This window comes from Trichomycterus rosablanca, chromosome 4, assembly GCF_030014385.1.
Source record: "Trichomycterus rosablanca isolate fTriRos1 chromosome 4, fTriRos1.hap1, whole genome shotgun sequence".
NCBI lineage: Eukaryota > Metazoa > Chordata > Actinopteri > Siluriformes > Trichomycteridae > Trichomycterus > Trichomycterus rosablanca.
In genome coordinates this window covers 11686309-11757910 of record NC_085991.1, presented here as the reverse complement: position 1 = coordinate 11757910, position 71602 = coordinate 11686309, and the positions used below count along the sequence as shown (strand labels likewise).

Sequence of the window (71602 nt, the reverse complement as noted above, 5' to 3'; positions counted from 1 at the left end):
ATCCAGGAAATCACATTGTAGGATTTTTAAAGAATTTATTTGTAAATTATGGTGGAAAATAAGTATTTGGTCAATAACAACAGTTCAACTCAATACTTTGTAACATAACCTTTGTTGGCAATGACAGAGGTGAAACGTTTCCTGTAAGTCTTCACTAGGTTTGCACACACTGTAGCTGGTATTTTGGCCCATTCCTCCATGCAGATCTCCTCTAGAGCAGTGATGTTTTGGGGCTGTCGCTGGGCAACACGGACTCCACAAATTTTCTATGGGGTTGAGGTCTGGAGACTGGCTAGGCCACTCCAGGACCTTGAAATGCTTTTTACGGAGCCACTCCATCTTCAATGCTCTCACTGATGGAAGGAGGTTTTGGCTTAAAATCTCACGATACATGGCCCCGTTCATTCTTCCCTTAACACGGATCAGTCGTCCTGTCCCCTTTGCAGAAAAACAGCCCCAAAGCATGATGATTCCACCCCCATGCTTCACATGCTATTGTGTTCTTGGGTTCTTCTTCTTCCTCCAAACACGACGAGCTGAGTTTTAACCAAAAAGTTCCATTTTGGTTTCATCTGACCACATGATATTCTCCCAATCCTCTTCTGGATCATCCATATGCTCTCTGGAAAACTTCAGACGGGTTTGGACATGTACTGGCTTAAGCAGGGGGACACGCCTGGCACTGCAGGATTTGAGTCCCTCTCGGCGTAGTGTATTACTGATGGTAGCCTTTGTTACTTTGGTCCCAGCTCTCTGCAGAATGTAGAGGGTTGAATGTAGAAGGTAGAATGTAGAGGGTTGAATGTAAAAGGTAGAATGTAGAGGGTTGAATGTAGATGGTAGAATGTAGATGGTAGAATGTTGAAGGTAGAATGTAGATGGTAGAATGTAGAAGGTAGAATGTAGATGGTAGAATGTACATGGTAGAATGTAGAAAGTAGAATGTAGATGGTAGAATGTAGAAGGTACAATGTAGAGGGTTGAATGTAGATGGTAGAATGTAGAAGGTAGAATTTAGAAGGTAGAATGTAGATGGTAAAATGTAGAAGGTAGAATGTAGATGGTAGAAAGTAGATGGTAGAATGTAGAAAGTAGAATGTAAATGGTAGAATGTAGAAGGTACAATGTAGAGGGTTGAATGTAGATAGTAGAATGTAGAAGGTAGAATGTAGATGGTAGAAAGTAGAAGGTAGAATGTTGAAGGTAGAATGTAGATGGTCGAATGTAGAAGGTACAATGTAGAGGGTTAAATGTAGAAGGTAGAATGTAGTAGGTAGAATGTAGAGGGTTGAATGTAGATGGTAGAATGTAGAAGGTAGAATGTAGATGGTAGAAAGTAGAAGGTAGAATGTTGAAGGTAGAATGTAGATGGTAGAATGTAGAAGGTACAATGTAGAGGTTTAAATGTAGAAGGTAGAATGTAGAGGGTTGAATGTAAAAGGTAAAATGTAGAGGGTTGAATGTAGAAGGTAGAATGTAGAAGGTAGAATGTACTGTAGAGAGTTGAATGTAGAAGGTAGAATGCAGATGGTAGAATGTTGAAGGTAGAATGTAGATGGTAGAATGTAGAAGGTACAATGTAGAGGGTTGAATGTAGATGGTAGAATGTAGAAGGTACAATGTAGAGGGTTGAATGTAGAAGGTAGAAGGTAAATGGTAGAATGTACTGTAGAGAGTTGAATGTAGAAGGTAGAATGCAGATGGTAGAATGTTGAAGGTAGAATGTAGATGGTAGAATGTACAAGGTTGAATGTAGATGGTAGAATGTAGAAGGTACAATGTAGAGGGTTGAATGTAGAAGGTAGAAGGTAAATGGTAGAAAGTAGATGGTAGAATGTAGCAGGAAGAATGTAGAGGGTTGAATGTAGAAGGTAGAATGTAGAGGGTTGAATGTAGAATGTAGAGGGTTGAATGTAGAAGGTAAAATGTAGAGGGTTGAATGTAGAAGGTAGAATGTAGAAGGTAGAATGTAGAGAGTTGAATGTAGAAGGTAGAATGTAGATGGTAGAATGTTGAAGGTAGAATGTAGATGGTAGAATGTTGAAGGTAGAATGTAGATGGTATAATGTAGAAAGTAGAATGTAGAAGGTAGAATGTAGAAGGTACAATGTAGAGGGTTGAATGTAGATGGTAGAATGAAGAAGGTACAATGTAGAAGGTAGAATGTAGAGGGTTAAATGTAGATGGTAGAATGTTGACGGTAGAATGTAAAAGGTAGAATGTAGATGGTAGAAAGTAGAAGGTAGAATGTTGAAGGTAGAATGTAGATGGTAGAATGTAGAAGGTACAATGTAGAGGGTTAAATGTAGAAGGTAGAATGTAGAGGGTTGAATGTAAAAGGTAAAATGTAGAGGGTTGAATGCAGAAGGTAGAATGTACTGTAGAGAGTTGAATGTAGCAGGTAGAATGCAGATGGTAGAATGTTGAAGGTAGAATGTAGATGGTAGAATGTAGAAGGTACAATGTAGAGGGTTGAATGTAGAAGGTAGAAGGTAAATGGTAGAAAGTAGATGGTAGAATGTAGCAGGTAGAATGTAGAGGGTTGAATGTAAAATGTAGAGGGTTGAATGTAGTAGGTAGAATGTAGAAGGTAGAATGTAGAGAGTTGAATGTAGAAGGTAGAATGTAGATGGTAGAATGTTGAAGGTAAAATGTAGATGGTATAATGTCGATGGTAGAATGTTGAAGGTAGAATGTAGAGGGTTGAATGTAGAAGGTAGACTGTAGAAGGTAGAATGTAGAAGGTAGAATGTAGAGGGTTGAATGTAGAAGGTAGAATGTAGAGGGTTGAATGTAGATGGTAGAATGTAGCAGGTAGAATGTAGAAGGTTAATGGTAGAAAGTAGATGGTAGAATGTAGATGGAATAATGTAGAGGGTTGAATGTAGAAAGTAGAATGTAGAAGGTAGAATGTAGAGGGTTGAATGTTGAAGGTAGAATGTAGAATGGTAGAATTTAGATTGTAGAAAGTAGATGGTAGAATGTAGAAGGAAGAATGTAGAGGGTTGAATGTAAAAGGTAGAATGTAGAAGGTAGAATGTAGAGGGTTGAATGTAGATGGTAGAATGTAGAAGGTAAATGGTAGAAAGTAGATGGTAGAATGTAGAGGGTTGAATATAGAAGGTAGAATGTAGAGGTTTGAATGTAGAGGGTTGAATGTAGAAGGTAGAATGTAGAGGGTTGAATGTAGAAGGTAGAATGTAGATGGTAGAATGTAGAGGGTTGAATGTAGAAGGTAGAATGTAGATGTTAGAATGTAGAGGGTTGAATGTAGAAGGTACAATGTAGAGGGTTGAATGTAGAAGGTAGAGGGTAAATGGTAGAAAGTAGATGGTAGAATGTAGAGGGTTGAATGTAGAAGGTAGAATGTAGAGGGTTGAATGTAGATGGTAGAATGTAGGTGGTAGAATGTTGAAGGTAAATGGTAGAAAGTAGATGGTAGAATGTAGAATGTAGAAGGAAGAATGTAGAGGGTTGAATGTAGAAGGTAGAATGTAGAGGGTTGCATGTAAAAGGTAGAATGTAGAGGGTTGAATGTAGATGGTAGAATGTTGAAGGTAGAAAGTAGATGGTAGAATGTAGAGGGTTGCATGTAAAAGGTAGAATGTAGAGGGTTGAATGTAGATGGTAGAATGTTGAAGGTAGAAAGTAGATGGTAGAATGTAGAGGGTTGCATGTAAAAGGTAGAATGTAGAGGGTTGAATGTAGATGGTAGAATGTTGAAGGTAGAAAGTAGAAGAAAGAATGTAGAGGGTTGAATGTAGAAGGTTGAATGTAGAGGGTTGCATGTAAAAGGTAGAAAGTAGATGGTAGAATGTAGATGGTAGAATGTTGAAGGTAGAATGTAGATAGTAGAATGTAGAGGGTAGAATGTAGATAGTAGAATGTAGAGGGTAGAATGTAGAAGGTAGAATGTAGGAGGTAGAATGTAGATGGTAGAATGTAGATGGTGGAATGAAGAAGGTAAAATGTAGAAGGTAGAATGTAGATAGTAGGATGTAGAGGGTAGAATGTAGATAGTAGAATGTAGAGGGTAGAATGTAGATGGTAGAGTGTAGAATGTAGATGGTAGAATGAAGATAGAATGTAGAGTGTAGAATGTAGATGGTAGAATGAAGAAGGTAAAATGTAGAAGGTAGAATGTAGATAGTAGGATGTAGAGGGTAGAATGTAGATAGTAGAATGTAGAGGGTAAAATGTAGATAGCAGAATGTAGAGTGTAGAATGTAAATGGTAGAATGTAGATGGTAGAATGTAGATAGAATGTAGAGGGTAAAATGTAGATAGTAGAATATAGAGTGTAGAATGTAGATGGTAGAATGTAGAGGGTAGAATGTAGAAGGTAGAATGTAGATGGTACAACGTAGATGGTAAAAAGTTGAAGGTAGAATGTACAAGGTAGAATGTAGAGGGTAGAATGTTGAAGGAAGAACGTAGAAGGTAGAATGTAGATGGTAGAATGTAGACGGTAGAATGTAGATGTTAGAATGTAAAGGGTAGAAGGTAGAATGTAGAGGGTTGAATGTAGATGGTAGAATGTAGAAGGTAGAATGTTGTAGGTAGAATGTAGAAGGTAGAATGTGGAAGGTAGAATTTAGAAGGTAGAATGTCGATGGTAGAATGTAGAAGGTAGAATGTAGATGGTAAAATGTAGAAGGTAGAATGTAGATGGTAGAATGTAGAGGGTTAAATGTAGATGGTAGAATTTAGAAGGTAGAATGTAGATGGTAGAAAGTAGATGGTAGAATGTAGAGAGTTGAATGTAGAAGGTAAAATGTAGAGGGTTAAATGTAGATGGTAGAATGTAGAAGGTAGAATGTAGATGGTAGAAAGTAGATGGTAGAATGTAGAAGGTAGAATGTAGATGATAGAATGTAGAAAGTACAATGTAGAGAGTTTAATGTAGGAGGTAAATGGTAGAATGTAGAAGGAAGAATGTAGAAGGTAGAATGTAGAGGGTTGAATGTAGAAGGTAGAATGTAGAGGGTTGAATGTAGATGGTAGAATGTTGAAGGTAGAATGTAGATGGTAGAAAGTAGATGGTAGAATGTAGAAGGTAGAATGTTGAAGGTAGAATGTAGATGGTAGAATGTTAAGGGTAGAATGTCGATGGTAGAGTGAAGAAGGTAGAATGTAGATGGTAGAAAGTAGATGGTAGAATGTAGATGGTAGAATGTTGAAGGTAGAATGTAGATGGTAGAATGTTAAGGGTAGAATGTCGATGGTAGAGTGAAGAAGGTAGAATGTAGATGGTAGAAAGTAGATGGTAGAATGTAGATGGTAGAATGTTGAAGGTAGAATGTAGATGGTAGAAAGTAGATGGTAGAATGTAGAAGGTAGAATGTTGAAGGTAGAATGTAGATGGTAGAATGTTAAAGGTAGAATGTCGATGGTAGAATGTAGATGGTAGAATGTAGAGGGTTGAATGTAGAAGGTAAATGGTAGAAAGTAGATGGTAGAATGTAGAAGGAAGAATGTAGAGGGTTGAATATAGAAGGTAGAATGTAGAAGGTAGAATGTAGAGGGTTGAATGTAGAAGGTAGAAGGAAGAGGGTTGAATGTAGATGGTAGAATGTAGATGGTAGAATGTCGATGGTAGAATGTAGATGGTAGAATGTAGAGGGTTGAATGTAGAAGGTAAATGGTAGAAAGTAGATGGTAGAATGTAGAAGGAAGAATGTAGAGGGTTGAATATAGAAGGTAGAATGTAGAAGGTAGAATGTAGAGGGTTGAATGTAGAAGGTAGAAGGAAGAGGGTTGAATGTAGATGGTAGAATGTAGATGGTAGAAAGTAGATGGTAGAATGTAGAAGGTAGAATGTAGAAGGTTGAATGTAGATGGTAGAATGTAGATGGTAGAAAGTAGATGGTAGAATGTAGAATGTAGAAGGTTGAATGTAGATGGTAGAATGTTAATAGTAGAATGTAGAAGGTAAAAGGTAAATGGTAGAATGATGGTAGAATGTAGAAAGAAAGAATGTAGAGGGTTGAATGTAGAGGGTTGAATGTAGATGGTAGAATGTAGATGGTAGAAAGTAGATGGTAGAATGTAGAAGGAAGAATGTAGAAGAAAGAATGTAGAAGGTAGAATGTAGAGGGTTGAATGTAGAAGGTAGAATGTAGAGGGTTGAATGTAGATGGTAGAATGTTGAAGGTAGAATGTAGATGGTAAAATGTAGATGGTAGAATGTTAAAGGTAGAATGTCGATGGTAGAATGTAGAAGGTAGAATGTAGATGGTAGAAAGTAGATGGTAGAATGTAGATGGTAGAATGTTGAAGGTAGAAAGTAGATGGTAGAATGTAGAAGGTAGAATGTAGATGGTAGAATGTTAAAGGTAGAAAGTCGATGGTAGAATGTTAAAGGTAGAATGTCGATGGTAGAATGTAGATGGTAGAATGTAGAGGGTTAAATGTAGAAGGTAAATGGTAGAAAGTAGATGGTAGAATGTAGAAGGAAGAATGTAGAGGGTTGAATCTAGAAGGTAGAATGTAGAAGGTAGAATGTAGAGGGTTGAATGTAGAAGGTAGAAGGAAGAGGGTTGAATGTAGATGGTAGAATGTAGATGGTAGAAAGTAGATGGTAGAATGTAGAAGGTAGAATGTAGAAGGTTGAATGTAGATGGTAGAATGTAGATGGTAGAAAGTAGATGGTAGAATGTAGAAGGTAGAATGTAGAAGGTTGAATGTAGATGGTAGAATGTAGATGGTAGAAAGTAGATGGTAGAATGTAGAAGGTAGAATGTAGAAGGTTGAATGTAGATGGTAGAATGTAGATGGTAGAAAGTAGATGGTAGAATGTAGATGGTTGAATGTAGATGGTGGAATGTAGAAGGTAGAATGTCGATGGTAGAATGTTAATAGTAGAATGTAGAAGGTAAAAGGTAAATGGTAGAAAGATGGTAGAATGTAGAAAGAAATAATGTAGAGGGTTGAATGTAGAAGGTAGAATGTAGATGGTAGAAAGTAGATGGTAGAATGTAGAAGGAAGAATGTAGAAGGTTGAATGTAGAAGGTAGAATGTAGAGGGTTGAATGTAGAAAGTAGATTGTAGAGGGTTGAATGTAGATGGTAGAATGTTGAAGGTAGAATGTAGATGGTAGAATGTCAATGGTAGAATGTAGAAGGTAGAATGTAGAAGGTAAATGGTAGAAAGTAGATGGTAGAATGTAGAAGGAAGAATGTAGAGGGTTAAATGTAGAAGGTAGAATGTAGAAGGTAGAATGTAGAGGGTTGAATGTAGAAGGTAGAATGTAGAATGTCGATGGTAGAATGTAGATGGTAGATTGTAGGTGGTAGAATGTAGAAGGTAGAAAGTAGATGGTAGAATGTAGAAGGAAGAATGTAGAGGGTTGAATGTAGAGGGTTAAATGTAGAATGTAGAGGGTTGAATGTAGAGGGTTAAATGTAGAATGTAGAGGGTAGAATGTAGAAGGAAGAATGTAGAGGGTTGAATGTAGAAGGTAGAATGTCGATGGTAGAATGTTGAAAATAGAATGTAGAAGGTAGAAGGTAAATGGTAGAAAGTAGATGGTAGAATGTAGAAGGAAGAATGTAGAGGGTTGAATGTAGAGGGTTGAATGTAAAAGGTAGAATGTAGAGGGTTGAATGTAGATGGTAGAATGTAGATGGTAGAATGTAGAAGGTAGAATGTAGATGGTAGAATGTAGAAGGTTGAATGTAGAAGGTAGAATGTAGAGGGTTGAATGTAGAAAGTAGATTGTAGAGGGTTGAATGTAGATGGTAGAATGTTGAAGGTAGAATATAGATGGTAGAATTTCGATGGTAGAATGTTGAAGGTAAATGGTAGAAAGTAGATGGTAGAATGTAGAATGTAGAGGTTTGAATGTAGAAGGTAGAATGTAGAATGTCGATGGTAGAATGTAGATGGTAGATTGTAGGTGGTAGAATGTAGAAGGTAGAAAGTAGATGGTAGAATGTAGAATGTAGAGGGTTGAATGTAGAAAGTAGAATGTAGAAGGTAGAATGTAGATGGTTGAATGTTGAAGGTAGAATGTACAGGGTTGAATGTAGAAGGTAGAATGTAGAGGGTTGAATGTAGAGGGTTAAATGTAGAATGTAGAGGGTTGAATGTAGAGGGTTAAATGTAGAATGTAGAGCGTTGAATGTAGAGGGTTAAATGTAGAATGTAGAGGGTTGAATGTAGAGGGTAGAATGTAGAAGGAAGAATGTAGAGGGTTGAATGTAGAGGGTTGAATGTAGAGGGTTGAATGTAGAAGGTAGAATGTTGAAGGTAGAATGTAGATGGTAGAATGAAGGTGGTGGAATGTAGAAGGTAGAATGTCGATGGTAGAATGTTGAAAATAGAATGTAGAAGGTAGAAGGTAAATGGTAGAAAGTAGATGGTAGAATGTAGAAGGAAGAATGTAGAGGGTTGAATGTAGAAGGTAGAATGTAGAGGGTTGAATGTAAAAGGTAGAATGTAGAGGGTTGAATGTAGATGGTAGAATGTACAGGGGTTGGACAAAATAACTGAAACACCTGGTTTTAGACCACAATAATTTATTAGTATGGTGTAGGGCCTCCTTTTGCGGCCAATACAGCATCAATTCGTCTTGGAAATGACATATACAAGTCCTGCACAGTGGTCAGAGGGATTTTAAGCCATTCTTCTTGCAGGATAGTGGCCAGGTCACTACGTGATGCTGGTGGAGGAAAACGTTTCCTGACTCGCTTCTCCAAAACACCCCAAAGTGGCTCAATAATATTTAGATCTGGTGACTGTGCAGGCCATGGGAGATGTTCAACTTCACTTTCATGTTCATCAAACCAATCTTTCACCAGTCTTGCTGTGTGTATTGGTGCATTGTCATCCTGATACACGGCACCGCCATTGGATGCACATGGTCCTCCAGAATGGTTCGGTAGTCCTTGGCAGTGACGCGCCCATCTAGCACAAGTATTGGGCCAAGGGAATGCCATGATATGGCAGCCCAAACCATCACTGATCCACCCCCATGCTTCACTCTGGGCATGCAACAGTCTGGGTGGTACGCTTCTTTGGGGCTTCTCCACACCGTAACTCTCCCGGATGTGGGGAAAACAGTAAAGGTGGACTCATCAGAGAACAATACATGTTTCACATTGTCCACAGCCCAAGATTTGCGCTCCTTGCACCATTGAAACCGACGTTTGGCATTGGCACGAGTGACCAAAGGTTTGGCTATAGCAGCCCGGCCGTGTATATTGACCCTGTGGAGCTCCCGACGGACAGTTCTGGTGGAAACAGGAGAGTTGAGGTGCACATTTAATTCTGCCGTGATTTGGGCAGCCGTGGTTTTATGTTTTTTGGATACAATCCGGGTTAGCACCCGAACATCCCTTTCAGACAGCTTCCTCTTGCATCCACAGTTAATCCTGTTGGATGTGGTTTGTCCTTCTTGGTGGTATGCTGACATTACCCTGGATACCGTGGCTCTTGATACATCACAAAGACTTGCTGTCTTGGTCACAGATGCGCCAGCAAGACGTGCACCAACAATTTGTCCTCTTTTGAACTCTGGTATGTCACCCATAATGTTGTGTGCATTGCAATATTTTGAGCAAAACTGTGCTCTTACCCTGCTAATTGAACCTTCACACTCTGTTCTTACTGGTGCAATGTGCAATTAATGAAGATTGGCCACCAGACTGGTCCAATTTAGCCATGAAACCTCCCACACTAAAATGACAGGTGTTTCAGTTATTTTGTCCAACCCCTGTAGATGGTAGAATGTAGAGGGTAGAATGTAGAAGGTAGAATGTAGATGGTAGAATGTAGATGGTAGAATGTAGATGGTAGAATGTAGATGGTAGAATGTTGAAGGTAGAATGTTGAGTGTAGAATGTAGATGGTAGAATGTAGATGGTAGAATGTTGAAGGTAGAATGTAGATGGTAGAATGTTGAAGGTAGAATGTAGATGGTAGAATGTAGAAGGTAGAATGTAGATGGTAGAATGTAGATGGTAGAATGTTGAAGGTAGAATGTTGAGTGTAGAATGTAGATGGTAGAATGTAGAAGGTAGAATGTAGAAGGTAGAATGTAGATGGTAGAATGTAGATGGTAGAATGTAGATGGTAGAATGTTGAAGGTAGAATGTAGATGGTAGAATGTAGAGGGTAGAATGTAGAGGGTAGAATGTAGATGGTAGAATGTAGAAGGTAGAATGTAGATGGTAGAATGTAGATGGTAGAATGTAGAGGGTAGAATGTAGAAGGTAGAATGTAGATGGTAGAATGTAGAGGGTAGAATGTAGAAAGTAGAATGTAGATAGTAGAATGTAGAGGGTAGAATGTAGATAGTAGAATGTAGAGTGTAGAATGTAGATGGTAGAAGGTAGAATGTAGACGGTACAATGTAGACGGTAGAATGTAGATAGTAGAATGTAAAATGTAGATGGTAGAATGTAGAGGGTAGAATGTAGTAGGTAGAATGTAGAGGGTTGAATGTAGAAGGCAAAATGTAGAGGGTTGAATGTAGAAGGTAGAATGTAGAAGGTAGAATGTAGAGAGTTGAATGTAGAAGGTAGAATGTAGAGAGTTGAATGTAGAAGGTAGAATGTAGATGGTAGAATGTTGAAGGTAGAATGTAGAAAGTAGAATGTAGAAGGTAGAATGTAGATGGTAGATTGTACAAGGAAGAATGTAGAGAGTTGAATGTAGATGGTAGAATGTAGAAGGTACAATGTAGAGGGTTGAATGTAGAAGGTAGAAGGTAAATGGTAGAAAGTAGATGGTAGAATGTAGAAGGAAGAATGTAGAGGGTTGAATGTAAAAGGTAGAATGTAGAGGGATGAATGTAGATGGTAGAATGTTGAAGGTAGAAAGTAGATGGTAGAATGTAGAAGGTAGATGGTAGAATGTAGATGGTAGAATGTTGAAGGTAGAATGTAGAGAGTAGAATGTAGACAGTAGAATGTAGAATGTAGATGGTAGAAGGTAGAATGTAGAATGTAGAAGGTAGAATGTAGCAGGTAGAATGTAGATATAGTGGGGTCAAAAAGTATTTAGTCAGCCACTGATTGTGCAGGTTCTCCTACTTAGAAAGATGAGAGAGGTCTGTAATTTTCATCATAGGTACACTTCAACTATGAGAGACAAAATGAGAAAAAAAATCCAGGAAATCACATTGTAGGATTTTTAAAGAATTTATTTGTAAATTATGGTGGAAAATAAGTATTTGGTCAATAACAACAGTTCAACTCAATACTTTGTAACATAACCTTTGTTGGCAATGACAGAGGTGAAACGTTTCCTGTAAGTCTTCACTAGGTTTGCACACACTGTAGCTGGTATTTTGGCCCATTCCTCCATGCAGATCTCCTCTAGAGCAGTGATGTTTTGGGGCTGTCGCTGGGCAACACGGACTCCACAAATTTTCTATGGGGTTGAGGTCTGGAGACTGGCTAGGCCACTCCAGGACCTTGAAATGCTTTTTACGGAGCCACTCCATCTTCAATGCTCTCACTGATGGAAGGAGGTTTTGGCTTAAAATCTCACGATACATGGCCCCGTTCATTCTTCCCTTAACACGGATCAGTCGTCCTGTCCCCTTTGCAGAAAAACAGCCCCAAAGCATGATGATTCCACCCCCATGCTTCACATGCTATTGTGTTCTTGGGTTCTTCTTCTTCCTCCAAACACGACGAGCTGAGTTTTAACCAAAAAGTTCCATTTTGGTTTCATCTGACCACATGATATTCTCCCAATCCTCTTCTGGATCATCCATATGCTCTCTGGAAAACTTCAGACGGGTTTGGACATGTACTGGCTTAAGCAGGGGGACACGCCTGGCACTGCAGGATTTGAGTCCCTCTCGGCGTAGTGTATTACTGATGGTAGCCTTTGTTACTTTGGTCCCAGCTCTCTGCAGAATGTAGAGGGTTGAATGTAGAAGGTAGAATGTAGAGGGTTGAATGTAAAAGGTAGAATGTAGAGGGTTGAATGTAGATGGTAGAATGTAGATGGTAGAATGTTGAAGGTAGAATGTAGATGGTAGAATGTAGAAGGTAGAATGTAGATGGTAGAATGTACATGGTAGAATGTAGAAAGTAGAATGTAGATGGTAGAATGTAGAAGGTACAATGTAGAGGGTTGAATGTAGATGGTAGAATGTAGAAGGTAGAATTTAGAAGGTAGAATGTAGATGGTAAAATGTAGAAGGTAGAATGTAGATGGTAGAAAGTAGATGGTAGAATGTAGAAAGTAGAATGTAAATGGTAGAATGTAGAAGGTACAATGTAGAGGGTTGAATGTAGATAGTAGAATGTAGAAGGTAGAATGTAGATGGTAGAAAGTAGAAGGTAGAATGTTGAAGGTAGAATGTAGATGGTCGAATGTAGAAGGTACAATGTAGAGGGTTAAATGTAGAAGGTAGAATGTAGTAGGTAGAATGTAGAGGGTTGAATGTAGATGGTAGAATGTAGAAGGTAGAATGTAGATGGTAGAAAGTAGAAGGTAGAATGTTGAAGGTAGAATGTAGATGGTAGAATGTAGAAGGTACAATGTAGAGGTTTAAATGTAGAAGGTAGAATGTAGAGGGTTGAATGTAAAAGGTAAAATGTAGAGGGTTGAATGTAGAAGGTAGAATGTACTGTAGAGAGTTGAATGTAGAAGGTAGAATGCAGATGGTAGAATGTTGAAGGTAGAATGTAGATGGTAGAATGTAGAAGGTACAATGTAGAGGGTTGAATGTAGATGGTAGAATGTAGAAGGTACAATGTAGAGGGTTGAATGTAGAAGGTAGAAGGTAAATGGTAGAATGTACTGTAGAGAGTTGAATGTAGAAGGTAGAATGCAGATGGTAGAATGTTGAAGGTAGAATGTAGATGGTAGAATGTACAAGGTTGAATGTAGATGGTAGAATGTAGAAGGTACAATGTAGAGGGTTGAATGTAGAAGGTAGAAGGTAAATGGTAGAAAGTAGATGGTAGAATGTAGCAGGAAGAATGTAGAGGGTTGAATGTAGAAGGTAGAATGTAGAGGGTTGAATGTAGAATGTAGAGGGTTGAATGTAGAAGGTAAAATGTAGAGGGTTGAATGTAGAAGGTAGAATGTAGAAGGTAGAATGTAGAGAGTTGAATGTAGAAGGTAGAATGTAGATGGTAGAATGTTGAAGGTAGAATGTAGATGGTAGAATGTTGAAGGTAGAATGTAGATGGTATAATGTAGAAAGTAGAATGTAGAAGGTAGAATGTAGAAGGTACAATGTAGAGGGTTGAATGTAGATGGTAGAATGAAGAAGGTACAATGTAGAAGGTAGAATGTAGAGGGTTAAATGTAGATGGTAGAATGTTGACGGTAGAATGTAAAAGGTAGAATGTAGATGGTAGAAAGTAGAAGGTAGAATGTTGAAGGTAGAATGTAGATGGTAGAATGTAGAAGGTACAATGTAGAGGGTTAAATGTAGAAGGTAGAATGTAGAGGGTTGAATGTAAAAGGTAAAATGTAGAGGGTTGAATGCAGAAGGTAGAATGTACTGTAGAGAGTTGAATATAGCAGGTAGAATGCAGATGGTAGAATGTTGAAGGTAGAATGTAGATGGTAGAATGTAGAAGGTACAATGTAGAGGGTTGAATGTAGAAGGTAGAAGGTAAATGGTAGAAAGTAGATGGTAGAATGTAGCAGGTAGAATGTAGAGGGTTGAATGTAAAATGTAGAGGGTTGAATGTAGTAGGTAGAATGTAGAAGGTAGAATGTAGAGAGTTGAATGTAGAAGGTAGAATGTAGATGGTAGAATGTTGAAGGTAAAATGTAGATGGTATAATGTAGAAAGTGGAATGTAGAAGGTAGAATGTAGAAGGTACAATGTAGAGGGTTGAATGTAGATGGTAGAATGAAGAAGGTACAATGTAGAGGGTTAAATGTAGAAGGTAGAATGTAGAGGGTTGAATGTAGATGGTAGAATGTTGACGGTAGAATATAAAAGGTAGAATGTAGATGGTAGAAAGTAGAAGGTAGAATGTTAAAGGTAGAATGTAGAGGGTTAAATGTAGAAGGTAGAATGTAGAGGGTTGAATGTAAAAGGTAAAATGTAGAGGGTTGAATGCAGAAGGTAGAATGTACTTTAGAGAGTTGAATGTAGAAGGTAGAATGCAGATGGTAGAATGTTGAAGGTAGAATGCAGATGGTAGAATGTAGAAGGTACAATGTAGAGGGTTGAATGTAGAAGGTAGAAGGTAAATGGTAGAAAGTAGATGGTAGAATGTAGCAGGAAGAATGTAGAGGGTTGAATGTAGAGGGTTGAATGTAGAAGGTAGAAAGTAGAGGGTTGAATGTAGAAGGTAGAATGTAGAGGGTTGAATGTAGAAGGTAAAATGTAGAGGGTTGAATGTAGAAGATAGAATGTAGAAGGTAGAATGTAGATGGTAGAATGTAGAGGGTAGAATGTAGATGATAGAATGTAGAAAGTACAATGTAGAGAGTTTAATGTAGGAGGTAAATGGTAGAATGTAGAAGGAAGAATGTAGAAGGTAGAATGTAGAGGGTTAAATGTAGAAGGTAGAATGTAGAGGGTTGAATGTAGATGGTAGAATGTTGAAGGTAGAATGTAGATGGTAGAAAGTAGATGGTAGAATGTAGAAGGTAGAATGTTGAAGGTAGAATGTAGATGGTAGAATGTTAAAGGTAGAGTGTAGAATGTAGATGGTAGAAAGTAGATGGTAGAATGTAGATGGTAGAATGTTGAAGGTAGAATGTAGATGGTAGAAAGTAGATGGTAGAATGTAGAAGGTAGAATAATGAAGGTAGAATGTAGATGGTAGAAAGTAGATGGTAGAAAGTAGATGGTAGAATGTAGATGGTAGAATGTTGAAGGTAGAATGTAGATGGTAGAAAGTAGATGGTAGAATGTAGCAGGAAGAATGTAGAGGGTTGAATGTAGAAGGTAGAAAGTAGAGGGTTGAATGTAGAAGGTAGAATGTAGAGGGTTGAATGTAGAAGGTAAAATGTAGAGGGTTGAATCTAGAAGGTAGAATGTAGATGGTAGAATGTAGAAGGTAGAATGTTGAAGGTAGAATGTAGATGGCAGAATGTTAAAGGTAGAATGTCGATGGTAGAATGTTAAAGGTAGAATGTCGATGGTAGAATGTAGATGGTAGAATGTAGAGGGTTGAATGTAGAAGGTAAATGGTAGAAAGTAGATGGTAGAATGTAGAAGGAAGAATGTAGAGGGTTGAATATAGAAGGTAGAATGTAGAAGGTAGAATGTAGAGGTTTGAATGTTGAAGGTAGAAGGTAAATGGTAGAAAGTAGATGGTAGAATGTAGAAGGAAGAATGTAGAGGGTTGAATCTAGAAGGTAGAATGTTGAAGGTAGAATGTAGATGGCAGAATGTTAAAGGTAGATTGTCGATGGTAGAATGTTAAAGGTAGAATGTCGATGGTAGAATGTAGATGGTAGAATGTAGAGGGTTGAATGTAGAAGGTAAATGGTAGAAAGTAGATGGTAGAATGTAGAAGGAAGAATGTAGAGGGTTGAATATAGAAGGTAGAATGTAGAAGGTAGAATGTAGAGGGTTGAATGTAGAAGGTAGAAGGAAGAGGGTTGAATGTAGATGGTAGAATGTAGATGGTAGAAAGTAGATGGTAGAATGTAGAAGGTAGAATGTAGAAGGTTGAATGTAGATGGTAGAATGTAGATGGTAGAAAGTAGATGGTAGAATGTAGAATGTAGAAGGTTGAATGTAGATGGTAGAATGTAGAAGGTAGAATGTCGATGGTAGAATGTTAATAGTAGAATGTAGAAGGTAAAAGGTAAATGGTAGAATGATGGTAGAATGTAGAAAGAAAGAATGTAGAGGGTTGAATGTAGATGGTAGAATGTAGATGGTAGAAAGTAGATGGTAGAATGTAGAAGGAAGAATGTAGAAGGTAGAATGTAGAGGGTTGAATGTAGATGGTAGAATGTTGAAGGCAGAATGTAGATGGTAAAATGTAGATGGTAGAATGTTAAAGGTAGAATGTCGATGGTAGAATGTAGAAGGTAGAATGTAGATGGTAGAAAGTAGATGGTAGAATGTAGATGGTAGAATGTTGAAGGTAGAAAGTAGATGGTAGAATGTTAAAGGTAGAATGTCGATGGTAGAATGTTAAAGGTAGAATGTCGATGGTAGAATGTAGATGGTAGAATGTGGAGGGTTAAATGTAGAAGGTAAATGGTAGAAAGTAGATGGTAGAATGTAGAAGGAAGAATGTAGAGGGTTGAATCTAGAAGGTAGAATGTAGAAGGTAGAATGTAGAGGGTTGAATGTAGAAGGTAGAAGGAAGAGGGTTGAATGTAGATGGTAGAATGTAGATGGTAGAAAGTAGATGGTAGAATGTAGAAGGTAGAATGTAGAAGGTTGAATGTAGATGGTAGAATGTAGATGGTAGAAAGTAGATGGTAGAATGTAGAAGGTAGAATGTAGAAGGTTGAATGTAGATGGTAGAATGTAGATGGTAGAAAGTAGATGGTAGAATGTAGATGGTAGAATGTAGAAGGTTGAATGTAGATGGTGGAATGTAGAAGGTAGAATGTAGAAGGTAGAATGTAGATGGTAGAATGGTAAAGGTAGAATGTCGAAGGTAGAATGTTAAAGGTAGAATGTCGATGGTAGAATGTAGATGGTAGAATGTGGAGGGTTAAATGTAGAAGGTAAATGGTAGAAAGTAGATGGTAGAATGTAGAAGGAAGAATGTAGAGGGTTGAATCTAGAAGGTAGAATGTAGAAGGTAGAATGTAGAGGGTTGAATGTAGAAGGTAGAAGGAAGAGGGTTGAATGTAGATGGTAGAATGTAGATGGTAGAAAGTAGATGGTAGAATGTAGAAGGTAGAATGTAGAAGGTTGAATGTAGAAGGTTGAATGTAGATGGTAGAATGTAGATGGTAGAAAGTAGATGGTAGAATGTAGAAGGTAGAATGTAGAAGGTTGAATGTAGATGGTAGAATGTAGATGGTAGAAAGTAGATGGTAGAATGTAGATGGTAGAATGTAGAAGGTTGAATGTAGATGGTGGAATGTAGAAGGTAGAATGTCGATGGTAGAATGTTAATAGTAGAATGTAGAAGGTAAAAGGTAAATGGAAGAAAGATGGTAGAATGTAGAAAGAAAGAATGTAGAGGGTTGAATGTAGAAGGTAGAATGTAGAGGGTTGAATGTAGATGGTAGAATGTAGATGGTAGAAAGTAGATGGTAGAATGTAGAAGGAAGAATGTAGAAGGTTGAATGTAGAAGGTAGAATGTAGAGGGTTGAATGTAGAAAGTAGATTGTAGAGGGTTGAATGTAGATGGTAGAATGTTGAAGGTAGAATGTAGATGGTAGAATGTCGATGGTAGAAGGTAGAATGTAGAAGGTAAATGGTAGAAAGTAGATGGTAGAATGTAGAAGGAAGAATGTAGAGGGTTAAATGTAGAAGGTAGAATGTAGAAGGTAGAATGTAGAGGGTTGAATGTAGAAGGTAGAATGTAGAATGTCGATGGTAGAATGTAGATGGTAGATTGTAGGTGGTAGAATGTAGAAGGTAGAAAGTAGATGGTAGAATGTAGAAGGAAGAATGTAGATGGTTGAAGAAGGTAGAATGTACAGGGTTGAATGTAGAAGGTAGAATGTAGAGGGTTGAATGTAGAGGGTTAAACGTAGAATGTAGAGGGTTGAATGTAGAGGGTTAAATGTAGAATGTAGAGGGTAGAATGTAGAAGGAAGAATGTCGATGGTAGAATGTTGAAAATAGAATGTAGAAGGTAGAAGGTAAATGGTAGAAAGTAGATGGTAGAATGTAGAAGGAAGAATGTAGAGGGTTGAATGTAGAAGGTAGAATGTAGAGGGTTGAATGTAAAAGGTAGAATGTAGAGGGTTGAATGTAGATGGTAGAATGTAGATGGTAGAATGTAGAAGGTAGAATGTAGATGGTAGAATGTAGAGGGTTGAATGTAGATGGTAGAATGTAGATGGTAGAAAGTAGATGGTAGAATGTAGAAGGAAGAATGTAGAAGGTTGAATGTAGAAGGTAGAATGTAGAGGGTTGAATGTAGAAAGTAGATTGTAGAGGGTTGAATGTAGATGGTAGAATGTTGAAGGTAGAATATAGATGGTAGAATTTCGATGGTAGAATGTTGAAGGTAAATGGTAGAAAGTAGATGGTAGAATGTAGAAGGAAGAATGTAGAGGGTTGAATGTAGAAGGTAGAAGGTAGAATGTAGAGGGTTGAATGTAGAAGGTAGAATGTAGAATGTCGATGGTAGAATGTAGATGGTAGATTGTAGGTGGTAGAATGTAGAAGGTAGAAAGTAGATGGTAGAATGTAGAATGTAGAGGGTTGAATGTAGAAAGTAGAATGTAGAAGGTAGAATGTAGATGGTTGAATGTTGAAGGTAGAATGTACAGGGTTGAATGTAGAAGGTAGAATGTAGAGGGTTGAATGTAGAGGGTTAAATGTAGAATGTAGAGGGTTGAATGTAGAGGGTTGAATGTAGAGGGTTGAATGTAGATGGTAGAATGTAGATGGTAGAAAGTAGATGGTAGAATGTAGAAGGAAGAATGTAGAAGGTAGAATGTAGAAGGTAGAATGTAGAGGGTTGAATGTAGAAGGTAGAATGTAGAGGGTTGAATGTAGATGGTAGAATGTTGAAGGTAGAATGTAGATGGTAAAAAGTAGATGGTAGAATGTAGAAGGTAGAATGTAGATGGTAGAATGTTAAAGGTAGAATGTCGATGGTAGAATGTAGAAGGTAGAATGTAGATGGTAGAAAGTAGATGGTAGAATGTAGATGGTAGAATGTTGAAGGTAGAAAGTAGATGGTAGAATGTAGAAGGTAGAATGTAGATGGCAGAATGTTAAAGGTAGAATGTCGATGGTAGAATGTAGATGGTAGAATGTAGAGGGTTAAATGTAGAAGGTAAATGGTAGAAAGTAAATGGTAGAATGTAGAAGGAAGAATGTAGAGGGTTGAATCTAGAAGGTAGAATGTAGAGGGTTGAATGTAGAAGGTAGAAGGAAGAGGGTTGAATGTAGATGGTAGAATGTAGATGGTAGAAAGTAGATGGTAGAATGTAGAAGGTAGAATGTAGAAGGTTGAATGTAGATGGTAGGATGTAGATGGTAGAAAGTAGATGGTAGAATGTAGAAGGTAGAATGTAGAAGGTTGAATGTAGATGGTAGAATGTAGATGGTAGAAAGTAGATGGTAGAATGTAGATGGTAGAATGTAGAAGGTTGAATGTAGATGGTGGAATGTAGAAGGTAGAATGTCGATGGTAGAATGTTAATAGTAGAATGTAGAAGGTAAAAGGTAAATGGTAGAAGGATGGTAGAATGTAGAAAGAAAGAATGTAGAGGGTTGAATGTAGAAGGTAGAATGTAGAGGGTGGAATGTAGATGGTAGAATGTAGATGGTAGAAAGTAGATGGTAGAATGTAGAAGGAAGAATGTAGAAGGTTGAATGTAGAAGGTAGAATGTAGAGGGTTGAATGTAGAAAGTAGATTGTAGAGGGTTGAATGTAGATGGTAGAATGTTGAAGGTAGAATGTAGATGGTAGAATGTTGAAGGTAGAATGTAGAAGGTAAATGGTAGAAAGTAGATGGTAGAATGTAGAAGGAAGAATGTAGAGGGTTAAATGTAGAAGGTAGAATGTAGAAGGTAGAATGTAGAGGGTTGAATGTAGAAGGTAGAATGTAGAATGTCGATGGTAGAATGTAGATGGTAGATTGTAGGTGGTAGAATGTAGAAGGTAGAAAGTAGATGGTAGAATGTAGAAGGAAGAATGTAGATGGTTGAATGTTGAAGGTAGAATGTACAGGGTTGAATGTAGAAGGTAGAATGTAGAAGGTTGAATGTAGAGGGTTAAATGTAGAATGTAGAGGGTTGAATGTAGAGGGTTAAATGTAGAATGTAGAGGGTAGAATGTAGAAGGAAGAATGTAGAGGGTTGAATGTAGAAGGTAGAATGTCGATGGTAGAATGTTGAAAATAGAATGTAGAAGGTAGAAGGTAAATGGTAGAAAGTAGATGGTAGAATGTAGAAGGAAGAATGTAGATGGTTGAATGTTGAAGGAAGAATGTAGATGGTTGAATGTTGAAGGTAGAATGTACAGGGTTGAATGTAGAAGGTAGAATGTAGAGGGTTGAATGTAGAGGGTTAAATGTAGAATGTAGAGGGTTGAATGTAGAGGGTTAAATGTAGAATGTAGAGGGTAGAATGTAGAAGGAAGAATGTAGAGGGTTGAATGTAGAAGGTAGAATGTCGATGGTAGAATGTTGAAAATAGAATGTAGAAGGTAGAAGGTAAATGGTAGAATGTAGATGGTAGAAGGTAGAATGTAGACGGTAGAATGTAGACGGTAGAATGTAGATAGTAGAATGTAAAATGTAGATGGTAGAATGTAGAGGGTAGAATGTAGTAGGTAGAATGTAGAGGGTTGAATGTAGAATGCAAAATGTAGAGGGTTGAATGTAGAAGGTAGAATGTAGAAGGTAGAATGTAGAGAGTTGAATGTAGAAGGTAGAATGTAGATGGTAGAATGTTGAAGGTAGAATGTAGAAAGTAGAATGTAGAAGGTAGAATGTAGATGGTAGATTGTAGAAGGAAGAATGTAGAGGGTTGAATGTAGATGGTAGAATGTAGAAGGTACAATGTAGAGGGTTGAATGTAGAAGGTAGAAGGTAAATGGTAGAAAGTAGATGGTAGAATGTAGAGGGTTGAATGTAGAAGGTAGAATGTAGATGGTTGAATGTAGAAGGTAGAATGTAGATGGTTGAATGTAGAAGGTAGAATGTAGAAGGAAGAATGTAGAGGGTTGAATGTAGAAGGTAGAATGTAGAAGGTAGAATGTAGATGGTTGAATGTAGAAGGTAGAATGTAGAAGGAAGAATGTAGAGGGTTGAATGTAGAAGGTAGAATGTAGAAGGAAGAATGTAGAGGGTTGAATGTAGAAGGTAGAATGTAGATGGTTGAATGTAGAAGGTAGAATGTAGAAGGAAGAATGTAGAGGGTTGAATGTAGAAGGTAGAATGTAGAAGGTAGAATGTAGAAGGAAGAATGTAGAGGGTTGAATGTAGAAGGTAGAATGTAGAAGGTAGAATGTAGATGGTTGAATGTAGAAGGTAGAATGTAGAAGGAAGAATGTAGAGGGTTGAATGTAGAAGGTAGAATGTAGAAGGAAGAATGTAGAGGGTTGAATGTAGAAGGTAGAATGTAGATGGTTGAATGTAGAAGGTAGAATGTAGAAGGAAGAATGTAGAGGGTTGAATGTAGAAGGTAGAATGTAGAAGGTAGAAAGTAGATGGTTGAATGTAGAAGGTAGAATGTAGAAGGTAGAATGTAGATGGTTGAATGTAGAAGGTAGAATGTAGAAGGAAGAATGTAGAGGGTTGAATGTAGAAGGTAGAATGTAGAAGGAAGAATGTAGAGGGTTGAATGTAGAAGGTAGAATGTAGATGGTTGAATGTAGAAGGTAGAATGTAGAAGGAAGAATGTAGAGGGTTGAATGTAGAAGGTAGAATGTAGAAGGAAGAATGTAGAGGGTTGAATGTAGAAGGTAGAATGTAGAAGGTAGAATGTAGATGGTTGAATGTAGAAGGTAGAATGTAGAAGGAAGAATGTAGAGGGTTGAATGTAGAAGGTAGAATGTAGAAGGAAGAATGTAGAGGGTTGAATGTAGAAGGTAGAATGTAGAAGGTAGAATGTAGATGGTTGAATGTAGAAGGTAGAATGTAGAAGGAAGAATGTAGAGGGTTGAATGTAGAAGGTAGAATGTAGAAGGAAGAATGTAGAGGGTTGAATGTAGAAGGTAGAATGTAGATGGTTGAATGTAGAAGGTAGAATGTAGAAGGTAGAATGTAGATGGTTGAATGTAGAAGGTAGAATGTAGAAGGAAGAATGTAGAGGGTTGAATGTAGAAGGTAGAATGTAGAAGGTAGAATGTAGATGGTTGAATGTAGAAGGTAGAATGTAGAAGGAAGAATGTAGAGGGTTGAATGTAGAAGGTAGAATGTAGAAGGAAGAATGTAGAGGGTTGAATGTAGAAGGTAGAATGTAGATGGTTGAATGTAGAAGGTAGAATGTAGAAGGAAGAATGTAGAGGGTTGAATGTAGAAGGTAGAATGTAGAAGGTAGAAAGTAGATGGTAGAATGTAGAAGGAAGAATGTAGAAGGTAGAATGTTGAAGGTAGAATGTAGAGGGTTGAATGTAGAAGGTAGAATGTAGAAGGAAGAATGTAGAGGGTTGAATGTAGAAGGTAGAATGTAGAGGGATGAATGTAGATGGTAGAATGTAGATGGTAGAATGTTGAAGGTAGAAAGTACACTCTAAAAAGTGATTTGGTGTTTTAGTTAGATGTACTACAATTATTATGTTGCCTGAACTGACTGGCCATTACAACAAAATAAAATATGTTCTAAGAACTTCAACTTGAATTTGATAATTAAAACCTAAAATTGCTTGTTGGAATAACAAAAAAAAATGCTTCCAAACAACTATTTATATACGACGCATGCGCCGAGGGTCTGACGTCACCGCTGGTTCATCTTCTGACTGGAAATTGGGGAGCGCCATCTTGGATACGGCAGTGTTCTGTCGTTGCGGCGAATAATACCTCTTCAGATCGTTCTGAAGTAAGTAAAAGTGACTGGAAACCAAAGTTTTTTGTTTAAAAAAAGTTAACGGCACATTGCACACGAATATAATTTAACAGTTAGCTATCTTAACTGAAAATAATGGGCGCCAAACGTTAGCTAACGGTGTTAACGTTTCATAGCTTTGTGTGCCAGACTAATGCATTGGGTAAAAATTCCTGAAAAATGAATAAACGTTGAGTAGTTAAATGAACTATATTACTAGTTAGATGGCTAGCCTAGCCGTGTTTACATGTAACTAACACGAAGTAGTTTTTCATAGTTCGTGCCTGGGTTATATATTTAATTATTTTAATAAAGTGGCATTTTGTCTTGTGTGTATTAGGCATACATGAATAGCAGGCCATAATTTTAGATATTTTATGTATTATAGTTTGCATTTCAACTTTTACATGGATGCTTTAAAATGTTTTGCATGTCTGTGTGTATAAAATGAGAAACTGAGGACTGGGAATGTGATCTGCTTGAGTAAAAGTATTTAAAGTTTTGTTTCAGTATTGGTTCAGTGTTATTTATTCATTTATTTTTTTGCTTTCTTCACAGAATCATTGGATTGTTTTCGACTGTGTGAAGCTCTTGCCTCCAACTGATGAGGTGGGGTTGCAAACTTTGCTCTTTCTCATCTCCCAGCCAGCGTACTCTGATAACGCACTACAAATTTAAACACTGTCATCATGCAAGTAATTGTCCCCTGCCATGCATCTATGAAGATTGTGTGTGCTCATTTAGAACTGAACTTGCGTTAAAGAAACATTTAAGCAGAGACCATAGACCGCTTGCTCAGGTCTGCGTTGGATTGTCAAACCTGAACTGTGATCTGTGTAATTATTCTGAGACCTGCAATATTACAAAGTATTTTGCACATTTAAAAACCCATCTTAGAAATAAGGAGACTGTAAGGTGTCCCTTTAAAGATTGCAACTTTCGGTCCAGTGTATATAGCACTTTCCATGCCCACAAGAGTAAACATCATCGTCTGTGTACCATAGAGAATTTTCGTGGGGACATTCAGCAGACTTCCTCTCCTGGTGTCTCAAACTCTGAAAGCCCAACTTTTGAGACACATTTGGACCATGTTGACATTTCTGCATCAAATGATGGTGTGCAGTATGATAAAGATCTGCATGATTTGCTTCAGCACAAATTAGCATCCCTCTTACTTCGTATGCAAACAGTTCTACATGTGTCTAAGGCAACAACTCAAGAAATTGTAAGCGAACTGTGCAGTATCTTTTCTATCACTGAAGAGTTCACACCAAAAGTAATTGAAAGTGTGCTGGTTGAGCACAACTGTCCAATGAGCAATGCAGTTACTGCTGCTGTAACAGAGATAGTCAGAAAAACAAATCCACTGGTATCACTGTCACAGAACGGCCCATTTGGTTCAGAATATAGAAGAACTACATTTTATAGGAACAATTTTAAGGTAATTGAGCCTGTTGAATATGTTTTAGATGCATCTTCCAAACGAAAATATGTTTATGTTCCTATTTTGAAAGTATTGTCAGAACTGCTAAATCGTAATGATATTCTAGATATTATCCTGCAGAGAGAAAATACAGAAGATTTTGAACAATTGGCTTGTTTTAAAACCTACAGGGACGGATTGTGCTGCAAAGAGAACCAGTTGTTGTCTTCAGAAAATTTAAGCATAGCTCTGGGATTATACATAGACGACTTCGAAATTTGCAACCCCTTAGGCACTTCAAGAAAGAAGCACAAGGTTTGTGCAGTTTATTGGGTGGTTTCAAATTTACCAGTGCAGTATAGATCTGCTGTGCAGTCAATCTATTTGGCTTGTCTCTGTTACAGCAGCGACGTGAAAAAGTATGGCTATGATATAATTTTTCAGCCATTGATTAGAGACTTGAATGTACTTGAACAGCAAGGTTTATATGTTCAGAAATTGGGAGCAAGTATTAAGGGTACCATACTTTATGTGTCTGCAGACAATTTGGGTGCCCACTCGCTGGCCGGCTTGCAAGAAAGCTTCAATGTGGACAAATTTTGTAGATTTTGCTTAGCCAGCCGCACAGCTGTAAACGTTCACGAGGTAAGAGAGGGACATTTCCCACCTCGAACAGTTGAAGCTCATGAGCACATTCTGTTGGAATTAAAAACAAAGACACAGTTGGTTTCACTGAATGGTGTAAAAAAGGACTTTGTTCTTAATAGACTTGCTCATTTCCACTCTGTACACGGATTTCCTCCAGATTTTATGCATGACCTACTGGAAGGCATAGTACCAACTGAGTTAAGCTTATGTGTAAAGTCTTTGATTTCCAAGCAGTATTTTTCTTTAGATGATCTTAATGCTATCATTCATTCTTTTCCTTACAAGTTCAGTGATAAAACCAACAGACCACAACAAATTCAGAAAACGTTTGCTTCAAAACGTTCCATTGGTGGTAACTGCCATGAGAACTGGACTTTATTGAGATTGCTACCACTAATGATTGGTGACAAAATACCGGAGAATGACAAAACATGGCAAATTGTATTAGACCTAAAAGATCTTGTTGAGCTGCTGGCTAGTGGGCATTTTTCAGATGAGACTTTGAGCTACCTAGAGTGCAAAATCTCAGATCACAGATGTTTGCTAAAAGAAGTTTTTCCAGATTTCCACTTGCTGCCCAAGCATCACTTTCTAGAACACTACCCTGAACTTATTCGTAGATTTGGACCACTGATTGATTTCTGGACTATTCGCTTTGAAGCGAAACACAGCTTCTTTAAAAGAGTGGTGCATGATGTTAGGAATTTCAAAAATATCTTGCTCACTCTTGCTACAAAACACCAACTTACCTTGGCTTACTATCTGGACCTGCCAAATATGTACAGACCTGAGCTGGAGGTAGGGCATGTTTCTGTTGTTTCACCTGACATGCTAGAGCACTCAATGAAAAAGGCTATAGAGCTTAAATTTGCCAACTTTACCACTTTATCTCTTGCAACTAATGCATGTCTCCATGGCACCAAGTATTCAGAAGGCTTGTTTTTATCTGCGGGACACACCAGTGGGCTCCCTGATTTTGGAAAGTTGGTGAAAATTATTGTTGTGTCGAGCAGCGTTTCATTCATCATTGAACCCTTCATGGCATGGTACATAGACCATTTGCGAAGTTATGAACTGATAAAAGACACTAACTCTGAACTAAAGATTGTGGAACCGCGTGAGCTAAATGGATATCATCCTCTGTACCCATACATTCGAGCAGGAAAAGTAATGGTGACACCAAAAACCTTCCTGCTTCATTAAGGTACAGTTGTTGGGGTAAAACATTTTCAGTGCATGTTTTAATACTTGCTTGCATTACACTTATTGGGATTTTTTTTGTTTAGTTTTGTTTTTGTAATGAATAGGTTTTCTACAATGTGTGTTACATTCATTTGGGTTGCATTCTACATTTCTAACCTGCTCTTATGGTTTTTTGTTTTTTTATCTTCTGTTTTTGACTTTCAACAGCTGTGGTCTGCAAAGATGCTTTTTCGTGTGATCATCTCGCAACAAGACATTCGCAAACTTAAGCTTGATTCTGTTCCTGACTCAGTTGATGGCTTCAAACTGATCCTGAGAAGCAAACTGCAGCTGACTGACTCTTTTGATCTTCAGTATGAAGATGAGGACTTTCATGACTTCTGCAACCTTACAAGTATAGCTGATCTGCCAAAGGAGAAGGTGACACTGAGGGTCCTCTTCAGCCCATCTACAGATACATTTTCAGACTCTAGTTTGGACACAGCAAGCTGGTCTGTGTCATCTCCGACATCATCTTCAGCAAGCAGCCATTCACAGTCATCTTCAGCCCGTTCACAGCTATGGCCGGCTTGCTTTAGCATTCCGTCCTTTTCATATGATGCTGAGGCTGAGACAGGCCAATGAGATTTATAGAAAAGATGGTGTGCTTTTGAAGATTTCTAGAGACATGAAGTCTGAAATTCTTGACAAACTTGCTGAGGCAATATATTCCTTCAAAGCCTATCCGGAAAATAAGGAATTTGAAAGTGTAGCCATAGCTCTAATTGAAAAACACCCTTGTCTAAAAGAACCAGGCTCCACATCTGGGTGGTATGGGTGGAAACTCAGTCTAAAGTTTAAGATGGGGAACTACAGACAAAAGCTAAGAGATGCAGGTTGTCAAGAACTAAAAGTGAATTCAGACAAGAGCGGTCCTGGGGATGGCAGAGGGAGACGAAACAAGGTTAAGAAGCCTAGACGATCTGAAACAAACTTCCTTCCAGACCTCCCACATGGAAAAGACAGGAACAACCTGGAAGAGGAACGAGAGCAAATCATTCACGAAATGAAGAAAAGGAATCCTGACTTGGCTTTTGTAGACACTACAATGAGCAGCACATACTGTTTAAGAAGACAAGAAATCGTGGAAGATGAGCCTCCAGTGTCAGAACTGATGGTCAGATGGCCGGCACTTTTCACTGAGAGACAGGTTAGTGCTATTTTGTTGTTTTTTGTTTTCCTTTGGTTTGTAAAAGAGGTGGGCAATATGGCAAAATAAACGGTGAGCAGTGTTGCCACACTGTAAAGAATCGGAGTGTAGTTACTTGTGTACATTTTATACACTTATCTGAAATAATTTGATTAAATGGAACAAATTATGTTCATTCTAAATAAACATGTAGTTGATGGGTTTTCTTTTTAGTACTGATGTCAACAATATGGTCAGAAAAGCCTGTTGTGAGTTATCGTATTGCCCAGCTCGGTGCTATAGTATGCAAAATGATCAATTAATGTTTTCATTTTGTGATCTCTTTCATGTAGATCAGCTTGGAATTCACTAGGCTTGTGTCAATGGACCTTAGCAAGTCCTTTTATGGGGGTCTTGATGGCCATCTCCTAAAACTTCTTCTGTTATACCGGTCAAAGCGTTTTGAAGGCATGACAGAAATGTCTGCCATATTGGAGAGCCTTGACAAGGATGTAAGTTAATGTTAATTTTTAAACTCTAACCATCTCTGTGTGTGAGGGTGAGGGAGGGACGGTGTGGGTGTGGTGGTGAGGGTGAAGGAGGGAGGACGGGACGGACGGTGGGACGGTTTGAGTAATTTTAGTTTTCACTTTTTCTGCAGGCATCAAACCAAAGAAAGAGGACAGCCGTGCTGCAGGCATTGCCGTGGTACTTGAGAGAGAATCCCTCTAAGTTCATTAAGATGTGTGAGGTATGCTGAAACAAATACAAATAACTGTACTAAATAAGAACTTTTGTCTATAAAAGCAACTTCTAAATAGCCAATTTGTTATTGTTTTTATAAAGCCTACTGATTGTGAAGATGATCTCATCAAAGGAATGACAATTGGAATCGAGGACGTGAAGGAACCCCTCCCAGCACTGTGCAGTGACGTGGTCCTGGTCATGGAAGAGCATGTTGTTCTTCGTAAACTTGGTGATGTACCAAATGCTTTCATGAACTTGATGGGGTTGCTCTACGCATTGAACATGGACTATCTTAAAGATCTCAAATATACTTTTGAGGTGATCCAACGTCTGTTTATGGGCATTGGGATGGAATCCTGCACTGCAAGAGTTCACACACTCAAGAATAAGTTACTGAGTTAGAAACTTTTTCTGTTGGTATAATACGTATTTCTCAGGTAACCTTTTTTATTTATTCTTTTTCTGAGTTTTTGCAAGACTGATGTCTTCTTGCCCTCTGTTTGCAGAATGTTGCGCATTCATTATTTGTGTTTTACTGCATGCAGTAAATTTATAAACAAAATCATCTGCATCTTTGCACATGTTAAGATATTCATATTTTTGTATTGGCCTGATTAATTTATTAATTTTTTTGGGGCACAGGCAAATGTCAGTGAAAGGATACAGTTTTTGATTTAAAACTAAGATCCCTGAGTCTGCTCTTGTACACACCAGCATTTGTATTTCCAGTTTTATTGCTGTATTTGTGTCAAGTATTTCAAGGTTAATTTGTCTTATTTTTTCACGAGTGGAAACTTAAGTAGGTGTCCTGATGCTTCCATCTGTATAATGCACCCTGTTTCTTATCTTCCAAAATAAGGGGTGTTAAAGACTATGTGCTGCTTTTGTTGACTAAGTTGAGTCAGCATTTTTTTTTTTACATTGTAGAGTGACAACTGTTTTAAGGAGATCATTAGGAAGGCCTCCATGCTCTGGGCTGATGGGAAGGAGCCACAGCAACAGATTGCTAAAAAGAATGTGTTTTGATGTCACGGTGATTGTTTCAAGGTTACTTCATTTTATAAGTATTGGGACACCTACTGTTTTTATTTCTTCCAAAATCAAGGGTGTTCAACCCTATGCTAATTTTGTTGGCATAACTGTCTCTACTGATTGGAGAAGTCTTTTTACTACATTTGGAGCATTGTTTTGCATTCAGCAACCATTGTTGAGGTCAGAATTTTGGATGATCACCAGGCCGCCTCATCCCCAACTCCCCAAACTCATTCCCTGGGCAGTAAAGTTTTTAATAAATACATTTATTTTACTGAATTAGTAAATGAGCATATGTTCCAATATGTTTGTCCTTATAGTGTATGTGCCTGTTCTCTGGCACTTGCTCTTCAGTTCACATTAACTATGATTATTAATTTGTTGCAGAGCAGAAGTTGTATGGGCACAGAGACCAAAATATCTCTCTGACTTTAAAATATTGTTGAAAAAGCCATCTTTTTCTGTTGTTAAGAATGGTACTGGTTTCTACTTCAGCCAACTAATGTAAATGATGTGAATTGTTAATAAAAAGAGAATTTTTGAATTATACAAAAATGTGCTTTTTTTCACAGAGTAGTTTTTAAATTTTATTTTAGAGTAATTCATTAAATTAATTGACGATGTTTTTTTGGGGGCTGGTGATTTTAATTTGATCTGTGAAACTTGGTGAGGTAAGTTAAAAAAACTAGCCATATCATGTGAGAAGAACTTTGTGGAGTGGTTGTGAGAACTGAAAAAAAATATTTCTGCCAATTTGTTTTAAGTTAACAAAACACAATTCTGTAAATCTGCGTCACTTGAAATAAATAGTTGGGTAAATTACCTGGTTGTTATGTGAACAAAACGAAGTTAAGTCAAATGAACTTAACAGGTTATGTCTTTACAACTTAACTGAGTCAAAGCAAAAAGATGACTTGACTAAATTAAGTTGAGTCAACAAATCATTTTTTACAGTGTAGATGGTAGAATGTAGAAGGTAGAATGTAGATGGTAGAATGTTGAAGGTAGAATGTAGAGAGTAGAATGTAGACAGTAGAATGTAGAATGTAGATGGTAGAAGGTAGAATGTAGAATGTAGATGGTAAAATGTAGAAGGTAGAATGTAGATATAGTGGGGTCAAAAAGTATTTAGTCAGCCACTGATTGTGCAGGTTCTCCTACTTAGAAAGATGAGAGAGGTCTGTAATTTTCATCATAGGTACACTTCAACTATGAGAGACAAAATGAGAAAAAAAATCCAGGAAATCACATTGTAGGATTTTTAAAGAATTTATTTGTAAATTATGGTGGAAAATAAGTATTTGGTCAATAACAACAGTTCAACTCAATACTTTGTAACATAACCTTTGTTGGCAATGACAGAGGTGAAACGTTTCCTGTAAGTCTTCACCAGGTTTGCACACACTGTATCTGGTATTTTGGCCCATTCCTCCATGCAGATCTCCTCTAGAGCAGTGATGTTTTGGGGCTGTCGCTGGGCAACACGGACTCCACAAATTTTATATGGGGTTGAGGTCTGGAGACTGGCTAGGCCACTCCAGGACCTTGAAATGCTTTTTACGGAGCCACTCCTTCGTTGCCCGAGCGGTGTGTTTGGGATCATTGTCATGCTGGAAGACCCAGCCACGTTCCATCTTCAATGCTCTCACTGATGGAAGGAGGTTTTGGCTTAAAATCTCACGATACATGGCCCCGTTCATTCTTCCCTTAACACGGATCAGTCGTCCTGTCCCCTTTGCAGAAAAACAGCCCCAAAGCATGATGATTCCACCCCCATGCTTCACATGCTATTGTGTTCTTTGGTTCTTCTTCTTCCTCCAAACACGACGAGCTGAGTTTTAACCAAAAAGTTCCATTTTGGTTTCATCTGACCACATGATATTCTCCCAATCCTCTTCTGGATCATCCATATGCTCTCTGGAAAACTTCAGACGGGCCTGGACATGTACTGGCTTAAGCAGGGGGACACGCCTGGCACTGCAGGATTTGAGTCCCTCTCGGCGTAGTGTGTTACTGATGGTAGCCTTTGTTACTTTGGTCCCAGCTCTCTGCAGGTCATTCATCAGGTCCCTCCGTGTAGTTCTGGGATTTTTGCTCACCGTTCTCATGATCATTTTGACCCCACAGGATGAGATCTTGACCCCAAGGGAGATTATCAATGGTCTTGTATGTCTTCCATTTTCTTCCAATTGCTCCCACAGTTGATTTATTCACACCAACCTGCTTGCCTATTGTAGATTCACTCTTCCCAGCCTGGTGCAGGTCTACAATTTTCTTCCTGGTGTCCTTCGACAGCTCTTTGGTCTTGGCCATGGTTGAGTTTGGAGTCTGACTGTTTGAGGCTGTGGAAGGGTGTCTTTTATACAGATAACGAGGTCAAACAGGTGCCATTAATACAGGTAACGAGTGGAGGACAGAAGAGCTTCTTAAAGAAGAAGTTACAGGTCTGTGAGAGCCAGAAATCTTGCTTGTTTGTTATTGACCAAATACTTATTTTCCACCATAATTTACGAATAAATTCTTTAAAAATCCTACAATGTGATTTCCTGTATTTTTTTTTCTCATTTTGTCTCTCATAGTTGAAGTGTACCTATGATGAAAATTGAAGACCTCTCTCATCTTTCTAAGTAGGAGAACTTGCACAATCAGTGGCTGACTAAATACTTTTTGACCCCACTGTAGTAGAATGTAGATAGTAGAATGTAGATAGTAGAATGTAGAGGGTAGAATGTAGATAGTAGAATGTAGATGGTAGAATGTAGAAGGTAGAATGTAGAGGGTAGAATGTAGAGTGTAGAATGTTGAAGGTAGAATGTAGAGGGTAGAATGTAGATTGTAGAATGTAGAGGGTAGATGGTAGAATGTAGATGGTAGAACGTAAAGGGTAGAATGTAGATGGTAGAATGTAGATTGTAGAATGTAGAAGGTAGAATTTAGAAGGTAGAATGTAGATAATAAAATGTAGAAGGTAGAATGTAGATGGTAGAATGTACATGGTAGAATGTAGATGGTAGAAAGTAGATGGTAGAATGTAGAAAGTAGAATGTAGATGGTAGAATGTAGAAGGTACAATGTAGAGGGTTGAATGTAGAAGGTAGAATGTAGATGGTAGAAAGTAGAAGGTAGAATGTTGAAGGTAGAATGTAGAAGGTAGAATGTAGAGGGTTAAATGTAGAAGGTAGAATGTAGAAGGTAGAATGTAGAGGGTTGAATGTAGATGGTAAAATGTAGTAGGTAGAATGTTGAAGGTAGAATGTAGAAGGTACAATGTAGAGGTTTAAATGTAGAAGGTAGAATGTAGAAGGTAGAATGTAGAGGGTTGAATGTAGATGGTAGAAAGTATAAGGTAGAATGTTGAAGGTAGAATGTAGAAGGTACAATGTAGAGGTTTAAATGTAGAAGGTAGAATGTAGAGGGTTGAATGTAAAAGGTAAAATGTAGAGGGTTGAATGTAGAAGGTAGAATGTAGAAGGTAGAATGTACTGTAGAGAGTTGAATGTAGAAGGTAGAATGCAGATGGTAGAATGTTGAAGGTAGAATGTAGATGGTAGAATGTAGAAGGTACAATGTAGAGGGTTGAATGTAGATGGTAGAATGTAGAAGGTACAATGTAGAGGGTTGAATGTAGAAGGTAGAAGGTAAATGGTAGAATGTACTGTAGAGAGTTGAATGTAGAAGGTAGAATGCAGATGGTAGAATGTTGAAGGTAGAATGTAGATGGTAGAATGTAGAAGGTACAATGTAGAGGGTTGAATGTAGATGGTAGAATGTAGAAGGTACAATGTAGAGGGTTGAATGTAGAAGGTAGAAGGTAAATGGTAGAAAGTAGATGGTAGAATGTAGCAGGAAGAATGTAGAGGGTTGAATGTAGAAGGTAGAATGTAGAGGGTTGAATGTAGAATGTAGAGGGTTGAATGTAGAAGGTAAAATGTAGAGGGTTGAATGTAGAAGGTAGAATGTAGAAGGTAGAATGTAGAGGGGTAGAATGTAGAGGGTTGAATGTAGATGGTAGAATGTTGACAGTAGAATGTAAAAGGTAGAATGTAGATGGTAGAAAGTAGAAGGTAGAATGTTGAAGGTAGAATGTAGATGGTAGAATGTAGAAGGTACAATGTAGAGGGTTAAATGTAGAAGGTAGAATGTAGAGGGTTGAATGTAAAAGGTAAAATGTAGAGGGTTGAATGCAGAAGGTAGAATTTACTGTAGAGAGTTGAATGTAGAAGGTACAATGTAGATGGTAGAATGTAGAAGGTACAATGTAGAGGGTTGAATGTAGAAGGTAGAAGGTAAATGGTAGAAAGTAGGTGGTAGAATGTAGCAGGAAGAATTTAGAGGGTTGAATGTAGAAGGTAGAATGTAGAGGGTTGAATGTAGAAGGTAGAATGTAGAGGGTTGAATGTAGAAGGTAAAATGTAGAGGGTTGAATGTAGGAGATAGAATGTAGAAGGTAGAATGTAGAGAGTTGAATGTAGAAGGTAGAATGTAGATGGTAGAATGTTGAAGGTAGAATGTAGATGGTATAATGTAGAAAGTAGAATGTAGAAGGTAGAATGTAGATGGTAGATTGTAGAAGGAAGAATGTAGAGGGTTGAATGTAGAAGGTAGAATGTAGAAGGTAGAATGTAGAGGGTTAAATGTAGATGGTAGAATGTAGAAGGTACAATGTAGAGGGTTGAATGTAGAAGGTAGAAGGTAAATGGTAGAAAGTAGATGGTAGAATGTAGAAGGAAGAATGTAGAGGGTTGAATGTAGAAGGTAGAATGTAGATGGTAGAATGAAGGTGGTGGAATGTAGAAGGTAGAATGTCGATGGTAGAATGTTGAAGGTAGAATGTAGAAGGTAGAATGTAGAGGGTTGAATGTAGAAGGTAGAATGTAGAGGGTTGAATGTAGAAGGTACAATGTAGAGGGTTGAATGTAGATGGTAGAAAATTTAAGTTAGAATGTAGATGGTAGAATGTAGAAGGTAGAATGTCAATGGTAGAATGTTAATGGTAGAATTAAGAAGGTAAAAGGTACATGGTAGAAAGTAGATGGTAGAATGTAGAAGGAAGAATGTAGAGGGTTGAATGTAGAAGGTAGAATGTAGAATGTAGAAGGTTGAATGTAGAACGTAGAATGTAGAGGGTTGAATGTAGATGGTAGAATGTAGATGGTAGAAAGTAGATGGTAGAAGGAAGAATGTAGAAGGATGAATGTAGAAGGTAGAATGTAGATGGTAGAATGTAGAAGGTACAATGTAGAGGGTTGAATGTAGAAAGTAGAATGTAGAAGGTAGAATGTAGATGGTAGAATGTAGAAGGAAGAATGTAGAGGGTTGAATGTAGAGGGTTGAATGTAGATGGTAGAATGTAGAAGGTACAGTGTAGAGGGTTGAATGTAGAAGGTAGAAAGTAGATGGTAGAATGTAGATGGTAGAATGAAGGTGGTGGAATGTAGAAGGTAGAATGTAGAGGGTTGAATGTAGAAGGTTGAATGTAGAAGGTAGAATGTAGAAGGTAGAATGTAGATGGTATAATGTAGAAAGTAGAATGTAGAATGTAGAAGGTAGAATGTAGAGGGTTGAATGTAGATGGTAGAATTTAGAAGGTACAGTGTAGAGGGTTGAATGTAGAAGGTAGAAGGTAAATGGTAGAAAGTAGATGGTAGAATGCAGAAGGAAGAATGTAGAGGGTTGAATGTAAAAGGTAGAATGTAGAGGGTTGAATGTAAAAGGTAGAATGTAGAGGGTTGAATGTAGATGACAGAATGTTGAAGGTAGAAAGTAGATGGTAGAATGTAGAAGGTAGAATGTAGATGGTAGAATGTAGATGGTAGAATGTTGAAGGTAGAATGTAGAGAGTAGAATGTAGACAGTAGAATGTAGAGTGTAGAATGTAGATGGTATAAGGTAGAATGTAGAAGGTAGAATGTAGAGGGTTGAATGTAGATGGTAGAATGTAGAAGGTACAATGTAGAGGGTTGAATGTAGAAGGTAGAAGGTAAATGGTAGAAAGTAGATGGTAGAATGTAGAAGGAAGAATGTAGAGGGTTGAATGTAGAAGGTAGAATGTAGATGGTAGAATGAAGGTGGTGGAATGTAGAAGGTAGAATGTCGATGGTAGAATGTTAAAGGTAGAATGTAGATGGTAGAATGTAGAAGGTAGAATGTAGAGGGTTGAATGTAGAAGGTAGAATGTAGAGGGTTGAATGTAGATGGTAGAAAGTTGAAGGTAGACTGTAGAGGGTTGAATGTAGAAGGTAGAATGTAGAGGGTTGAATGTAGATGGTAGAAAGTAGATGGTAGAATGTAGAAGGTAGAATGTAGATGGTAGAATGTAGATGGTAGAAAGTAGATGGTAGAATGTAGAAGGTAGAATGTAGATGGTAGAATGTAGATGGTAGAATGTAGAATATAGATGGTAGAATGTAGATGGTAGAAAGTAGATGGTAGAATGTAGATGGTAGAATGTAGAAGGTACAATGTAGAGGGTTGAATGTAGATGGTAGAAAATTGAAGTTAGAATGTAGATGGTAGAATGTAGATGGTAGAATGTAGAAGGTAGAATGTCAATGGTAGAATGTTAATGGTAGAATTAAGAAGGTAAAAGGTACATGGTAGAAAGTAGATGGTAGAATGTAGAAGGAAGAATGTAGAGGGTTGAATGTAGAAGGTAGAATGTAGAGTGTAGTAGGTTGAATGTAGAAGGTAGAATGTAGAGGGTTGAATGTAGATGGTAGAATGTAGATGGTAGAAAGTAGATGGTAGAAGGAAGAATGTAGAAGGATGAATGTAAAAGGTAGAATGTAGATGGTAGAATGTTGAAGGTAGAATGTAGATGGTAGAATGTAGAAGGTACAATGTAGAGGGTTGAATGTAGAAAGTAGAATGTAGAAGGTAGAATGTAGATGGTAGAATGTAGATGGTAGAATGTAGAGGGTTGAATGTAGATGGTAGAATGTAGAAGGTAGAGGGTTGAATGTAGATGGTAGAATGTAGAAGGTACAATGTAGAGGGTTGAATGTAGAAGGTAGAAAGTAGATGGTAGATTGTAGATGGTAGAATGAAGGTGGTGGAATGTAGAAGGTAGAATGTAGAAGGTAGAATGTAGAGGGTTGAATGTAGATGGTAGAATGTAGAAGGTACAATGTAGAGGGTTGAATGTAGAAGGTAGAAGGTAAATGGTAGAAAGTAGATGGTAGAATGTAGAAGGAAGAATGTAGAGGGTTGAATGTAGAAGGTAGAATGTAGATGGTAGAATGAAGGTGGTGGAATGTAGAAGGTAGAATGTCGATGGTAGAATGTTAAAGGTAGAATGTAGATGGTAGAATGTAGAATGTAGAGGGTTGAATGTAGAAGGTAGAATGTAGAGGGTTGAATGTAGATGGTAGAAAGTTGAAGGTAGAATGTAGAGGGTTGAATGTAGAAGGTAGAATGTAGATGGTAGAATGTAGATGGTAGAAAGTAGATGGTAGAATGTAGAAGGTAGAATGTAGATGGTAGAATGTAGATGGTAGAAAGTAGATGGTAGAATGTAGAAGGTAGAATGTAGATGGTAGAATGTAGATGGTAGAATGTAGAATATAGATGGTAGAATGTAGATGGTAGAAAGTAGATGGTAGAATGTAGATGGTAGAATGTAGAAGGTACAATGTAGAGGGTTGAATGTAGATGGTAGAAAATTGAAGTTAGAATGTAGATGGTAGAATGTAGATGGTAGAATGTAGAAGGTAGAATGTCAATGGTAGAATGTTAATGGTAGAATTAAGAAGGTAAAAGGTACATGGTAGAAAGTAGATGGTAGAATGTAGAAGGAAGCATGTAGAGGGTTGAATGTAGGAGGTAGAATGTAGAAGGTAGAATGTAGAGGGTTGAATGTTGACGGTAGAATGTAAAAGGTAGAATGTAGATGGTAGAAAGTAGATGGTAGAATGTTGAAGGTAGAATGTAGATGGTAGAATGTAGAAGGTACAATGTAGAGGGTTAAATGTAGAAGGTAGAATGTAGAAGGTAGAATGTAGATGGTAGAAAGTAGAAGGTAGAATGTTGAAGGTAGAATGTAGATGGTTAAATGTAGAAGGTAGAATGTAGAGGGTTGAATGTAAAAGGTAAAAAGTAGAGGGTTGAATGTAGAAGGTAGAATGTAGGAGGTAGAATGTACTGTAGAGAGTTGAATGTAGAAGGTAGAATGCAGATGGTAGAATGTTGAAGGTAGAATGTAGATGGTAGAATGTAGAAGGTACAATGTAGAGGGTTGAATGTAGATGGTAGAATGTAGAAGGTACAATGTAGAGGGTTGAATGTAAAAGGTAGAAGGTAAATGGTAGAAAGTAGATGGTAGAATGTAGCAGGAAGAATGTAAAGGGTTGAATGTAGAAGGTAGAATGTAGAGGGTTGAATGTAGAACGTAGAATGTAGAGGGTTGAATGTAGAAGGTAAAATGTAGAGGGTTGAATGTAGAACGTAGAATGTAGAGGGTTGAATGTAGAAGGTAAAATGTAGAGGGTTGAATGTAGAATGTAGAAGGTAGAATGTAGAGAGTTGAATGTAGAAGGTAGAATGTAGATGGTAGAATGTAGAAAGTAGAATGTAGAAGGTAGAATGTAGAAGGAAGAATGTAGAAGGTAGAATGTAGAAGGTAGATTGTAGAAGGAAGAATGTAGAGGGTTGAATGTAGAAGGTAGAATGTAGAAGGTAGAATGTAGAGGGTTGAATGTAGAAGGTAGAAGGTTAATGGTAGAAAGTAGATGGTAGAATGTAGAAGGAAGAATGTAAAGGGTTGAATGTAGAGGGTTGAATGTAGATGATAGAATGTTGAAGGTAGAAAGTAGATGGTAGAATGTAGATGGTAGAATGTAGATGGTAGAATGTTGAAGGTAGAATGTAGATGGTAAAATGTAGAAGGTAGAATGTAGATATAGTGGGGTCAAAAAGTATTTAGTCAGCCACTGATTGTGCAGGTTCTCCTACTTAGAAAGATGAGAGAGGTCTGTAATTTTCATCATAGGTACACTTCAACTATGAGAGACAAAATGAGAAAAACAATCCAGGAAATCACATTGTAGGATTTTTAAAGAATTTATTTGTAAATTATGGTGGAAAATAAGTATTTGGTCAATAACAACAGTTCAACTCAATACTTTGTAACATAACCTTTGTTGGCAATGACAGAGGTCAAACGTTTCCTGTAAGTCTTCACCAGGTTTGCACACACTGTATCTGGTATTTTGGCCCATTCCTCCATGCAGATCTCCTCTAGAGCAGTGATGTTTTGGGGCTGTCGCTGGGCAACACGGACTCCACAAATTTTCTATGGGGTTGAGGTCTGGAGACTGGCTAGGCCACTCCAGGACCTTGAAATGCTTTTTACGGAGCCACTCCTTCGTTGCCCGAGCGGTGTGTTTGGGATCATTGTCATGCTGGAAGACCCAGCCACGTTCCATCTTCAATGCTCTCACTGATGGAAGGAGGTTTTGGCTTAAAATCTCACGATACATGGCCCCGTTCATTCTTCCCTTAACACGGATCAGTCGTCCTGTCCCCTTTGCAGAAAAACAGCCCCAAAGCATGATATTTCCACCCCCATGCTTCACATGCTATTGTGTTCTTGGGTTCTTCTTCTTCCTCCAAACACGACGAGCTGAGTTTTTACCAAAAAGTTCCATTTTGGTTTCATCTGACCACATGATATTCTCCCAATCCTCTTCTGGATCATCCATATGCTCTCTGGCAAACTTCAGACGGGTCTGGACATGTACTGGCTTAAGCAGGGGGACACGCCTGGCACTGCAGGATTTGAGTCCCTCTCGGCGTAGTGTGTTACTGATGGTAGCCTTTGTTACTTTGGTCCCAGCTCTCTGCAGGTCATTCATCAGGTCCCTCCGTGTAGTTCTGGGATTTTTGCTCACCGTTCTCATGATCATTTTGACCCCACGGGATGAGATCTTGACCCCAAGGGAGATCATCAATGGTCTTGTATGTCTTCCATTTTCTTCCAATTGCTCCCACAGTTGATTTATTCACACCAACCTGCTTGCCTATTGTAGATTCACTCTTCCCAGCCTGGTGCAGGTCTACAATTTTCTTCCTGGTGTCCTTCGACAGCTCTTTGTTTGTTTGGATTTTAACGTCATGTTTTACACTCTGTGGTTACATTCATGACAGACACACGGTAGTTAATCATTACACAAGATTCATCATTTCTCAAGGTTATATCGAACACAGTCATGGACAATTTTGTATCTCCAATTCACCTCACTTGCATGTTTTTGGACTGTGGGAGGAAACCGGAGCACCCGGAGTAAACCCACGCAGGCACGGGGAGAACATGCAAACTCCACACAGAAAGGACCCGGACCGCCCCACCTGGGGATCGAACCCAGGACCTTCTTGCTGTGAGGCGACAGTGCTACCCACTTAGCCACCGTGCCGCCCTCGACAGCTCTTTGGTCTTGGCCATGGTTGAGTTTGGAGTCTGACTGTTTGAGGCTGTGGACAGGTGTCTTTTATACAGATAACGAGGTCAAACAGGTGCCATTAATACAGGTAACGAGTGGAGGACAGAAGAGCTTCTTAATGAAGAAGTTACAGGTCTGTGAGAGCCAGAAATCTTGCTTGTTTGTTATTGACCAAATACTTATTTTCCACCATAATTTACAAATAAATTCTTTAAAAATCCTACAATGTGATTTCCTGTATTTTTTTTTCTCATTTTGTCTCTCATAGTTGAAGTGTACCTATGATGAAAATTACAGACCTCTCTCATCTTTCTAAGTAGGAGAACTTGCACAATCAGTGGCTGACTAAATACTTTTTGGCCCCACTGTATTTAAGAGTATTTCAGGAGCTTTGCTTAGACGAATTTACCCACAGCAGTGCTCACTCTATCTGCTGCGGCTCTCCCAGCATTCAATTAGCTTAATAGAAAAAGGTGCTAATTAAATCTACTTTAATTTACATATCATTGATCAGTTGGTTCAATTTGTGTTGTTTTTTAAATACAAATCAAAAAATAAAACAGATCTTGTCTAACAATTTAGTTCAGTGGCAAATAAAATCAGCATTTAATATTCTTATAATAAAGTTAGTAATATTTATTTCTTTTTCTACTTAAAACAAACGTTATGATATTTTGTGTTATCGGTTATTAATACTAAAGATTGAAAGAAATTTACATTGACATGAGATTTTCTTTGTCGTGTTGACTTCATACTCTGCACTGTTTGACTTTCCTTCACAATGACAGTGCTTTACATTTAAACATGGATTCACAAAACCTCTCGATGGCTTTTAGAATAACTCTGGCAGCATGATTTTATAAAGGTTTTTTTGTTTGTTTTAATTGTACGTGGACAAAGTTTAAGCTAAAGGTTAGAATTTTAATAATGTGGCCTGGCATCCACACAGAAAGCTGTTTAAGTTTTACCATTTAATCACTCCGTTTCATTTCCATTTGCACACTGGGATTAGAACCTGAAGGGGCAGTTAATAAATTAAACATGGGTAAACAAGGGCTTGTCCGGGATTTGAGCCCGGGACCTCTCGCAACCTAAGCGAGAATCATACCCCTAGACCAACAAGCCAGCCTGGACAGATGCCAGGGCATTTCTTTGACCTCCGTGGCTTAGCATCAAAACCATGTTGACTGGTTGCACTGGGAAGTGTATTCATGACAAAACAACATTCAATGCAGAGCTTCATTAAAGCATTTCTAACAGTTTAAGCATGAGGTGTCATTAAAGACTCGCTTTGTCAAAATTAAAAGACTTGGAAGCATTTGACAGGAGCTGTGTGCAGTCCCACTGACTTTATGCTTCACACTGTTTACGTTATGTATCATGTTTATCCACCCAAACTGTACAATACAAACGTTGTGACGCTGTCTTTAATCGGTTAGTTATACAAGAGATTTTGCAACATTTACTTTACCATGATATTTTATCTTGTCATGTTGACTTCATGCTTCTTGCTGTTTGGATTTCGTAACATTTTCAATGCTTTGAATTTGCCCAAAGATTCTAAAATCTATTGAAGAAAAAAAACTTGAAGCTGACTGGAAGAATTATGAAAGGTATTTACATCCACATAAGCTCACCAACTTCTACCAGTATATCAGCATGTGTCATTTTTGTTTGATCATTAGATTTTAACGGGACACTTGATAATTTTTTTGTTTAGTTCAACGAAGCATTCCACTAAATGAGGGCTCGTCCGGGATTTGAACCCGGGACCTCTCGCACCCTAAGCGAGAATCATACCCCTAGACCAACGAGCCAGCGGGAACAAGAGTCTTTGTGTTACTTTGATCTGCATGACTGACCATCAAAACTATGTTGTCTGGTTGAGCTGGTAAGTGTGGTCAGTGCTTGCATTACAAAACCTCCAGTATCAGTACATAGACTGGTTATAACCTCTTTTTAAAGAGTTAAAACATGAAAAATATTTAAAGCTCAAAATAGAAAAAATGTCTTTAAATGAGTCAGCTGTCAGGACCAGGAAGCATTTGAAATCTTTGCGCTGTTTTCATAAAGTACCTTTGTAACCCCATGTAATTAGACAGGCTTTACATGTTTACCAATTTAATGCCACCTTTGATTTATAATTGCACACTGTGATTACATTTTGAAGAGACAGTGTCTGCTTATGACCCACTAGACAGCTTGCATCTCTCTGGCTAGACAGTAAGCACATTGAGAAAGACTGGTGGTACTTGGGCACAAAAAACAGCATTATAGACAAGCAACTGTTTGCCATTAAACCACCAGTTGCGGTCACAAGGGCACCAAGGTCAATCAATGACCAAAAATATTGGAAAACAAGTGAATGGAGGTCATTTTTGCTCTGTTATGCAATACCTGTCTTGAACAACATTTTGAAGAAGAAATATTGGAAACATCTATTTTTATTAGTGTTTGCACTGCACATTCTTCTCCAGGATGCCATCAAAGTGAGTGAAGTAGATATGACATAACAAACACTTCGTAAGTTTGTGTGTAACTATATGGTGCTGCTAATGTTTCTTTTAATGTTCATTTGTTGATGCACCTGGCAGAAAGTGTGCAGAAATGTGGGCAACATCAACATTTCCATTTGAATCATTTAATGGAACCCTTCTAAGGTTTTTATTGGAACAACCCATGTGCCTACTCAGATAGTAAAGAGATTCCTCAGGTGGAGAAGCTTATCCAGAAAAGCTGAGAAATCTATGGGCAATGCAAATGTGAATGTAAGGCAACTGTTTGATAACCTCCAAGATATCTCTAGCCACACAAAGAGGTCTGCAGAGTTTCCATCTGTGTTACAGAGGATGGCTATTAAACAATCTCTTGGAACCACAGTTCTGTCAGGTTTATTTCAGATCAGTTAAAAGATGGAACCTTCTGCAAAATCATGAGTTTGTTGGCTTTCAAATCAGAAGATGGAAACTTCTACTACAAATATCTCCTGTGTTTTAGTGTAAGAGCTTTCAAGCAGTAGAAAGCCATGCAGATATATTGTACTAAATACATCCTCTACATTTATCATTGTAGTAACTGACACCAATAATGTATTTGCAGTGCATCCTCACTCATTCAAAAGAGAATGTGTAATGGTTATGTCACAAGACAAAATGTATGTTATTCCTCTGCCAAATTATGTTGAAAGGGACTAACAATGATACAGGGTTAAGAGTCCCATATGACATTTAGAAATTAAAATATTTAAACCAGCTTGTTGTTGAAGTGAATGTTTTTACATGTTAATAAAATATTTTGCTTTAATTAGTAAGTCAAATTGATCTGTAATACTGATGATATGATGTTAAATAAACTGTTTAGCATTATTTTGAGCTCTAGTCACTTTAAAACACAATGTATATTTTAACTCGTTCATTCATCAGATTTTTATTATAATTATGCTCATGGGGGTGCTATATTTTAACCTAGAGCTCATTAGGTGAAATGCAGGATGACACCTAATTGATTTTTAAAAGCATTTATCTAATGAAGTTTATACACTGAATGAATATTTATGTAGTGAATTCTTTGCAAGTATAATTTCAGCATCATGTGAAATCCATTAATTCCATGTAAAGTAAAAATACATAACATAGTATTAAAACAGTACCTGAATATGTTCTTTAATATGATTCATTTATATTTCCTATTAGAATGAAACAACATTGAAATATATTTAAAATTATTATATTTTAATTTAACAAAAAAATTTTAATTGCATATTGCTTAACAGTATAACCCTTTACTTTCAAATGATCAAACCAGATACACTGACAGAGATATATACACTTTATTAGAGGAGATATACTGTCCATTTTATTACGAACACTTTTTTATTAATATAATAATCCAGTCAGCCATGCCAATGTGGCATCAGTGCAGTAGATGAGATCATACAGACCTGGGTGAAGAGATTCAGTTACTCCTCATATCCAACCTGAAAATAACATTTTATCTGAGATGTTATTAAAGTTATCTGATTGACTTGGCATGGTTGTTGGTGCTGGATGGGCTGAATTAAGCATGTCAGAAACTGTCTAGACAAACACGACTGTCTAGAGTTACACAGAAAGATACAAAAAAGTTCTACATGCAGAAACAGCTTGGCATAAATGATCAGTTACCAATGTGTTTATTTTTGCACACAGATGTAGGGAGGGAAAGTAAACACATGATGGCAGACTCCATCTACCTTTTGCCAAAGACAGTAACAAAGCTGTACTGTTGGGGAGGTTGAAGAGAGGAAATGGTTCAGACAAACATAAGAACGATAGCAGTCTTTTTGCTATGTTATTCTGCATTGACATTGACACATAACACCTCCAGGAGCTTTTATGATATTCTATTCTAAATCCATAGGCATTAATATGGAGTTGGTCCCTTACTTGCAGTCGTAACAGTTTTCACTCTTCTAGGAAGGCTTTCTACAAGATTTTGAAGTATGTTTATGGGGATTTTTGCCCATATTTTAAGAATGAGATCAAACACTGATGTTGGGCGAGAGGGCCTGGCGCAGATTTTCTGTTCTAGTTCATTCCAAAGGTGTTAGATGGGATTAAGGTCAGAACTCTGTGTGGGCCAGTCAAGTTCTTACACACCAAACTCACTTAACCATTGCTTTATGGAGGCACAGTCCTGCTGAACCAGAAAGTGGAATTCCTCAAACTGTTACCACAAAGGTGGAACATACAATTGTCCCAAATGTTTTAGTATGCTGTAGGTGCGAAACCCAGTCTCTGGCATCAGAATGCTAGATAGAGTAGGATGATTCATCACTCCAAAAAAAACACGTTTCCACTGCTCCGGAGTCCAGTGGCGGTGTGCTTTACATCACTCCATCTGACAACTGACATTATGCTTGGTGATGTAAGGCTTGCATGCAGCTGCTCAGCCATGGAATCCCATACCATAAAACTGCTGGAGCAGGAGGTACTGAGTCGGCAAAGCGTGACAATTTATTTAACTCCCTAGCAACCACTTTAGAAACCACAGTGTAGTGTTTATTTCAGCATTTAACAAAATAATAGAGATTAAAATGCCAGAAATGACTGTAAACGACAAACCAGAGAAAATGCATCAGTGCACATAAAAACTACTACAGTACCTGTCACTAGTGAATGAAGAAGTGAGTAAGTAAGCGAGTAAAAAAAAAAAAAAACCAGGGCCCGTATGTATCAAACTTCTTAGCGTGGAATTTTGGACTTAAGTGCTGAAAAATTCTTAGATTTGCTCCTAATCACCTAGTTAAGTGTAAGTGCCAGTTATCAAAACTCTGAAGTCTAAGAATCACTCTTACTCTCCCGAAAAGTTAAGACTGCTCCAGAGGTCTCTTAAGTTGTTAAGAGTCGCCACCGGGGGGCAGAGATGGCACTGAGAAGACAGAGACGCGTGCGAACCTTCCAAGAGCGGAAGAATGTCTTTGAAATGTTTGATGACTTTCAGTTAATTAAACGATATAGACTGGACAGAGCAGGAATCATATTTGTCACTGACTTAGTGAGAGATGTCATCTCACCATCAACTACACGCAGCAACGCCATCCCAGCTGAATTAAAAGTAGTGCTGATGCTTCGTTTTCTTGCTACAGGAAAAATGCAGCAGTGTAGTGCTGATGATTTGGGACCATCCCAACCAACAATTAGCCGAGTTGTCATGCAAACAATTATGGCACTTACAGCGCGACAGATTGTCACCCGTTTTATTGACTTTCCAACAACACCCCGTGTCATCCAACAGAAGCAAACCCAGTTTATGCAGATAGCTGGATTTCCAGGAGTTGTAGGTGCAATTGATGGCACTCACATAAAGATCATTGCTCCCAGCATTAATGAGGATGTTTATGTGAACAGAAAGAGGTACCACAGCATCAACACTCAAGTTGTGTTTGATGCAGAATACAACATTTTAGATGTTGTACCCAAATGGCCTGGGTCAACCCATGACGCTCGGATTTTCACTGAAAGCGGCCTGAACAAACTCTTTGAAACCGGACTTGTGCCACCCGGATGTCATCTTTTAGGTGATAAAGGATATCCCTTACGCAGGTGACTGCTCACACCGTTTTCCAGAGCAGTGACGGAAGCCCAAATCAACTACAATAGGTATGTCTACTATGTTATCCATATGTATTTTCTTTTTGCATAATCCTAATTTAGGCTATAGCTAATTAGTTTTCGTGAAATCATCTCACAGGGCACACCGTTCTACACGAAGTGTGGTAGAAAGAGGGATTGGCCAGTGGAAGCGCAGATTCCACATTTTACATTCTGAAATTCGGTACAGTCCGGAAAAAGTGTGCCGAATCATAATGGCATGTGCAATTCTGCATAATATTTGTAAGAAGCGCAACATCCCTTCCCCCCCAACACTGGAGAACCGTGATGACGGTGATGAAGATGGAGATGAGAGCACCCCTGCCAGCACACGTGATGCGACAGGCTACAGACAACACTTTGCAATCCTTCATTTTAGGTACAGATTTCAATTTTATGTATAAATATGCACAATAATTAGGCATCAAGATAAGCATGGCTTTACATTTTTATTGTTCTTCCTTTCGTTTTTTTAGCGCTAGACTATAATATTCATACTGCAATTTCAATACTTTAATTTGTAGCTTTAACTTTTGCCTTTTCAGTTCCTGTATGTCATTCGGGAGTGAGTCCTCTACCAGACCTCCTTCAGACGCCCACTCTTCCTCCGGCCAGTCATGACTTGAGGTGTTTGGAAGCTCGGTCAAAAACGGAGGAGCAGATGGAGAATCTGTGCTCAAGCCAGCAGGGTCCATAGCACGAGCAGCTTCTTCATTACTGACGATGCAATAAATTTGAAGTGATAATTAGCATCACAGTGTTTGTGTGAACATGTAAATAAATGACTAAAAAAACTTGCCTTTGAGATAGGTTTTCAAATTTCAATAATGCAGGATCCTGACCCCCGTCCACACCACAAATCACTGCACTGTCTTCCCTGAGGATACGCTGTACCACTTCACAAACTGCGCTAAGAGGCTTTCCCGGTGGTCCACCGCCTGAATGTGATTCAGTTAGAATGTATACAGTCTCCAAAATAAATGAGAGAAAATATATGAATAACAAAAGAAAGAATGGAAAATTATACATACCAGTGCGTGTCATATAGGACTTATAGGCGGATATTTCTGTGCGGCTTTTTGACAGAATATTATACCATTTCTTTTCACAGTCAGATGGTGAGCGAATGCAGGCAACATGAGATGCAGTCATAAGTCGTGAGATTTCCTCCCAAGCATTTTTTTTGTCCGCACTAGTTAGTGTGGGACTGAACTTCCCTTTTATTCTATTAATCTTCCGTTCTTCTATTAACTCTACAAGTGTAAGTGTTTCCTCCTCTCTCCAGTTCGGTTTCCTTTTACAATCCATGGCTTTAGTGATCACAGCATCAATGAAAGCTTTTAAATGCACATGACAAATTGTTTAATCAGCCTAGCACCTGTTTAAATTTATCACCAACAAATAAATGATTGCAACAACATGAAGACTTGTTTTTATTCGGATTATTTATTAACAACGTGAATACAGTGTTTTATTTCAGACATTCTTCACAAAAATAATAATTGCACCATTCTTAAGTTAAATGTGAAAGTATTTCAACATTTTTAAAACTTTGATCTTGACATTTCTCAAAAAATAATCTTAAACTTGAAATCCGATGCAGTGATTGGTTCTTGCCGGGGGTTTGGAAATGACGTCATCCCAGAATCAGCTTTGCGGCACTGACAGGTGTCGTAAATTAGCTCTTAGACTGACACTTAAGAATTACTCCTACACTTCGCTTAAAGTGAGACTGAGAGGCTTAATAAATAATTTTTAGTCTCAGCTTTTAACTAAGAATAATTTTAGACTTAAGTCCATTCTTAGCAGCATTCTTAGGAGAAATTTTAAGAAGTTTGATACATACGGGCCCTGGTCTATAAGGTTCCTTAGAGCTAAAAATGATCAGAAAATGCATCAGGACCTGCTACTTAATTAGAGGAACAATTGAGAAAATTTAATTTGTTGACTCCCATTTGCAGCATATATAACAGGTAGTTAGACAGATAGAATATTTTATCTATGTGAAGTGAATACAGTGTATTTAATTAAAATATTCAATATAGCTGTGACTGATTAATGTGAACCTCTGCTTTCGTTCCCCACTCAAACCAACTGAAATAGGAGGAGTTTGTATAGAACTGTACAGAAGCACAATCACCCCGTCCTTCCTTCACTTCTCACAATACAAACCTGATGTTCCTGTGTTCTCTTCTTCTCTTCTCAGCTATACAATGTAAGTACATCTCATTAATTTTATGCAGTCACAGTACACAATGTGTTTTACTTTTACTGTATTTATTTATTCCATCACATAAAACATATTTATCTGATTTGCAGGGAAGAGTTTGGCACAGTCAATAAAATCACTGAATGATACATTAAATGCAGCAGTGGGTCACAGCATTGTTCTGTCTTGTGAATATCAGAGTGCAAATTTTCTGCAGTGGTATCGTCAGTATCCTGGATCTACACCAGAGTTTGTTGTTTCTATCGGTACACATCAGTCCTCTGAGAACTCAAACATTCCTGGTTTATCAGCTACAGTTAATGGATCACAAAACCTTGTGAATCTGAAGATCTCCTCTGCTACAGTATCAGATTCTGCTCTGTACTACTGTGCCATGAGGCCCACAGTAACAGGAAACTCCACTACACTGTACAAAAACCAGTGTATACAGATCACAGAATGAGTAACACATGCTGTATCTTCTGAACTTTAGGTTCACCTACCCTGTTGTTCTTCTTTATTTGGCCATTTTATAAGCTAAACCTACAATATAAATAAATGTTGTGGGTATACAATTACTGATTACTGTAAAAGACTAAGAAGATGTAAGTTCTTACAAACATTTGATTGCAGTTGGTACTGCAAAGGGTGACACAACCAGTTTTACATGGGTAACATGTTTTGAAGTGATGTTTTATCTTCAATAAATGTAATAAATGCATTTTGTGCCATTTTGTCTTTATCTTATATTAAAATTAGTTGGAAGATCTAAAACATTAAAATGGACAAATTAGCAAAAAATATCAGGGTAAAGAAATCTGTACAAGATTATTATTAAAATTCTCCAGTTAGCCAATCATGTTGAAGCTGTATGCATTATACAGACATTGGTTAACAGCTACAGTTAATGACTTTGGCATGATTGTTGGTGTTGAATGAGCTACTTTAAGAACAATTGCAATCAAAATTGTTTAACCCCCAATGCAATTTAGATTTATTAGCACTGTTTGCAAACTTTCAGCTGTTTGCAATTAAAAGAATAATTTAAATAGCTCAACATGAAATCAGCATCAACACAAAAAGCCACTTTTAATGACTACTGCAGTCAGAATTATTCAACCCCCTGAATACAATCCCTAACAGCTCATTACAAATCAGATGTTGTCTCGAGAACACCTGATACAACCAATCAAGGGCTTAGCTGCATCAGGTGTGATTGAGATAAAACACATCAAATACCTGGACTGGCTCAGGGTTTGTTGACTGTGTCGTTTGATTGTTGTAGTAAGGAAAAGTCGACACATGATGGCAGAATGTATCTACATTATTCTAGACAGAGCTGTACTGAAGGAAAGGAAAGTTGAAGAGAGGAAATGGTTCAGACATACATAAGAAATTATAGCAGACTTTGAACTACATGATTCTGCAGTTCAGCCATGTCAGTGCTTGATTACTTCTGCATCATTTTCCTTATTTTAGGTAAGAAATCAAATTTCAGATATCATTGTAAAGACCTTTAATATTGTATTGCCTATTAGCAGAGTACATATTTAATCTATAATTAAAATGTACGGTAAAGTATGATTTGATGGTGGAGCCCCAGAACACTACTTAACAACTGTTTAAATAATAAAATTTTCTTTCAAAATTTTTTTCCAACAGGTTATATAACTCAGCACAGGAAATTAAATCTGTTTCTACCATTAAGAATGAATTGGAGGGAAATTCTGTTATTTTATCCTGCAGTTACAGTGGAGGATACAGTCAAAATAATAACCTGCTGTGGTATCGTCAGTTCTCCACATTCAGACCAGAGTTCATTATTCTGGTTAATGATCTTGATGAAGAAGCTGCAGTTTCTGGGTTTTCTGTAAAGATAAATGAAGATAAAAATCGAGTGGATCTAAACATCTCCTCTGCTGCAGTATCATATTCTGCTCTCTACTACTGTGCTCTGCAGCCCACAGTGACAGGAACTTATACTATACTGTACAAAAACTAAACACCTAAAATCAGTGAGCTCTGTTATACCTGAATGGTGTTGCTGGAATATAAACCTGTATTTTTCTTCTCATTTTTTGGTTTGCAGGCTAAACCTGTATGTCCATGATTACTTCCAGTGACCCTTCATTCTTTAATCTAGGAGTCTGGATTGTTCATCTTATAGACATACATCATGTATCCTTATATAGTATTAATAAAATTAGATACTGTATAATGTAATCTTTTTGCCATACATGGATTATAAATACATTCTCTGTGCTAATACTGCAATACTAACAATACTAAGTATTGTTCATTACAGCATTGTCATTTAGATGTAAAATAAATGACTTGAGGTTCACTGAACAAGGTTGTTCATTTCATCTTGTTTGATAAAGAATAATGAACAAAACATCATAAACTTACATTTTTGGAGGTTTTTGGAGATATCATGAATCGTAAAACCTCTTGAAGTGTTGTGTATGTCACTGTATATGGTTCTTAGTAAGTCTGGCTTTTCTTCTATAGCTAAATATAATACCACAACACTACAACACAATACTATCAACAACTGTGAATGCATTTATCTCTAGTCAACACTTAACACACTGTGCTGAACTAAATGTAATTAAACACTAATTCTGCTTTCTTTGTAATGAAACTACAATATTCTGTAACGGGTTTCTCACGGCAGGAAACGAAAAGAACTACAAATCCCATTCCGAAAGAACTACAAATCCCAAAAGCCACAGCACTGATTAGCGCTAATTCATAGCACCTGCGAGTGAAGCTATTTAAGTAAATAAACCCCGAGCATGTCTCTGTATTGAGTTAATCTCAGTCGGTAAGTTGGTTGGTCGGTGTGAGTTCTCTCGCTCCTTACTTTATTAAGAAGAAACTTTTCACAGTTATTTAACGTTAAGTAGCGCTTTAAAGCAGTCGGTTGCATCAGTCATGTAATTATTAGTTAGTGGCAATATTACATAAATACCTGAATAGAAAGTGCCCCCTTTCTGATGTGTTTTTGTTTTCTCTCTCTGAACCCATTTAGTGGGTACCTCATAAGATGTGGATGGTGTAGACGTATTGAATGTCACCGGATTACTCTGTGGATATACACCGACCAGGCAAAACATTATGACCACTGACCGGTGAAGTGAATAACACTGATTATCTCTTCATCATGGCACCTGTTAGTGGGTGGGATATATTAGGTAGCAAGTGAACATTTTATCCTCAAAGTTGATGTTAGAAGCAGGAAAAATGGGCAAACGTAAGGATTTGAGCAAGTTTGACAAGGGCTAAATTGTGATGACTAGACTGCACTAAACTAAAAGTGAAGCTATTGTGGGGTGTTCCCAGTCTGCAGTGGTCAGTATCTATGAAAAGTGGTCCAAGGAAGGAACAGTGGTAAACCGGCGACAGGGTCATGGGCAGCCAAGGCTCAATGATGCACATGGGAAGCGAAGGCTGACCCATGTGGTCCGATTCAACAGACGAGCTACTGTAGCTCAAATTGCTGAAAAAGTTAATGCTGGTTTTGATAGAAAGGTGTCAGAATACACAGTGCATCACAGTTTGTTGTGTATGGGGCTGCATAGCCGCAGACCAGTCAGGGTGCCCATGCTGACTTCTGTCCACTGCCAAAAGTGCCAACAATGGGCACGTGAGCATCGGAAGCAATGGAAGAAGGTGGCCTGGTCTGATAAATCACATTTTCTTTTAAATCACTTGGATGGCCGGGTGCATGTGCATCGCTTACCTGGGGAACCCATGGCACCAGGATGCACTATGGGAGGAAGGCAAGCCGGAAGAGGCAGTGTGATGCTTTGGCCAATGTTCTGCTGGGAAATCTTGGGTCCTGCCATCCATGTGGATGTTACTTTGACACGTACCACCTACCTAAGCATTGTTGCAGACCATTTACACACTTTTATGGAAACGGTATTCCCTGATGGCTGTGGCCTCTTTCAGCAGGATAATGCACCCTGCCACAAAGCAAAAATACTTCAGGAATGGTTTGAGGAGCACAACAACAAGTTTTAGGTGTTGACTTGGCCTCTAAATTCCCCAGATCTTAATCCAATCGTGCATCTGTGGGATGTGCTGGACAAACAAGTCCAGCTGCTGCTAACATCCTGGTGCAAGATACCACAGCACACCTTCAGAGGTCTAGTGGAGTCCATGCCTTGATGGGTCAGGGCTGTTTTGGCAGCAAAAGGGGGACCAACACAATATTAGGAAGGTGGTTATAATGTTATGCCCGATCGGTGTATATCATAGATAATAAATATTAGATAGTCACAAGATAACCACCACTACAAAATTCACTCACAAGGAAACCTAAAACACCAACGGGTCTTTTAACCCACCCCCGGAACTACTCGCGCACTAACCGTACCTCCCCTACTATTATTTACTTTTAAAATACACATAACACAGACACTAAAGACGATATAAAAACGTTAACTTAACTCGCCCGCTGGCAAGACCCTCCCCCAGGCTCTGAGTTTGTGGCGTTGTCCATTGTCCAGAATTCATGCAGGTTGGACTCACGTTCACCAGCTCCCCTTTCTTTCAGCTCTGGATGATAAGCGGCGAAACACTTGGCTGGACTCCTTAACCCCAGCCTATCTTTCTACAGGAGGCAACTGCGCCTTCCCACCTCACACAGGAACAGCTAAACCCCCTAGCTATCTATCTTCATCGCCAACTACTCTAACAACAGCGAACGACCCCCTCCCGAACCAGTACCAAACTTTTCCAGCCACCCAGGCTTGTTCACTCACACGCTATTCTGGCTCTTTCTTTTCGTCTCCCACGCGCCCCCCTTTTTATCATTCACAGGTGCAGCCTCGCTGCAATCAGAAGCTCCACCTCCACACTCACCACAGTATTTATGAAGGAATTTTTAAAACAAACCTTTCCACTTGAACATTCTACATCAGCAAATTCTCTTAAAAGGACAATGTGAGTGTCCTGATGGGTCAGGACAAAGTCGTCAAGCCTAGTCAGCCGTCGTCGATGAAAACAAATCTTTTTGAGATCCCACTGGCTCTTTTCCATAATCCCTTGGGTCTTGTTATCTTTTGTGAAATTTTGAAAAGCAGTTGGCATGCTTCAATGTAATACATCATGAGATTTCTAGTAGTATATGTAACAAAATACGAATAAAATTTATACCCAACCTGGGTTGTCTTTTTTTGAAATTCTGGGAAACTTCTTGGAAAATTGTTGATAAGCAGGTCCTTTACCATGTCTTCCCAGGTCACCTAGAATGGATTTATATATTTTAGACTAAGGTCTTAAGTATGGGCATTTTTGAGAAATAGATTAACAGTACATTTAATTATAAACTAATTATAATTAAATAATTGTGCCTTATAAATAAATAGTAAATTTTATGCCTGAACTAACATTTTTTTTCTTTCTTTTAATAAACTTAACTTCATATTAGTCACTTTTAAGCTTTTAAATTTTGTTTATAAGTTTAAAGATATAACCTACCCAGCACCAAACTTGTCGACAGAGCTGCATGAGGCAAAAAGTGAAAAGACAAGGAAGTAATAAAAGTCTTGGAATAGTACACTTTAGGGGGTTCTTCTAGGTCTAGGGGTGCACTATCGATGACCTCCTTGAAATGTCTGTGAAAAGGCATTTCACATGTGACATCCTAAAAATAAAAAAAACATTACTAATTGCACAATGGAGTAATCAAAGGAGATTTTTTTTTGTAAACATTTATGTTGTACCTCAAAGTCCTCAGCGACAATCCTGTTGTCATTGACAGGTGAATCTCCAGAAGCAGTTAGCATTGCTTCTAGGTTGATGAAGTGCTTCTTAACACTGCATGAGCTGGAGAACGGTACCGTGCAGCTGAGGAACAACTCATCCAGGTCTGCCAATGAGCTTGCCGAAGTCAAGAGGCCAAATGTGTCCATGGCCAGCTTGAAATGACTGGGTATACTTAAGGAGAAATGGAAAGAATCAGATTATGATTACATATGTATTATGTTTATTAGATTATTTATAATTCATTATGTGGCTCAGGCAGCAGTGAAGTATACGGTGACTGAAGTCTTCTACAGTTCTACAGTGCTTTGTACAATGTTAAAGCCTGCGTGAGGACCATAGAGCCATCACATACATCACATCATGATCGGTTTTGTATTTCTGTGATCATAAAGTTTGGCATGATCTGTTTGAAATGAACTTAAAAAATACAACACAGAAGCAGTGGTGTGATCACATGTCACACATGTTGCTACTGGAAAAGAAGGAGAGCCCTTGTTTTGGCTTCTTAGTACAAGTTCATAAACATAGAAGGGTACTGAGCTGTGCTTGGTTTTTTTTAGAATACTTCCCGTAGCATCCAGATATACAATGTCCTCTTTTGATCTTCTGTGAAAAATGTCTATGCTCCTTTTGGACCAAAGCATTACTCCTTTAGGGAAAATGAATACTTTTTGAAGCACTTCACAAGGTGACTTGGTTGATTATTTTTAAGGCTCAAAACCTCATTCTGATGCTTCCTCTCTTTGTTTCTTCAGACTTCAGAACACCAGGAGTTGGTGCCTCATCTCTGCAACCAGACTCAATTACAGAACTCTTTAATTTGATACAGAACTGTTTAATTTGTTCTTCTGCTCTTATAGGTCGCCTTTTCAGTTCACTTGTGCTGTGCACCACCATTTCACCTCTGAAACACATATGTGCTTTAAGTGTGACCTCACTATGCACATGTAACGAGCAGAACCGTACTCGTATGATAGGGGTGAACCAGCACAAAAACTCTCCAGACGGCAGAGTGACTAAGGATCTAGGTCCTAGCCCCCAGCACAATTTGTGTCTAACCTATGCTACTCTATTTTAGCGTGAGAGAGTAGGGCTTCAGGATTTAGCTAAGCCACGGGGCTAACCTGAAGTATTTGGCTGACAGTATGTTAACCTAGGTGAATTTAGTTTAGCACATATAGTTTAGCACTGACCTAATGTACTTCCCTACTTTTAATTTCCCGCTAGTAGTCAGAGTTAGCACACGCCCCTAATCTGAAGAGATTTTAAAATCAACACCACTGTATGGACTTGTATGAAAAGTAAACACAATTAGCATTTATTGTGCCCCATGAACTTGTATATAAAAAAAACTAATTGATTACATAAAGCAAAATTACTGAATTAGAGAAAAATAATCCCTGACTCAGCAGGTATCAAACTGTACTTAACAGAAACAGTAGATTAAATTATACTGAGGATGAATTCAGAAAAAATTAAACCTTACACGTATTAACAAAAAAAAAATAATAATAATTTTCAGTTATACCAAGTTTACACAGTTTGTCAACATAAAAATATGAACAAAACTGGTTTGTCTCCTTTTAATGTAGTGTTCAGTTTGTTAACCGATGTGCAAAGAACGTCCAGCACGTGAAACTCCTATATGTCCCAAAAATACAAAAGGAAAACACTTTTAGACTACTGTTGTTATGAGGTGGGGAGGAAGGACCCCAGGATGCAGAGGTAAAATTAAAGGGGTTTTATTTAACAAATAATATACATAATATACAATAAAACAAGGAATCAAAAGAACGAAAAACACTTCGGGAAATCCCGAAGGCAGCCGATGACATCACAAGCAGAAAAAAACCCGAAAACATACGTAGGGGAAAATACGGGAAGCGCGAGGCGCAAACCCAGGACTCCTGTCTCCTGGCCGGGAGCTCTAGCGACCTGCCACAGCAGCGCTAATAGCAGGCTCGCTCCCGGCGCTAAAGAGGCAAAGAGCGGGTTCGCCGGATGGAACACCTCGCGTGGTTGGCCAGAGAGGGAGGGTGACACCGGCAATCACTAACTGGCACGGCACGATCGCCAGCAGAGACTGCTGGAGAGCGTCGTGCCACTTACCGGGTGCGGATTATTTATTAGCTCAAAAGGAACAAACGTGACGGCGCTGTCACCAGCCAGCATGGCTGGGAAGTGGCCGTTTGAAACAGCACCCTAGAGGAGAAAACGCGACGCTGTCACCAGCGCTTTGCGCTGGGAGGGGGTCGCGTCCCTCTGGGCGCGTGAACCAGACTCACGGCGGCGGCGGCACGGCGGCTGTGGCTCGGCGGCACGGCGGCGGCGGCGGCTCTTCGGCGGCGGCGGCACAGTGGCGGCGGCACGGCGTTGCATCCAGAAAAGCCCCGTAGGGCGTGGGCTGTCCAGGATCGCACCAAAACAAAAAAAAACCTAAACCTGCTTTACCTCGGGCCTCCTGACCCTACACCTCCAACCACTGTACAGTGCCTGGAGGTACCGAGTAACCCAAAGTAAAGTGGCTGGTGCGTTGCAGCCCAACAGAAAATAAACAAACATAAAAGGGCACCGTAGTGCCAAACAAACTCAAAGAAAGGAAAAGCAAACCTCAGGAAAACAGAAGGTGCGACGCCTGCAGCTTAGCGCCATCCCCTTAAATAAGGGGAGGTGCAGCTGCAGCGCGTTCGCCCTAACGAGCTGGCCAGGTACTTACAGCCAGCTCGTTTTCTGCTCTGTAAGGCCTGTGGCGTCAGGGAGAGATGGTGTATTCCCCTGACACCACAGAGCCTAACAACTGTCACTTTACTTTGGCCCAGTGCTGTTGCAGAGAGAAAGACTCATGGCAGGGTGTACTCACAATGTGGATGAGACAAAACTAACATGTCCTCTTTGATGCATGCCGGCGTTTTGCGAGTTGCTCCTCTGCCGCTTCCACAGTGAAACGTTAAATCCACAGTCCGGTTACCTGACACGACTGAAACCAAACTTTTCCACACGTTATCCAGCCACCGACTTGGAACTTATCTAACTTAGCCTCGCGTTACTGCATGCGGACTAATGGGATTGTTCCCATTCATCTGCTCTACTCCCGCTACACCGTTTGTTTACACGGTTCCGGGGAAGACTTTGACGAAGTCCCGAAGCTTCTGTCCTCTTTCCACCCATGACACCGTAAATCTAAACTTAACGAAACTTGCGTTTTGCTACTGTATACGCGAACATTCTCTGTGTTCCAAAACCGCTCCGCTACTCCGCCATTACCTTCTCTGTCTGTCCGCGCTCTCCTCCTTGCTCCTGATTGGACAACAGATGAATTCGCAATTTGCTCATTGGCTCACACATCCTTTGGTGAAAGATGATAAAGGGCACAAGTGATTAAAGTTTTATCCATTTTGATACAGTCACACACAACAGCATATACAACCCCAATTCCAATGAAGTTGGGACGTTGTGTAAAACATAAATAAAAACAGAATACGATGATTTGCAAATCCTTTTCAACCCATATTCAATTGAATACACTACAAAGACAAAATATTTAATGTTCAAACGGATAAACTTTATTGTTTTTTGCAAATATTCACTCATTTTGAATTTGATGCCTGCAACACATTCCAAAGAAGTTGGGACAGGGGCATGTTTACCACTGTGTTACATCACTTTTCCTTTTAACAACACTCAATAAGCGTTTGGGAACTGAGGACACTAATTGTTGAAGCTTTGTAGGTGGAATTCTTTCCCATTCTTGCTTGATGTACAACTTCAGTTGCTCAACAGTTCGGGGTCTCCATTGTCGTATTTTGCGCTTCATAATGCACCACACATTTTCAATGGGAGACAGGTCTGAACTGCAGGCAGGCCAGTCTAGTACCCGCACTCTTTTACTACGAAGCCACGCTGTTGTAACGTGCAGAATGTGGCTTGGCATTGTCTTGCAATAAGCAGGGACGTCTCTGAAAAAGACGTTGCTTGGATGGCAGCCTATGTTGCCTCAAAACCTGTATGTACCTTTCAGCATTAATGGTGCCTTCACAGATGTGCAAGTTACCCATGCCATGGGCACTAACACACCCCCATACTATCAGAGATGCTGGCTTTTAGACTTTGCGCTGATAACAATCCGGACAGTCCTTTTCCTCTTTGGCCCGGAGGACACGACGTCCATGATTTCCAAAAACAATTTGAAATGTGGACTCGTCAGACCACAGGACACTTTTCCACTTTGCGTCAGTCCATCTCAGATGAGCTTGGGCCCAGATCAGCCGGCGGCGTTTCTGGGTGTTGTTGATATATGGCTTTTGCTTTGCACGGTAGAGTTTTAACTTGCACTTGTAGATGGAGCGACGAACTGTGTTCACTGACAATGGTTTTCTGAAGTGTTCCTGAGCCCATGTGGTAATATCCGTTACATGTCAGTTTTTAATGCAGTGCCGCCTGAGGGATCGAAGGTCACGGGCATTCAATGTTGGTTTTCGGCCTTGCCGCTTACTTGCACAGATTTCTCCAGATTCTCTGAATCTTTTGATGATATTATGGACTGTAGATGATAAAATCCCTAAATTCCTTGCAATTGCACATTAAGAAACGTTGTTCTTAAACTGTTCTTAAACTGTTGTTCTTAAACTGTTCTTGGGGTTGTATAATTATAATTACGTATATTATATAATATAACTAAAATAGACAGACCTTATATTGTTACACTGAATTTTAGTGAAATTTTTCTATCATGCATGGTTTTTAAATAACACTGTACATTTACATTTTCAGAATTTAGCAGACGCCTTTATCCAAAGCAACTTACATTACAGTTGCAGTATACAGCCTGAGCAATTGAGGGTAAAGGGCCTTGCTCAAGGGTCCAACAGCAGCAACCTGGCAGTGGTGGGGCTTGAACCAGCGACCCTCTGATCACTGGTCCAGTACCTTAACCACTAGGCTACAGCTGGCAACACTCCTGGGCAAAAAAATATGCCAGATCCAAATTTGGAAGATATTAGGCTTTTGCTGGTCCTAACAACAAATAATTTGTCAGACAACAAATGAGCTGTTTGTTGTCACTGTTTGTTGATATATTGAACTGGTGGAGGGAAAAGTTGGAAACAGGGAAAATCACGTACACAGTCTTCCTGTATGCAACAGTAAAATAATCAAAAGATTTAAAAGTTTAATAAACTGACACATCTGGGTGTTTAAAATTTTCTGCATCTGATGCAGTGACAGATATTGCAAGTGACAGATTGTTTGCTGTTGAAACCATTAAAAGTTTTGGGACTGTATAATATGTTCTGAAATGAAACACTAATGAGTAATTTTACATTAGGTACTCCTAAGTATAATTTTATTTTAATTCTTCTGTATTTTTGAATACAAATTATTTAATTTCTACACTGTGGTATTTGTACTTCTACTAAAATAAACTTCTGAGTACTTCCACTACTACTGGATACACATTATATCAGAATATACAGTATATACTACTTTATTACCAGGGTGTATATTTAATAAATCAATCTTTTAAATACTATTACAAATTACTCACCATAATTGATTGGGAGTTTGAACATTGTAAATTCTTCGGCGAATTGCTCGCCGGTGATGGAAAGCCTGTCTAATTGGGTCAAGCAGTTGCAGGCAACGTCTCACACGCCAACGCTGTATTCTGATGTTGCAAGACCGTAGTCCTCCTAGCACGTACCTTTCTCCTGCATTTGGGGTAGTTTGAAGGATCCTACTAACAATGTCTGCCAGAGCAGCATCAGACATTGCTGTATACGTCAGTTGACCAATTTGAAGTTGCTGTCTGTGCCTGTACAATGTCATTCTGCTGATTCCAAAGCATACAACTATTCTTTGCCAACTCATTCTAAGAGACAAACAGTAGGTAATTTGTTCATGTAGTATATTGTACTGAGGGCGACCAGGATGACCAGTTCTGATTGTTGGAGGTACACCTGGAGTAAATGTATCCCTATGTCTCATTTCCACCGATCTTGAGTTTTCAAATGAATTTATTAGGGAATGAAAACATGAATAGAGTGCCTCCAGTGCACCCAAACTTCTTTGACCATTACCCCCTTCTAACTGCTGGCGAATTAAAAGAAAATAAGAAATTGTCCGTGAGTATCCATTAAGCTCACAAAATAATCTTTCCAGTATCGTACTGTCATGTCCCATGCTGTCAGATTCCCTTGCAGTGTTCTGAATGCATCTCATTGTATTAGTGAAAAAAACAGTAATGTCCTCCTCATTACCATTTACTTCCACAAACAAAAAGTGACCTTGTAAAAGAAGGTAAATAAGTAGAAATGCCATGGCTAGCACAGCTTTCTAAGAAAGCTGTAAAGTAATTGTTAAAAGCCTGATTGATTTAAATGTTCTTTGTAGCTATACACTTTATCTACCAGTGCTCTGAATGCAGGCTCTGTTTTTAAGGCTGTAAGCCAATCAGGGGATGGGAATGTAAACTGTCTTCCTGTTTGATCAAACTAACTTCCTTTTTACATATATGCACCACCACACTAAAAGTTAGATGCATGCAAGAGTCTCTGAATAAGCTTATAGGGAATACCTATAAGAATTGAATTGCAATAGTCGATGCATGAAGTAACCAATGCATTGACTAACACTACCGCTGAATATTGTGATAAGGCCGGTCGTAATGTTTCAAAGATGAAAATAAGCAATGCAGGAAATGTTATTTATATGACTGGAGAGAGAAAGCGTACTATCCAGGATAACGCCAAGAGCAGATACAACTTTTTGAAAGTGCAGATTTTGGCCCAATAAGGAGTAACTCAGTTTTACTACTATTGAGTTTCAGATAGTTGGTTGTCATCCATATATGTACATCATGTAAACAGTCAATAAGAGCATTGGGAGGAAGGTCAGAGGTTGGTCTGGTAGACACATAAAGCTGCGTATCATCAGCATAACAGTGAAAACGGATACCATAGTGAAGGAAAATGTTTCCAAGTCATGCAGAGGTTGCCATGTCTCTGTGAGTGTCCGATCCATTATAAAGTCATTAACCAGAGAAGACTTGTTGGTAATATACCGAATGTTATAGAGAGCAAATTTATAACAAGACGCGTGTATAATTCCAGCTATTTTTTGAAGCGGCTTTAGCACACTGTGATCCACACCGCGGTTGTAGTTCCTTTGATGCCGTGCATCGGTAGACCAAAGGGGACATATAGTCCCAGCTCCAGTATTGCCACTGCCAAATTAAAATCAAAATGATGACGGAATCCACGATGAATATATCTTGGATGCCAGAGAGCAATGTCCAGATGAAAACGCATTCTCTCTGGGTACATACTGCGTCCAAAGCCGGTAAAGTTCTTCTGATGAGTATCTCAATCGATTAGCTGTAGCAAAGGCAGGTAGCATAGCGAAGAGAGTAATCCCTAAAAGTATCATTAAATTTTACTGTGATTCTGTCGCAGGTATAATAATTTAATTAAAACAGATAAAAGAAACAACCGAATAAAATAGAAAGGAAGCCGATAAAATAAGATAAAAAGAATAAAAACAAACAAACAAACAGACAGGATCCGTACAAGCAGCGCCAGCCATATGCACTCGAGTGACGAAAATTCTGTACATTTGAGTGTTTTCTTTGCTCATTTCAATTCAGTAAGGGCTTCCTAATGATCTGATAAAGTGAGCAAGGAAAACAATGAAATGTGCAGTGGGTATCCAGGACAGAGGTTAAGAAACACTGGTTAAGGTTAACAAGACAACCAAAAATATATTACTGAAATAAGTATATTCTGCTGAAACTCCTGAAACATGGTAAGATGGGCTGTAGGGAAGGTAATAGTCTGTGTACATGCACTCACAACTGGGTAGCAGATAGTGTGGTCTGGCATGCGGTCTAGACAGCTGTGGTTGAAATGGACCACTATCTTAAACCTTTGTCGCTCCGACAGGAGCAGGTGCCTGTGGGATTGTCCTGTAAGCCATTGCATCACCTCAGGGACAGTCATTTTCTCAGGGTCTTCAGAACCAGCATCTTATAAAATATAATACAGTAATATAAATTACAAAACAAGCATCACCAACTCAGTTCCTGCAGATCTAGGGGAGTTCCCTCCCAATCTTGAATGAATATCTGTGACTTGGAACTTCTCTCTTTTAATTTACGGTAAGAAAAACAAAATTAGTACTTGAATGTCTTCACTAGTTCCATTATGAAAGGATGGGGGAGAAATCAGGAGAGGAAATTGCAAACATTCTTGGTTGTGTTTGCCTTCAGGTTCCCATGTAAGTGATCACTGGTAAATATTTCAGCCCAATTCTTTGTGACGGACAAGACTAACAACGAATGAATGTAAAACAAGTTACAATCTACCTTGTCCACACTCCCAGACACAAAAAGACGACGGCAATGCTCCTAGTTTTTTTCCAAGATGCTCAGAAAGTTGTAGACATCTAAACCTTCTTGTATTTGCCTTAGTATCACAGTTCTTTGCATGGTTGCATGTAACAGAATGGCCTTACACATGAAAATAGAAAAGTACACACCAATGTGCATGATATAAAGAAAACACAAATGACATGTTCGAATGGTGTTATAGCTGCGGGTCTTACAGCAGTGGTTCTAAAAACCAGTTCTTAAATGTCTTTAGTCTCAAGACAGTTCACATTTGTACTCATCTTCACTTAGGAAGCGATAGTGAGCAGAGAAATTGAGCAAAAACACAGACTGATAGGGGTTTAAGAAACGGTGCCTTGCATTACAATACGTACCTAATAATGTTTGATTTACTCTCAGCATTTATTTGGCCAGTGTAGCCACAACAGATAATCTCTTCAGTGCAGGAGGTAAGGTCTTCTGCTTCCTCAATCTAGAATGAGGTTTATTTTTATAATAAATATACCAACATAAATTGCTATAGAAAAGGATTAAGGAGAAACATACCCTTTGTATCAGAGGGAACAACTCCAAGTCATGGACATTGTCTTTAGTTACAGCCATCAGCTCACCAGTTGCCAAGAAGTGATAACACCATTTCTGCAGGAAACAAGGAGCTGGGCCACCTAGAGCAAGGCTCACTGCAAAGACTTCCCCTGCAACTCTATATAAGAAAAAAAGTATAGCATCTAAAACCTCACTAAGAAAGATGTAGAGATTTCTTTCTAAACACTGATAGACTACAGAACGTAAGGACTAATATAAATTCCTTAGATGTTTAAAAAAACAATATGCATGACAAGTCAACAAAGATGTGAAAAGTTAAAATATCAGTGTTGTATTAAAAAATACTGAAATACATTACATACCTGAAAAGATAATTGTCAAGATCATTTAAAGAATACTTGGGTATTTTTCCTTTTCCTTGTTGCCCTTCAAACAGCCTGTCATCTATGCCAGAAATCATCTCTAAAACAAAATTTCACATGATATAAAAAACAAACAAACCATAATATAAGCTATTATACTGTAGATAGTAGGTTTTGTTCCACACAGATGTAGTGAGTGTAAGTGTGCACATGATGGCAGGCTCCATCTACATTTTATTAAACTCTGTAACAGGGCTGTACTGCTGGAAAAGGAAGTTAAAGAGAGGAAATGGTTTATTTATGCATAAGATATGATAGCAGGTGTTGAGCTACATTATTCTGCAGTTCAGTCATGGCATTGTTTGGATTTCTGTGTCTTCTTTCCATTGTTTTAGGTGAGAAATAACATCACATAACACATGAGAACCTTTATCCAAACCTTAAATAGAAGTTACAATGTATCTGCTGCTAGATTCTTACACTCATATCTTTATATATAAATAAACATTGTTCTTTATCTGTCCACAGGTTTTAATCACGCACAGGAAATTAATTAAGTTACAACCACTAAAACTGTCTTGGAGAGAAACTCTGTTACTTTATCCTGCAATTACAAAGGATCTGGTACAAATAATAACCTGCAGTGGTATCGTCAGTTCTCCACATTCAGACCAGAGTTCATTATTCTGATTAGTGAGGGTAATTATGAAAGAAAAGCTGATCCTCCAGTTCCAGGAATATCTGTAAAGATAAATGAAGATAAAAATCGAGTGGATCTGAACATCATCTCTGCTGCAGTATCAGATTTTGCTCTCTACTACTGTGCTCTGCAGCCCACAGTGACAGGAAATCATTCTACAGTATATTGTACAAAAAACAAACACCTACATTTAATCTGTTCTGCTGTTTTATGAAGAGGAAAATATTTAAATGTTTAAATCATGAATATTTCTGTCCTTTATTATTTCTCTGCATTAGTTATAAAATGTAATAAAAACCAGTTTTCTGTTTTTATGACTAATCTAAAATTATATAACAAAACATTATCTGGGAATGCTCTATTCTTTAATTTGAGTTTTTTGTACAGTGGAACCTCGATTTAGCGGACCTTCATTTAACGGATTTTGAATTTAACGGACAAAATCTGGAATGTCAGGTCTGATTGTTTAAAATTCCCGTGAGAAGTGTACCAGTAGTTCAGTAATTGTCCGCTAGCTGGCGCACGTCTCTCTGTTTGCATGACTAATATAGCATAAAGTTTGCATGACTTTATGCTTAAAAAAAGTTCTAGTGCTTAGTTATGCATCATCGCTGCTCCAGTAGCCACAAGCACTTTTTCACCACACAAGGTAAATTAAATTTCTCCCCAGTAGTACAGTACACCAGTTTAAATACAACCCAAATCAGAAAAAGTTGGGCCGGTATGGAAAAAGCAAATAATAAAAAAACACAGTTTCTTACATTTACTTTGACTTTTATTTGATTGCAGACAGGATGAATCTGAGATATTTCATGTTTTATCTGCTCAATTTTATTTTATTTATTAATAAACATCTATTCAAAAAAAAAATTGGGACGGTAAAGCATTTTGTGACGAAGTACTCATAAACCAGATTAGGAATCAGGTGCAGGTTTATTGAACAAACACAGTCGTAGTAAATAAGGCAGAACAAAGTAAAAAAACAGAGATCCAAACAATCAAGCAAACTAATCCAAAGGTACAACAAAACTCACAGTCCACATCATTTTATACAACCAAACATCCCTGTAATCTTACACTTTAAACCAAGCAAGCATCATTAGATCCAAGATCAAGTATCCAAAACAACTGTGTCAGTACAAATATTAGTGACATTTCAATTGTGTTTAAGTCATTTAATGCATCATAACTTTAGTGACTATCTACACTCAAAAACAACCCTATATCATTAGGCTATCCCTTCTGAAACAAACTGTACAGTTGGCACTATGCAGTCAGGCAGGTAACGTTCTCCAGGCATTTGCCCCAAACACTCTGGCGTCAGACTGCCAGATGGAAAAGCATGATTAAAATATTCAGTATGGCTGTGATTAATGTAAAGTTCTGCTTTCATTCCCCACTCAATCAACTGAAAATAGGAGGAGTTTGTATAGAACTGTATAGAAGCACAATCACCCCGTCCTTCCTTCACTTCTCACAATACAAACATGATGTTCCTGTGTTCTCTTCTTCTCTTCTCAGCTATACAATGTAAGTACATCTCAGTATTTTCATGCAGTCACAGTACACAATGTGTTTTAGTTTTACTGTATGACTGTATTTATTTATTACATCACATATAACATATTTATCTGATTTGCAGGGAAGAGTTTGGCACAGTCAATAACATCACTGAATGATACATTAAATGCAGCAGTGGGTCACAGCATTGTTCTCTCTTGTGAATATCAGAGTGCAAATAATCTGCAGTGGTATCGTCAGTATCTTGGATCTACACCAGAGTTTATAGTTTCTATCAGTGCATTTGGATCACAGCAGAGTTCTAGCATCTCTGGTTTATCAGCTACAGTTGATGGAACAAAAAACCTTGTGAATCTGAAGATCTCCTCTGCTGCAGTATCAGATTCTGCTCTGTACTACTGTGCCATGGAGCCCACAGTAACAGGAAACTCCTCTACACTGTACAAAAACCAGTGTATACAGATCACAGACTGAGTATCACATGGTTTATTTTTTTAGATTCACGACAGACTTATAAAGTCATATTATTTATATTAAATACAAAGATGTTTTTACTGACAAAATTTATAGCATAAATAAATTTATTACACATTTGGAAACTGAAAATACTAATTGTTGCAGTTTTGCAAATTAAATTTTTGCCCATTATTGCTTAATATAAAAGCTTCATCTGGAATAAAAGCAGGTCAGTCAAACACAAGCACTCAGAGTCTACAAACCTACACTGTTGTAGCACATGCAGAATGAGGCCTGGGATTGTCTTGCTAAAATAACCATGAACCTGCTGGTAAATGATGTGTCTCTCTACAACTTCATCATACACCTTTGCATCAGTGGTACACCACACAATGGGTGGTATGAAAGCACAATGCTATGGGTACAGATGCACCCCCATAACATCACATATGTTGACTTTTGCACCTTTGCTGTAAACAGTCTAGATGACTCTGTTTGTGTTTGGCACAGAAAACTTGGCATGGACTCCACTAGACCCCTGAAGGTGTGCTGTGGTATCTGGCACCAAGATGTTGGCAGCAGATCCTTTAACTCCTGTAAGTTGTGAGGTGGGGCCTCTATGGATCGGACTTGTTTGTCCAGCACATCCCACAGATGCTCGATTGGATTGAGATCTGGGGAATTTGGAGGCCAAGTCAACACCTCAAACTCGTTGTTGTGCTTCTCAAACCATTCCTGAAGCGTTTTTGCTTTGTGACGGTACAATATCCTGCTGAAAGAGGCCACAGCCATGAAAGGGTGTACATGGTCTGCAACAATGCTTAGGTAGGTGGTACGTGTCAAAGTAACATCCACATGGATGGCAGGACCCAAGATTTCCCAGCAGAATATTTCCCAAAGCATCACACTGCCTCCGCCGGCTTGCCTTCTTCCCATAGTGCATCCTGCTGCCGTGTGTTCCCCAGGTAAGCGACGTACATGCACCCGGCCATCCACGTGATGTAAAACAAAACGTGATTCATCAGACCAGGCCACCTTCTTCCATTGCTCCGTGGTCCAGTTCCGATGCTCTTGAGCCCATTGTTGGTACTTTTGGCGGTGGACAGGGGTTAGCATGGGCACCCTGACTGGTCTGCAGCTATGCAGCCCCATACACAACAAACTGTGATGCGCTGTGTATTCTGACACCTTTCTATCAGAACCAGCATTAACTTCTTCAGCAATTTGAGCTACAGTAGCTCGTCTGTTGGATCAAACCACACGTGCCAGCCTTTGCTCCCCATGTGCATCACTGAGCCTTGGCCGCCCTTGACCCTGTTGCTGGTTTACTACTGTTCCTTTGTTGGACCACTTTTGATAGATACTGATCACTGCAGACTGGGAACAAAAGCTGCAGTTTTGGAGATGCTCTGACCCAGTTGACTAGGAATCACAATTTGGCCCTTGTCAAACTCGCTCAAATCCTTACGCTTGTCCATTTTTCCTGCTTCTAACATCAACTTTGAGGATAAAATGTTCACTTGCTGCCTAATATATCCTTACCACTAACAGGTGCCATGATGAAGAGATAATCAGTGTTATTCACTTCACCTGTCAGTGGTCATAATGTTATGCCTAGTAGGTGTAGTTATCAGATTTTCGGATTGAACCAAGATTCCGGGGACCCATAATTCTGTGTTTCACCATCCAGCTCAGATCATGAGGATTACCACACACACACACACACACACACACACACACACACACACACACACACACACACACATACAAAAATCTATTCAGGGTTTGGTCAGTAATATTAACTTCAGTTAGATTTGCAAGAAATGCTTGTTTGTGTGTGTGTGTGTGTGTGTCTGTGTGTGTGTGTGATCTCTGGGGGTGTTCACATACTTTTGGCTATACAGATCTACACTGGGCGTGTCCACATCTGAAGTAAATGTTAAAGACACTGAGTGGTGCTGTGATCATCAGCTCTGCTCTCAGCTCCAGCACACACTGTGACATCATGATGATGTCACAACATTCTACAAGCTCTGATCTGAGCTCCTGTGCTGGTGCTGCTTCACTTTGAGACGGAGCATCGAAGCAGCTAAAATGTTCTGGTTCAAGAAGTTGCGGTGTTGTAGCGTCTTGTCTGATGAGGATGAGGAGCCGCACAGACCCAAACCTGAGAAGAAGGAGAAGAAGAAGAAATGGTGGCAGAGACTCAAAAAGAAGGACCGGCAGGAGGACACAAACGTGGAGGAACATCAGATGATGGGAAACGAGGAGAACGCAGGGATGAGTACCCAGGTTCTGCAGGACCAAGGGCAGGAACCAGAGGTACAGGTGATAGAGATAGAAGAGAAGAACCAGGTGGAGCCGAGCAAGGAGGAGAATCGGATGATGGGAAATGAGGTGAATGTAGGGATGAGTACACAGGTTCTACCGGACCCAGAGGTACAGGTGGTACAGATGGAAGAGAAGAACCCGGTAGAGCCGAGCATGGAGAAGAAGAACATGGAGGAGAAGAAGCCAGAAGAGCAGAACCCGGTTATAGAAGGGATTGAAGGTACATCTTGAAGTGTGGTTTGAGCTGTGTGGTGTTTAATCCATCATGGTGCTGAATCAGGTTTCATTTCTCCAGCAGATCCACTTCAGGCTGTTCTGGAGAAGATCTTCAGGTCCTCTGATGAAGTGGTGCAGCAGCAGAACGTCCAGGACGAGCATGTTCTGATTGCTCCCACATTTATAACCCAACTTGAAGAGTGTGAAAAACTGATGAAGACCACAATGGAGAATCAAGGTGGATTATTTTTAGATTTAGATCTTTATTCTAGTGAGCAGATGAAGGCTGGAGTGTTCCTGTAACGTGTGTGTGTGTGTGTTTTGTGTAGGCATGTTGGACCCCGCTGGCGCCCCCGTGTCCCCCCTCTCCATGCTGAAGCTGAAGAGAACGAGCCGCTGGACCGAGCGCCCTGTAATGGTGCTGCCATCCTCACAATACGTCTCATCGGCTCTGCTGTGTTCTGCAGCGCTGTGGCGTCCTTCAGAACGTCCTCGCTCCACAGGGATCGTCCAGAAATTTTTCCTTCATCAAAATACAAATTAAGTTCATTAAAAAATAAACAGCTGGATTTAGTTCTGGTGCTTATTAAAGGTGAACTGATGAATGTTTACTGGCTCCTGGGATAGTAAATAATGTGGAAACATCTGAAGAACATGGAGGAACCAAACTGAACTCACATCTTCAGATGTTCTTCTGCATTTTTCTCAGAAATTTAAATCCTTAATTATTGTTTTATATTCTTGTTATAATTTGATAGCGGAGATTCATGAGCAGTTCCTCAAAGGTTGTGGTTTGTTTTTGTCCTGACGGTGCAGCGTAAATTATTTTTACAGTAATAAAATAATAATAATAATAAAAAAAAATAATAATAATAATAAATAATAATGATATTAATAGTAATAATACATGTCTCAATGCACAATGGTTAAACTAGCTATCTAAATAACAACGCTCAGACTGTGAAACAAATATTCTAAAGGAATAAATACAGCAGCTACAACATCAAAACTGCTGTTTTTATTTTCACTTTTACACACAGAACATTTAGCAGCATTTTTGGTTTCACTTACGTTCCAGCTGTTGTTCAGGTGACACATCTCGCTTTACGGCCTGTCGTCCAATGTGTCTACAATTGGAAGATGTGGATGTCAATCAAACGTGATGGACCAATGAGAATTGACTCAGAGTTGAGATTTCCCATTAAAGTTCTGTCACGTTTTTAGATTATTAAACCTTGCTGGATTTTGAAGAGGACATTCTTACTTTTTTAATATAATGTTGTGTTATGTATGCTTATTCGATGTACAGCACTTTGGTCAACGTAAGTTGTTTTAAGAGTGTTTTATAAATAAAATTTACTTACTTACTTACTTACATCTGTGGCTAAACGGGAAACGATGTGGAGCCGTGCAGCATAATGCAGTGAATCTGGCTTCGATTTAACGTTTAACACTCAGTGCTGTAATTCTAAACAAAAGTGAGCTTTTTAGTGTAGGCGGTTTGACTGTATAGCACCTTTTTGTTTTTTAAACATCAAACAGCTACTAGCTTGCCAAATTGCTAATATAATTGCAAAATCAACTAACTAGAGCCTTAACCAGACTGTCATATTGTGCCACGCCTTTACAGTTTAACATGTTTTAAAGTCATAAACCATTTAACAGTATATTTACAATGTATTATTAGCTAGTTATCATTAGCCATTTTAAGCGTACATACTCATGCCCGTTAGTTTAATATTCAACATCCGTTTCACATTCGGCATTCTGGTTTATATAAGTGCTTGAAAAAACATTTAAGAGCTACTTATTTGATGAATTCTTACACATGAAAATAGGCAAATATTCATAACATATATTGTGCATTTATTCAGAAAAATGAAGCAATTAAAGTGTCATATAATTTGATGTATTAATGTCAAACTAATTTTTATATACATACACCAATGTCTCTCACCTACTACAAACCTTGTACAAAACAATACAAAAAAATCATTTATAATAAAGTTATTGTGCAAATAAATAAATACATCTATTTAAATCTTGTATCATTTGATTAGATTATAATGTCAAACCGTTTTATATAGACACATGGACTAAACGTGGGTAAAAAAGGGCTCGTCCGGGATTTGAACCCGGGACCTCTCGCACCCGAAGTGAGAATCATACCCCTAGACCAACGAGCCAGTCTGGCTTAGTGTCAACACCATGTTGACTGGTTGCACTGGGAAGTGTATTCATGACAAAACAAAATTCAATGCAAAGCTTCATTAAAGCATTTCTAACAGTTTAAGCATGAGGTGTCATTAAAGACTCGCTTTGTCAAATTAAAAGACTTGGAAGCATTTGACAGGAGCTGTTTACGTTATGTATCATGTTTATCCACCCAAACTGTACAATACAAACGTTGTGACGCTGTCTTTAATCGGTTAGTTATACAAAAGATTTTGCAACATTTACATTACCATGATATTTTATCTTGTCGTGTTGACTTCATGCTCCTTGCTGTTTGGATTTTGTAAACATTTTCAATGCTTTGAATTTGCCCAAAGATTCTAAAATCTGTAGAAGAAAAAAAAACTTTAAGCTGACTGGAAGAATTGTTATGAAAGGTATTTACATCCTCATAAGCTCACCAACTTCTACCAGTGTATCAGCATGTGTCATTTTTGTTTGATCATTAGATTTTAACGGGACTCTTGATGAGTTTTTTGTATAGTTCAACAGAGCATTTGACTAAATGAGGGCTCGTCCGGGATTTGAACCCGGGACCTCTCGCACCCTAAGCGAGAATCATACCCCTAGACCAACGAACCAGCAGGAACAAGAGTCTTTGTGTTACTTTGATCTGAGTGACTGACCTTCAGAACTATGTTGTCTGATTGAGCTGGTAAGTGTGATCGGTGCTTGCATTACAAAACTATCAAAACCTCCAGTGTCAGTACATAGACTGGTTATAACCTCTTTTTAAAGAGCTGAAACATGAAAAATATTTAAAGGCTCCAAACAGTAAAAACTTCTTTTAATTAGTCAACTGTCAGGACTAGGAAGCATTTGAAAGCTTTGTGCTGTTTTCATAAAGTACCTTTGTAACCCATGTAATTAGACAGGCTTTACATGTTTACCAATTTAATGCCACCTTTGATTTCTAATTACACACTGTGATACATTTTGAAGAGACATTTTGATAAGTCAACATTCTTTAGTGAAAGAGCAGGGGATTAAAGAAGGGATCGAAAATTGTTTTTTTCTGCACACAGATGTAGGAAGGAAAGAAAACACATGATGGCAGACTCCATCTACATTTTACTAAACACTGTAACAGCTGCACTGTTGGAAAGAGAAGCTGAAGAAAGGAAGTGATTCAAACATGTATAAGAATGATAACAGGCTTTAAGCTGCACTAGTCTGCAGTTCAGTCATGGCATTGCTTGGTTTTGTTTGCCTTCTTTCAGTCATTTTAGGTGAGAAATAATATTATATGTAATGTATTTTTAATAATCTAATGTTTTTTATTGTTTTTAATGTAATGAACATTTCTTTTCCTTTTTTTAAGTTTATACCTCTGCACAGACTATTACACCAGTTTCTACCACTGAAAATGTCTTGGAGGGAAACTCTGTTACTTTATCCTGTAATTACAGTGGATCAGGAAATGATAACCTGTTGTGGTATCGTCAGTTCTCCACATTCAGACCAGAGTTCATTATTCTGGTTGCTGAATA

At 38.5% G+C, this 71602-nt stretch overlaps 2 protein-coding genes and 4 non-coding genes across 7 annotated transcripts; 2 read left to right on the top strand and 4 right to left on the bottom strand.

Moving 5' to 3' along the window:
* Positions 1 to 40300: 40300 nt before the first annotated feature.
* On the bottom strand, positions 40301 to 40372 carry trnap-agg (transfer RNA proline (anticodon AGG)). Its single transcript has one exon. It is a non-coding gene; the product is annotated as a tRNA-Pro (tRNA).
* Positions 40373 to 40992: 620 nt separating this feature from the next.
* On the bottom strand, positions 40993 to 41064 carry trnap-agg (transfer RNA proline (anticodon AGG)). Its single transcript has one exon. It is a non-coding gene; the product is annotated as a tRNA-Pro (tRNA).
* Positions 41065 to 44650: 3586 nt separating this feature from the next.
* Positions 44651 to 46075, top strand: LOC134311812 (putative nuclease HARBI1). The gene is made up of 3 exons (XM_062993493.1): positions 44651 to 45330; positions 45479 to 45711; positions 45924 to 46075. The coding sequence occupies exons 1-3, from the start codon at positions 44651 to 44653 to the stop codon at positions 46073 to 46075; spliced, it is 1065 nt and encodes a 354-aa protein (XP_062849563.1).
* Positions 46076 to 67383: 21308 nt separating this feature from the next.
* LOC134311403 (uncharacterized) lies at positions 67384 to 68443 on the top strand. Of its 2 annotated transcripts, none has more exons than XM_062993044.1 (3): positions 67384 to 67881; positions 67960 to 68115; positions 68207 to 68443. In XM_062993044.1, exons 1-3 carry the CDS (start codon positions 67425 to 67427, stop codon positions 68419 to 68421), a joined length of 828 nt encoding a protein of 275 aa, XP_062849114.1. In that variant the 5' UTR covers positions 67384 to 67424; the 3' UTR covers positions 68422 to 68443. The 2 variants fall into 2 exon arrangements, with proteins under 2 accessions (XP_062849114.1, XP_062849113.1); XM_062993043.1 differs by having other exon boundaries at positions 67957 to 68115.
* Positions 68444 to 69991: 1548 nt separating this feature from the next.
* trnap-cgg (transfer RNA proline (anticodon CGG)) lies at positions 69992 to 70063 on the bottom strand. The gene has a single exon. It is a non-coding gene; the product is annotated as a tRNA-Pro (tRNA).
* A 558-nt stretch (positions 70064 to 70621) lies between these two features.
* On the bottom strand, positions 70622 to 70693 carry trnap-agg (transfer RNA proline (anticodon AGG)). Its single transcript has one exon. It is a non-coding gene; the product is annotated as a tRNA-Pro (tRNA).
* Between the last annotated feature and the right edge of the window lie 909 nt (positions 70694 to 71602).

Bases quoted from the DNA above. Each gene is read 5' to 3' on its own strand.
- LOC134311812 (XM_062993493.1), top strand. From the start codon at position 44,651: ATGGCACTGAGAAGACAGAGACGCGTGCGAACCTTCCAAGAGCGGAAG. The intron at 45,331-45,478 runs GTGACTGCTCAC...ATCATCTCACAG, and splicing joins AAAGGATATCCCTTACGCAG to GGCACACCGTTCTACACGAA. The intron at 45,712-45,923 runs GTGATGCGACAG...TTGCCTTTTCAG, and splicing joins GAGCACCCCTGCCAGCACAC to TTCCTGTATGTCATTCGGGA.
- LOC134311403 (XM_062993043.1), top strand. From the start codon at position 67,425: ATGTTCTGGTTCAAGAAGTTGCGGTGTTGTAGCGTCTTGTCTGATGAG. The intron at 67,882-67,956 runs GTACATCTTGAA...TCATTTCTCCAG, and splicing joins GGTTATAGAAGGGATTGAAG to CAGATCCACTTCAGGCTGTT. The intron at 68,116-68,206 runs GTGGATTATTTT...TGTTTTGTGTAG, and splicing joins GACCACAATGGAGAATCAAG to GCATGTTGGACCCCGCTGGC.